The 72089-nt window shown below is 34.9% G+C and overlaps 4 protein-coding genes across 4 annotated transcripts; 3 read left to right on the top strand and 1 right to left on the bottom strand.

Moving 5' to 3' along the window:
- Positions 1 to 31500: 31500 nt before the first annotated feature.
- On the top strand, positions 31501 to 37780 carry LOC131601608 (uncharacterized). Its single transcript, XM_058873473.1, has 10 exons — positions 31501 to 31780; positions 31881 to 32055; positions 33252 to 33410; positions 34254 to 34347; positions 34969 to 35039; positions 35319 to 35370; positions 36164 to 36212; positions 36319 to 36453; positions 36628 to 36747; positions 36904 to 37780. The coding sequence occupies exons 1-10, from the start codon at positions 31584 to 31586 to the stop codon at positions 37094 to 37096; spliced, it is 1245 nt and encodes a 414-aa protein (XP_058729456.1). The 5' UTR covers positions 31501 to 31583; the 3' UTR covers positions 37097 to 37780.
- Positions 37781 to 40643: 2863 nt separating this feature from the next.
- Positions 40644 to 46366, top strand: LOC131606556 (pseudouridine-5'-phosphate glycosidase). Its single transcript, XM_058878762.1, has 14 exons — positions 40644 to 40779; positions 42166 to 42244; positions 42420 to 42537; positions 42628 to 42738; positions 43129 to 43211; positions 43976 to 44035; positions 44150 to 44210; positions 44524 to 44630; positions 44720 to 44797; positions 44892 to 44937; positions 45028 to 45148; positions 45298 to 45383; positions 45558 to 45639; positions 45984 to 46366. Exons 2-14 carry the CDS (start codon positions 42173 to 42175, stop codon positions 46000 to 46002), a joined length of 1044 nt encoding a protein of 347 aa, XP_058734745.1. The 5' UTR covers positions 40644 to 40779; positions 42166 to 42172; the 3' UTR covers positions 46003 to 46366.
- Positions 46367 to 56853: 10487 nt separating this feature from the next.
- On the top strand, positions 56854 to 59570 carry LOC131601606 (pentatricopeptide repeat-containing protein At3g49170, chloroplastic-like). The gene has a single exon (XM_058873471.1). It carries the CDS (start codon positions 56896 to 56898, stop codon positions 59449 to 59451), a length of 2556 nt encoding a protein of 851 aa, XP_058729454.1. The 5' UTR covers positions 56854 to 56895; the 3' UTR covers positions 59452 to 59570.
- A 175-nt stretch (positions 59571 to 59745) lies between these two features.
- LOC131601607 (ethylene receptor-like) lies at positions 59746 to 64496 on the bottom strand. The gene is made up of 7 exons (XM_058873472.1): positions 64353 to 64496; positions 61933 to 62892; positions 61475 to 61843; positions 61095 to 61361; positions 60869 to 60993; positions 60575 to 60772; positions 59746 to 60298 (listed from the first exon to the last, which is right to left on the bottom strand). The coding sequence occupies exons 2-7, from the start codon at positions 62854 to 62856 to the stop codon at positions 59944 to 59946; spliced, it is 2238 nt and encodes a 745-aa protein (XP_058729455.1). The 5' UTR covers positions 62857 to 62892; positions 64353 to 64496; the 3' UTR covers positions 59746 to 59943.
- Between the last annotated feature and the right edge of the window lie 7593 nt (positions 64497 to 72089).

The following is a 72089-nucleotide window of genomic DNA, read 5'->3' as shown; positions in this document are numbered from 1 at the left end:
TCTGACTGGCGTCTTTGTTGTGGAACTAGTGTAGAGATCAGAATTGTCCCCACAGATTGGTTGTGTTCATTGTGACCTTTCAGATTGTGCACAACATTGTTCGTGATGAGAGAAACGGGTCATACATTTAGACCATATGTGACAGAGGACGTCAGAGCAAATAGACCATATATTAAGGGATATCAGAACGAGTCGTACATTTAGACTTTGTCTGTTGAAGGATGTCAGAACGAGTTATTCATTAGACCATATCTGCAGAGGAATGTCAGAACGAGTCATACATTGGACCATATCTGAGGAGGAATATCAGAACGAGTCGTATATTAGACCATATCTGTTGGAGGGTGTTAGAACGAGTTATTCATTAAACCATTTCTGAAGGAGAATACCAGAACGAGTCATACATTAAACCATATCTGATGAATAATGCCAGAACGAGTCATACATTAGACCATATCTGACTGAAGATACCGGAACGGGTCATACATTAGACCATATCTGATTGAGAAATACCGGAATGGGTCATACATTAGACCATATCTGATAGAGAATGCTTGCTCGTTAGAGTCGATGAGTTATTTGACGAAGTTTTGGAATATAAAAAGGTTTGTTAGAATGAATCTCCAGCTCGATTATATCTGAGAGGAATGATTGTAGAGGCGGAACCTGAAAACAAAGTTAGAAATATGCAATGTCATGAATGCAAATGAAATGTTTTCAAGGATCTTTAAGGAATTTAGTTAGCAACATTGGAAAGTGATTTGGTCGCATATTTGTTTGAAGAATTCTGACTCTTGTCTTCGAACATCCTTCTTTGAGAATCAAGCTCACCATATCGAGTGGGTCATCGCCTCTGATTCGGGATACTTCTGAATTTGAAGATACATGGCCAGAGGAAAGTAAATCCTCTTGCCACTTGCTAGGTACTGAGTCTCTGAATTGGAAGGTGTGTGACCAGAGGAAAATAAATCCTCTTGCCCATAGATAGGAATTCAGATCTTGATAAGAGCACCTGAAATTGCGCGCCCTAAATTCCTAAGATCCTTGAAAGGGTTAGTTAAATCATGTTATGCTTATGATGTCATGATGTCATGATGTTATGCGAATGCAGTTCGTTAGACTTAGTGCGAGATGGTAAGGACAAACAAATCCTTTCAACAAAACCTGCGAGGAAATGAAGGTTAGTAGTAAATACAAACAAGTCACACAATCTTTGGCTTAAGGCTTGCATGGAGTCTGATCAGGTGTCCTTCCCATGGGTATTTCTATGGATAAGGAGATTTCAGCAACGGGTTCTACAAGTTATCCAGAATTGTCAGCCCTTCTAAAGCACCATCGGACATGGTGCATTTGCACCATGCAATGATACTTTGAGAAAGGACCTATCTGAATTGTAGCATCGGGTAGCGACTAGTTCTCAACATTTGTCAAGAGTAGTCCCCCCACTACGTTCCTAAAGGCTAGGATGGGTTAAGGGTAACTAAAGGTCCTTGAGCTCCGGCGCACCCGTAGACACATACATAGACCCCCCTCATTTGAGAAAGGTGTGCATATGCTATGGAGTCCTAACTCAAGTGTGAACTTCATATTGACTCATCTCCCACATATGTGAAAGAGGTCGCCATGACTATGCCACTCCTAATCTTAAGTGTTCTTGAATCCGGGTATAGGATTCGTCCTTCAGTTATTCCCGAAACAGCCCTGAAAAAAAGCAAGCAAAGCAAACAATAGAAAACAATTAAGTGAATCCTAAACTTTTAAGGTAACCCCTCTTTTATTCGAAAAAGTCCCCAGCAGAGTCGCCAGTTCTGTAATACGGTGAACTGACTTTTTATCGAAATGTCGCGGTTAAGCAAGAGTCGCCACCGACTTTTATTTTATCCAAATTAAATCAGAAAGGCTAAAAGAACAGGAAAAAACCTTTTAAAAAGAAACTGAGTACGAGGGGTAAATTATGCAAAGGGAAGGTTTAAAAAGCACCCTTTGCATCCATGGTTTTCCATGGGCTCTTAATTTGCTTTGCTCTTTAGAAGGAAAGAAATGTATAGAAGAAAAGAATATGGACTTTAGCTCGTAAATGAGCGTAGCCATATTGAAGAATTTTGAGAAAGAATATTTGAAAACATTTTAGAGCAAGGCAAAGCAATTTAAGGGCAATTTACCTCATATTTTGAAATTCAGTCCTTTTAGCCTTTCAGGGTGAAAGGGTCTATCCTTGCCATAAGGGGGCAGTAAGCCTTTCATTTGGAGATTGAAGGGTCATCGCGTTGTCGTTCGCCAAAGACTGACCCATGCCATAGAGGGGCAGGTAGTCTAAGGGAAAGACCAGAACAAGCCTTATTCGTAGGCAACCAGAGGATACCTCAGCCTTTTTCGTAGGCAACTTCCGAGGGTCGAGGTCATGTAGTGTATCGAAGGCAGCATCATTAGGGTCGTATGACCTTTATTTATCGAGGCAGCATGGCTGAGGTATCTTCGTATTCGAGGGACATGGCTTATTCTACAAAAAAAACACAAAGGCAAAAGGCAACAGGCAACTGGCAACAAGGCAACAGAGAGGTTACCCCAAAAGCGTGCGTGTGTGCAACAATCACGTGGTTCAATTCGAAATATATTATCTTGTAATTTAATGACTCTAATTCAGTTCAAAGTTGCACTCCCTAAATTACTAACCACGCAGTTTAACATAAAGCAGTAACAATAGCAATATGGGAAGGGGAAAATGAAACCAGCGGATCCCCAATAGGGTTTGGCATAAGTAATAATAAAAGACAGAAAATATCAGGGTTAGGGTTTAGGGTTACCGATACTCGTAGCTTTGGCAATCGACAAACCCTGAAAATTGGAAAAGAAAGAATAAACAGAAGGGTGAGTGCATTATCAGTTCGGAGGCAAACGGGATTAACCCTAAAATAAAGAATAAATAAATTTAAAATAATAAAATAGACAAAGATACTTAGCTCTGATTTGATCTGATAGGGTTGGCGGGAAGCCTCGGGGTTAACCCTGAAAAAAAGCAAAGGCAGAAAAGAATGTGAAGGCAAGACAAACCCTAACTTTAAGAGGAAATCAAATAGACTTTAAAACAAAAGGAATAGGGTACTTAGCTTTGAGTCTTGATCGGGCGCGTTGTCGGAAAGAACCCTGTTGATAACCCTGAAAAGGCAAGGCACGAAGAGAAACTGTTTCAGTGTATTGGATGATCTTCGTAAACCCTAATTAGGACACAAGTTAACCATGATTAATAGAATAAATAAAATCGAACTAATTAATTAAATCGGTAAAATATATATTTTTTGATTTAAATTATCTAACCCTCATAACTTAATCAATTAAAAAATAAAAATAAAAATAAATTTTTAAATAATTAAACAAATAGATTAATTTATTTAATCATTTAAATTAAATAAAATTATTAGTAATAATAAATATTTTTATGTTTTATGTTTTTTAAGAAAAAGGAAAAAAGAATTATAATGATTTTGATTAAATTGAATTTTGGAAAGAAAGAAATATATAAACCAAATAAAAATAATGTTGTATAATTAAAATATAAAAAAGAATTAGAAATACTCAACTTTTATCCAGTGTGGTTGGCGCTGATGACCATGGTATGTTCCTCATCTTTTAGATGCGTTGGATCTGAGGTTGTCTTGATCTGAGAGCTGGAATTGAAAGGCTTACCATGCACGTCGACGGGCTAGGAACACTGGATCTTTGATCATGTAATTGATAAAAATAAATTGGCGAGCCTGGGGATCGAACCCCCTCCTGTTAGGTCACGCGCACGTCTCCCTCGCCAGTTGTGCCATATTGTGTTCCTGTTAACATAACGCGCGAAGTGGTAAATATACAAAACAAAACATTTATTAAAAATCAAATTGAAGCGCACTTCCCTGTTCATCATCTTCGTTGGTTTTGTTGGAAACGCAAGAACTTTAGGCGACGGTTTTCAGTATTGCCATAGGCCCTGCAAATCGTAAAAACTCCATACGGGCATGAAAATCAAAAAGGAAAACATGGTTGTATTCGTATCTTTATCACGGATTCAACGAGGGCACTAATTTGGTCCGATTCCGGTTACAATTAAGAACCCTAATTCAGAGCTGTGAAAACCCTACAATGGTGAAACTCAAATTCTAGGCCAATACTCAAATTAAACCACACACACATGTTGCAAACATTTGTATTATCGCGAATGCGCAATCGAATTATGCTAACAATGCCTGGATTATCGAAACCGAGTTTTAATCTAAAATTGCAAACCGTGAACGTGGTGAAGATGATTCTTCGTGCGTGAGATTTTGGAGATAGTGCAGGTGGCTTCAGAGTGCGTCCAGGAATCGAATAGGATGTTCAGAATGGCCTGGATCAAGCTAAGAGTCTTCGGCTGCAAATTTTGTTGTTTTCTCTGCTTTTTGGGTTGCTGTTAAGGTTTGAGGCCGAGAAAATTTTTTCCCTGATTAGCAATTCCTTATGCATATATATGGGACTGCATTAGGTTTAACGAATTTGGAAAGAAAAAGTGTGATTGAGAATCAAGAAATTTGATGTGAGAATTGCACAAAAACTTTCCAACTTTTGCTCATCCTATTTTCCCACTTTTCACGTATATTTCTGATCTCCACAACTGATATGGGATTGACTTTGATTTAAAAATCCAATCATATAATCTTTTATCAATTTACTTGATTTTATTTGATTTACTTCAAATTTAAATAAATAAACTCAAAATAAATGAAATAAAATTACTACATGGAGATAAATGGGCATATTAGGTGATTGAAGTTAATTGGAAATCCAATCTTTGATTTAAAACAAATTATTTTGTATTTTATTTAATTTATTAATATTTAAGTGAATAAAACTTCAACTAAATAAAAATAAATGTAATAAAATAAAAATAATTAGTCTAAGAGTCCTTATATGGCCTATGGACATGTTTGGGATCCATTATTTAGGCCCATTAGTCAAGAAACTCAAAATTTTCCAATTAGGGTTTCATGTTCTTCTTGAATTTCGCCCAACTTGTGCAAGTCATAACTCCTTCATTTATTTATTGTATGGAAGTGTTCTTGAGCTTTTCTTGATGAATCAGGGCTTGAAAGTTGTCATGAGGATCCTTTGAGGCATATGAGAGACCAAGGATTCCATTTGAGGTCGTAGAACTCGATTTTTCTTGAAGAGAAGCAAAACCCTAGTTGTGGGTTGTTTGTTTAGGAGAGTGTGCGTCCACTTAGATCTTGAGCTATTGAGCTTAAGTATAAAAATATGATGGGCAAATTTTGGGGTATGACACATACCCAACACCATGATTCCATCTTGAACTTCGACTTGCATGTTTGACGGAGGAACTAACACCATACCCAAAACCGTGTGGTGTACCATTCTACAACAATCAAAACATAACAGTGAACCAAATCAAATTAACATAGTATAACATTTTAAATCATAAGAAATTTCAACAATGTAATACAAATAAGTCATTACATTTTTGGTCTTTCTATCTAGACTTGAGGTTTTTTGGTTCCCAGAATCTTGTGTTGAAAAACCCGTTGTGTGCCCATTTTCTCTATTGCGTTTAATACCAAATGTTATCATCAGTATTATATCTACTATTTGATATCGAACTATAATGGGTTCCGTCATTCATCTTGTGGCTTATAGACTCCTGAACACAATGCAAACATAATATAAGTATCAATTACAAGATTGAATATTTATATATTATATACAACTTACGTTTAAACGACTTGATTCATAATCAGATTCGACATGCGAATCCTCCCCCTCCCCCTCATCTCCAGTTGTGAAGTCAATTCCAGCAAGTATTGGACACCTCCTTCTTGTGTGACCAGGCTTTCTACAATGAGAACAATGTTTTTGCGGCTTCATGTAGGGTTTTTTGTTTTTAGGGGCACCTTTGATCTTCACAATAATTGGATCGCCGACAACATGATCATTTGCCTTACTCTTTCCATTGATATTTACTTCATTAATTTTGTTTTTTTCTCACATAAACTATTCATACCTTCCAAAGCCTCTTTATAATCATCAGCACTCTTACACGAAACCTCACATAGCCTATTGAATGCAGCAGCAAGTGCCCCTCGACGAAACATGATCATTTCTTCCTCATTATTAACTTCTTCGGAGGTAAATGATGTGATGTAATCATTCTTTGCTGTTTTAGACCATCTCTTGCAAATCAAACTTTTAGGAAAAGCATCCATGTCCTCATACTTCATGACAGAAATAATGTGGGAACATGGAAGTCCTCTGCGTTCAAATCTTCTACAATCACATAAAAATTTATTTTGTGCCTTATCAAGATAAACCCAAAAAATTGCATCTTTGTTGCGGTATACATTTACTTTGAAAATTAGACTATTTCCAACATTAACCCGTTCAATGACAGATAACGCAGCAACACCCTCTATCACAATTTTTACTTCTTTGAACTTTTTAGCAGTGAATATCTTTGAAGCTTCAAGCTCTAATTCTGGCAAGGGAGTCGTCAAAACATGCTGATAATAAAATGAATTAAAATCTGACTTTAATTCATTATGCCTGTATTCTTTCAAAGCACGCTCAAAATTATGCAAGAAATCAACAAGGCTATTTTTGTGTTGAACATATTTCTTTATAAATGAATTCACACCTTCACACATCGATGTCGTTCTAACTCCACACACAAAATGGTCTCGCATGTATGAACTTGCCCATATTTGTTTCAATTCATATGTTTTGATTACCCACATATTCTTTGATACACCACAATCATCAATAACCCTTTTTCATTCAGATTCAAACTTTTCAGGTGTATAACTAGAATACATCAGTGTCTTGGACTCTTTTAAGAACCTTGCATTCTTCACCTGTTTAATAGCATTTTGATGTAGATGCCATGAACAAAGACGATGTATTGAATTTGGAAATATAACTCTAATAGCTTCTCTCATTGATTTATCCCCATCAGTAACAATGGCTTTGGGATGTTTTCCATACATGGCCTTTACAAACATATCTAAAACCCATTTATATGTCTCTGTTGTTTCATCACAAAGTAAAGCTGAAGCAAAAATGATTGTTTCTCCATGGTGATTAAATCCACAAAATATTACAAGTGGCTTGTCATATCGGTTCTTTTTATAAGTTGTGTCAAATACAACCACATCGCTAAAGCATTCATAATCAAATCTGCTGGTAGAATCGGCCCAGAAAATATTTTCTAACCGTCCATCATCTGTAAAGGTAAACTCTGAAAAAAAAGGTTGAATCACTATCAGCTTTGCCTTGAAAATAACTCAAAGTGGCAAAAGTATCACCACCTTCAATTCTTTCCCTTCCTTGATGATGAGTATAGTTGTATAGGTCTTTTTTAATAAATCCAAGACTTTCATGACCTCCTTTTTGCCCCATCAAAAAGCCCAATATATGACAAGTTCTAACGCCTTGTGAATGCAAACCGTTGACAACTTGTTTATCCGCTTCACTTAATTTACGATAATTGGGAATCAAATGAATAAAACGTACAGGAGTTAATTCATGGTTATGAGATGACTCAAATTTAGTAACTCTCCAAAGCTTACGAACATAATCATAGGCTACTCGAAATCTAGCAAGACAGCCAGTTCGCATAGTTGGCCGATATTTATCCTCATTCTTCTTATTTTTTCTTTCACTCTTTCCTTCTTTATTGCAAAGTAATTGACGGACAACAATTTTCCTTTCATGATCGCGTACAACATCATCTTTCCTTACCGCAAATCCATGGAAATGAGCATATGTTATGTAAAATTGTATCGCTTCTTCCTCTGTGCTAAATTCCATAGCTCTTATATCTTCATCTGTAACTTCACTTAAACATTTATGAGCATTACAATCCTCTTTCTCCAACGTATCTCTATCACTACCATCACCGTTAACACTGGTGAATTCCACCTCTTCACCGTCACTATCGAGATGCAAAGTTGATTCACTATATGTAGACATTTTAAAATAAATCCTAAAATAAGAGAGAATAAAACAACATTGTTTCATACATAAATCATAGTATAACACAAAACACTAATATCAATTTATACTTTTCATGTTTTAATATATAATAAATCAAAAAGTAACACTAAAATTTAAGCCATCCATCTAAATACTTAAAATCAACTTAAGTTCTGTTCAATCTCCATTGAGGATTATAGATAATAAATGAATCACCACTTTAGTTTTTTCAATATTATAAAGAATATAAAAAAAGTGATCTCTAAATTTGAAAATAATCCATCACAATATTTTCTAAAACAATTTCTAAACTAAATTTATGGAATCAAAAAATATAACATAGCAGATGCCAATTTATACTCTATTTGAATAAACATACATTTTAGTTAGATGACAAAAATCATATAAGTAATTACATATAAGTTATTTACACAATAGAGATATAATATAATTTGGTTTCATAAGCTACCATGTAAAGTTTATATAATATAACTACATAAGTTAATTCATGTTCGCAAATCCCTTCTATCTACTGCTTATTTTTTCATTTGAAGCCACCATATTCCATTACGTTAAATTTTCTTTTGTAAATATTTTATAAAATTATAAAATATTTGCAGCATTATATTTGAACCATACATTAATCTTAATATTATTCAGTGCATTAGAGTAGACTTTGGGGTCAAGGAAGATGCAGCTCCATTAAAGCACTAACTTATTTAACCTGTCGGTTTTTTTACACTTGCAACCTACTGTTATAGTTTAATGAAAGAAGATCGAAATCCCTGTTAAAATTTCTAAGTAGATACCATTAAATAGTATAATTAGCAGAATTGTTTCATAATAATTTATCTACAATTTCAAAAATTAAACAATTTATAGTAATTATACTGCATTATTTACCTTGAATTTGAAGAGATATCCACTTTCAATACCTAGATATATATTCCCATACAATAAGCAAACTCCTCAGTCATAACATATAATATTTCTTCCTATCAAATCATCCAATTGAAAATAAAGAATTGTCAATATCAATTTCAGATTGAGAATTAATTGAAGATAATTCGCCGACAAGAATTTATCCCTAACAGAATTCAATTTCGAACACACCCGGAATGGTTTTTTTTGCTAGCGTGATTGAAATTGTTCTTTTTTCCACATCAATTTTAGAGAAATAAATAATATATCCCAAATTGTAAAAAAGAAAAGAAAAAGGAAGACAACAACAAAAGGGGGAGCGATAAAATAAAAACTAGGGATGAAGATGAAGTAATGGAAAGAAAGGAGATAATAGTCTTTTCAAAAATATATCAAAAGAAAAAATTAAAAAATATTAATAATCATTATTAAAAATAAATATAATTTTTTAAGTTATGACACATCACTATGGGTAATTTACCCATCCTTTTTTCAAGGCAACCAAGAAAAAACCTGGTATTATTTACGGTGTAATGGTACATGGTGTATGCAAAAAGGTGTAAAAATAGCACACCTCTTAGTGTATACTTAAAAACTCAGTCTCAACATTGCATAGCTCATTCAATTTCGTTTGAAGAGATGAACCACTTCCGTATATCATAATAATAAATAATAATGTTCATCTAAAAAATATAATAATATTTTTTTAAGATAAGAATAAGTCTTAATTTTGTTCTCATTTATTTATTTTTAAATTAATATGTAAAACTTTTCAATTAATTTTATACTTTATCCGTCTCGTAGCTAATAATAATAATAATAATAATAATAATAATAATAATAATAATAATAATAATAATAATAATAATAATAATAATAATAATAATAATAATAATAATAATAATAATGGGAACGAGTTCGCGCGCGAAGCGGGGGAGAGGGAGGCCACCAAGAGTGGCGCCGTCGATCCCGGTGGCTCAGCCATCACCACCGTCACCGGTGAAGGTGAACCCTGTTCCAAAGGAGCCGATCCAAGATCAGATTGAAGGAAGGATTGAAGAGGATAATCTGAGTGAAAGTGACACTGCTACTGAAACCCTAATTGGGGGAAAGATCGCGAATACAGCTATACCAGAATCGGCGAAGATTGAAGAAAGAAAGCTATGGGTCGATGTTCTTGCAGAGAATCGGAATCCGACGAAAGGTTTATCGATGCAATTTCTTGCTCCTAACGTGAATGACGGAGAAATTGAGATAGAGATCGAAGAAGATGACATTGCCTCAGAGGTCAAGTACTGGGAAACAGCGTTAATCCTTTACGCGATGGGTGAGGACGTGAGCATGAACATGATGAAGAATTTCATAGAGAAGGCTTGGAATTTTATCAAGGTACCTGCACTCTACTACCATGATGAAGGTTACTTTATCATCAGATTCCAAACACACTCAGACATGGACGCGGTTTTGATGAAGGGACCGTATACGCTGCGCAATATCCCCTTGATGCTGAAGGAATGGAAACCGGATTTCAACCTTAAAAGAGATATGCTGCGAACCACTCCTCTGTGGGTCAAGCTGCCTAAGCTCCCTCTTCACCTATGGGGAGCAAAGATCTTGAGTAAAATTGGAAGTGCTCTAGGTGTTCCTCTTGTTATAGATGAATGCACTGCCAATAAGCTACGGGTATCCTATGCGCGCATACTGATTGAAATCGATATCACAAAGGAACTCACCAAAGAGATTGCTATCAAGGACTGCGAGGGAAGAAGACTAATGCAACCAGTGGAATACGAATGGAAACCACTGTATTGTGATAGGTGTCACAGCATTGGTCATAAATGTAGAGATTATGTGAAGAAACAGTGGAAGCCAAAGGATAAAGAGAAAGAGATTATTGCTACCAACCCAATACTAAGCAATGCTGCAGAGGAGCCAAAAGTACCTAAGAAAGGGAATGAAGCATCTCAGCCAGAGAAAGGGATTGAAGAGAAAGCTTGGACAGAGGTCAGATCCACAATAAAGGATAGAGGTAAACGTAGTTTGCCTAATCCTAATACTGAGGTTCACTGTATTAATGGCTTTGAGGCACTAGGGGTTTTGAATGACCTTATAGTGACCATTGATAGAGGGCCATGTTAGTTGCATGGAACGTGAGGGGACTTAACAAATCAGGCAAACTAAAGGAGATTAGTTCCCGTCTCAAAAATATTAGGCCTGACATCATGATTCTTATAGAAACTAGGGTGAAGATTGGTAAAGCCAAAGCTATTAGAGAGAATTTGGGTGTACATGATAAGTTTGTGGACAATTATCAATACCATGCTAATGGCCGTATCTGGCTTTCCTGGAATGATAGTAGGGTTGATGTTAAAGAGGTGAAGAGCTCTGATCAATATGTGCATTGTGGAGTTTATGATACCAGGGGTGATTTTAAGTTTTGGCTCACGGCTATATATGGGATGAATCAACTGGAGCAAAGGAAAAGGCTGTGGAAGGATATTGCAGCTTTGAAACCCAGTGCTAGTGGACCTTGGTGTCTAATGGGGGATTTCAACAATGTGTTGAAAGCTCAGGACAGGATAGGGGCAGATTGGTTTCTGAATCTGAATATGCAGATCTACTGAATATGATGACTCAAACTGGGCTAAGTGAGATGGACAGTAGTGGTGACTACTATACTTGGTGTAACAGACATACTAAGGATACCATCTACTCAAGAATTGATAGGCTCTTAGGCAATGTGGCTTGGTTTCAGGATTGTAATGCTTGGACCTTGAAAGTTTTGGCCCCAAATGTCTCTGACCATGCTTTATTGCAGGTGGTGAATGACAATCATAAAGTTATGCATAATAGAAGATTTAAATTTCATAATTGCCTTATTGATCTAGCAGGGTATGAAGATGTGGTAAGGAAAAGCTGGAATGAACATATTGAGGGCAGTCCCATGTTTATTCTGTGGAAAAAATTGCAGAGACTTAAACCCCATCTCTCAAATTTCAGCAAAAGCTTGGCAAACCTGAAGCATAATATGATAGCAGCTAGAGATGCTTTGGAGATTGCTCAGAGTGAACTGAGTCTTAGCAGGATGGATAGTAATCTCATCTCTAGAGTGAAGCACTGCACAGAAGACCTTATTCACCTACAAGATCTTGAGGAGAAAATGCTTATACAGGAATCTAAAATTACCTGGCTGAGAATGTGTGATGAGAATAAAGCTTACTTTCATGCCACAGTGAAAGCAAAGCATAAGATTAGAAATATCAACATTCTTAAGAAGGCTGATGGGAGCAGAATTACTGAGCAAGAGGATATCAAGCATGAGATCATGAGCTTCTATAAGAAGCTAATGGGGACCAAGGCAGATCAGTTAAAAATGGTGTATAGAGGCCTTGAGAAGAGGAAATCAACTATCCTCTGACCAAAGTAATTTCCTGATCATAGATGTTTTAGAGGAAGAGATTTACAAGGCATTGCAGAGTATAGGTGATCTAAAATCTCCTGGGCTTGATGGGTATGGTGCTAAGTTTTTTAAAACTAGCTGGAGCATTGTTAGAAAAGATGTTTGTGCAGCTGTTCAGGATTTTTTTGGGAGAGGTAAACTGTTCAGAGCGTTCAATAGCACTGTTGTAACACTAATTCCTAAACATGACCAGGCTAATGAAGTTAAAGACTTTAGGCCAATTGTTGGATGTACAACATTTTACAAAATCATTTCCAAGGTCCTTACTAACAGACTGGGAAGTGTGCTTCAGGGGATTGTCCATAACAGTCAAGCCGCCTTCATCAAAGGTCAAGTTATTCAGAACCATATTCTATTGGCTTTTGAGTTAATGAAAGGATACACTAGGAGTGGTGGTACACCAAGGTGTATGCTGCAAATTGATCTTCAAAAAGCGTACGATATGGTCGATTGGTCTGCTCTAACTACTATCATGGCAGAGTTGGGAATTCCTGAAAAATTCATAAGGTGGATAATGTTAGGCACTACAACGGTTAACTACAGATTTAGTGTTAATGGGGAGTACACAGAGATTATGGAAGCCAAAAGAGGGATTCGCCAAGGGGACCCTATATCCCCGCTCTTGTTCGTGATCATGATGGAATACTTGCATAGAGTGCTTAACAAGGTGTCCCAGAAACCAGGTTTTAAATTCCATAGCAAATGCAAGAAACTGAACATTACTCATCTTTCATTTACCGATGATGTGTTGTTATTTAGTAGAGGTGACCAATCGATTGAGTTACTGTTGGATGGTCTGAAAACGTTTTCTGAATCTACAGGGCTCGTTGTAAACCCAAAGAAGTGTAAGGCTTTTTTTGGTGGCATGGACAACATTTCGAGGAGGAAAGTATTGCAGCATACTGGTTATTCTGAAGGCCAATTCCCTGTAAGGTATCTTGGCATCCCTTTGGCTAGTAAGAACTTAAACATTCAACATTATCTGCCTTTGATAGATAGGATTGTGAGCCGTATTAGACATTGGTCCGCAAATCTCCTTAGTGTAGCAGGCAGAATACAGCTGGTAAAGAGCGTCATTGTCGCTATTACGCAGTATTGGATGATGAGTTTACCTCTTCCTATGGCAGTGATTAAAAAAATTGATGTTGTGTGTAGAAACTTTATCTGGGCAGGGAAGGCTACCCCGAGGAAGAAAAGCCCAGTTAATTGGAATCAAACGTGCAAACCTGTGAAGTATGGTGGACTGAGTATTGTTAATTTGTACAAATGGAACTTAGTGGCATTGCTGAAAAATTTCTGGACTATTTGTATGAAGCTTGATAATCTTTAGGTTAAATGGGTTCATACTTATTTTTTAAAAGGCAGGGACTGTATGAGTGATCTTAATACTATTAGTTGCACTTGGATCTTGAAACATATTTTGGAAAGCAGAGATGGCATTGCTAACATCCAGCAGATATGGAATACAATGATCATTAAAGGTGATTTCCATATGATGAAGGTTTATAATGCTTTGTTGAAGGAGGAGAATCAAGTTGAGTGGTATCATGTGATGAGTCATAACATAGCTAGACCAAGAGCCAAGGTGATTCTATGGCTTGCAATCCAAGACAGGTTACCTACCAAACAGAGGCTGTATAGATTTGGTATGCTACAAAACCAACAGTGTGCTTTTTGTGATGAGAATGTAGAATCACTTGATCACCTACTGTTTCGTTGTATGCATATAGTGGGGATTTGGGAGGATATTTTGAATTGGATGGATTATAAAGTGGACAGTAGCATGGATTTTAATTGGATTATGGTCAAGACAAAGAGCAAGGGAAGGAAAGCAAGCATCCTCAAAGCTACCATTACTGAAGTGGTGTATAGTATATGGATGTATAGAAACAATAAATTTTTTGGCAATATGGCATCTTTTAGAGACATCAATAGTGTGGTTAGCAATATCAAGGATACTATTGTTTATAGAGGATGGATGAAATCCTCCTATAAAAAGCATATAGTTAATCTACTCATGTAATTAGTTGTATTATGGCCTTTAGATGTGCTTGTAAATGCTTACTTTGAAATAATAATAAATTCTTTTATTTCAAAATAAATAAATAAATAAATAAATAATAATAATAATATGTATCCAATTTTTTAAGTGCGCCCATGAGTAAAAATATAAAAAGTTATTTTTTAGAAAGATTTAATTTTTATTAAAGTTTGATATATTAGACTTCTAATGTGAAATATGTATCGGTATATACAAATAGCAACTTATTTCTATATTTGAAACAATTACATAAATATATATTGATCAATTATCTATAAATATCAAATTAGATTATATTTAGAAAAACAAACCATATGCATGATTTGATGAATTTAAATAAAAACACATATCCTTGGTAGACAGTAGATTTGTCATTTATGATTGAACCTCGTATTCATATTTTTAATGATGCTAAATTCCTTATTCTTGATATTTGTAGTAGAGAGGATATAAGGGATGTTGATAGATTTTCTATGATGGTGTATGAGCTTTGGAAGAATAGTTGTTAGGAATGATATTCGAGAAGAGGTTACAAAAATTGGCCTGCAGGCCTATTTTAATTGGCATGATTGGTTCTCAGCTCGAGGGAATAGTGACAAGGCCCAGGGGCCTTCACCACCTATTGTTTGGATTCCGCCAAATGAACGGAAGTTAAAGTGTAATGTGGATGTTATTAGATATAGGTATGATAATCCTGGATATCTTCAAGAATCGTGTTCGTTCACTTTCCGAACAAAGTATTTCGACCCTATTCTTGTCTGGGTTCACGAAATCTTTGCTGGGATAATTCTCGAAGAACAATTTGTTTCTGACAAAGGAGAACAGATCAGAATGTAGAGGAAGTATGTTTTTTCGTATTCGAAATCGAGGCCAAATGACTCCTTATATAGGAGATCAACAATAGAAACCGAAATGACACACATGTTCGGTAAAAACAGTTATGTTGGTTGGGAAACGACGCACTTGTTCGATAAAACAGTTATGTCGGTTGGGAAAGGGTGCAACTATTCAAACGAAAATTTCGTTCGGGGCGCTGCCCCGCCCCCCAGCCAGGGGCGCTCCCCCTTGGACCCAGGCAGGGGCTCCGCCCCTTGGACCCCGACGGGGCGCTGCCCCGCACCCCGTCAGGGGCTCCGCCCCTTGGAACCCCGTTTTTATTATTTGTATTCAATTGCACGTTTGGCTCTATGAGCGTGCACTCCGCACTACCCTAACTCGTTTCAAGCTTAACGCATAATTGCATCGCCCTACAGTAAATCACTTTACTACCAAAATACATTGATGATACTAAAATCACCAACATTAAATCGATTAGATTGTTAGATATTCTTATTGTTAACTTTGTATCTCATTATTTTTTTAACAACTTAAAAAAAGTCAAAGTATTTGCAAGAAAAGGAAAATAAGAATAGAGTTAGGAAAGTATTTACCAGAATCAATTTTCCTGTAATTATAGGAACTTAAATAATTAAAGTAGTTGGTTGCCTTGCTAAGATTAGAGTTAGGATCAAGAAAAGAAAAGGAAAATAAGAATTTTGAGAAAACAAAATTAATATTCCATAAAATAAACCACACAATTATATGAGTCTGCTTATACTTCATGGAAATCAAGGAGAAAATAAAGAACACTATATTGAAGACATTTTTCTCTATGATATTTTAATGTACAATGAACTAATGTAAAAGAAAAAGAGGAGTTTTTGTGTCATTTCCTAAAGTTTCAAATCTTCTAGTTAAGTAAAACGAATTATGGTGATTTTAGTATCATCAATGTATTTTTGTAATAATGTGATTTACTGTAGGCCGATGCAATTATGCGTTAAGCTTGAAACGAGTTAGGGTAGTGCGGAGTGCACGCTCGTAGAGCCAAACGTGCAATTGAATACAAATAATAGAAACGGGGTTCCAAGGGGCGGAGCCCCTGGCGGGGTGCGGGGCAGCGCCCCGTCGGGGTCTAAGGGGCGGAGCCCCTGGAGGGGTGCGGGGCAGCGCCCTGCCGGGGTCCAAGGGGCAGCGCCCCTGGCTGGGGGGCGGGGTGCTGGGCAGCGCCCCGAACGAAATTTTCGTTTGAATAGTTGCACCCTTTCCCAACCGACATAACCGTTTTACCGAACAGGTGCGTCGTTTCCCATAATTCGTTTTACTTAACTAGAAGATTTGAAACTTTAGGAAATGACACGAAAACTCCTCTTTTTCTTTTACATTAGTTCATTGTACATTAAAATATCATAGAGAAAAATGTCTTCAATATAGTGTTCTTTATTTTCTCCTTGATTTCCATGAAGTATAAGCAGACTCATATAATTGTGTGGCTTATTTTATGGAATATCAATTTAGTTTTCTCAAAATTCTTATTCTCCTTTTCTTTTCTTGATCCTAACTCTAATCTTAGCAAGGCAACCAACTACTTTAATTATTTAAGTTCCTATAATTACAGGAAAATTGATTCTGGTAAATACTTTCCTAACTCTATTCTTATTTTCCTTTTCTTGTAAATACTTTGACTTTTTTTAAGTTGTTAAAAAAATAATGAGATACAAAGTTAACAATAAGAATATCTAACAATCTAATTGATTTAATGTTGGTGATTTTAGTATCATCAATGTATTTTGGTAGTAATGTGATTTACTATAGGCCAATGCAATTATGCATTAAGTTTGAAACGAGTTAGGGTAGTGCGGAGTGCACGCTCGTCGAGCCAAACGTGTAACTGAATACGAATAATAGAAACGGATTCCAAGGGGCGTAGCCCCTGGCGGAGTGCGGGGCAGCGCCCCGTTGGGGTCCAAGGGGCAGAGCCCCTTTGAATAGTTGTACCATTTCCAACAGACATAACCATTTTTTTCCGAAAAGGTGTGTCTGTTCGTTTTCTGTTATTGGTCTCCTATATAAGGAGTCATTTGGCCTCGATTTTGGTATACGAAATATACTTCCTCTCTACATTCTGATCTGTTCTCTATTGTCAGAAAACAGATTGCTCTTCGAGAATTATCCCCGCAAAGATTTCGTGAACCCAGACAAGAATAGGGTCGAAATACTTTGTTCGGAAAGTGAACGAACACGATTCTTTGAAGATATCCAGTATTATCATACCAAATTTCTAACATTTAATTAATTGCAAACAGTAACTAGAGTCTATATATATCAGCAAGCAAACAAAACATGAGTTAGTTAATTAGTTTGGCAGTTATTTTGGTTAAACAAAATCCTAACACACTCTCTATAACTAACTTTGCATCCTTTTTTTAAAGTTCCTTATATATTCATATAGTACTTTTCTTTCCTATTCATCCATCTTCACTCAACTCACATTTTCTTTCTTTTTCCAGTCCCCAAAGAAATAAGTTATTGTTCTTCACAAAGTCAGTGTTATTGCAATATATATATATATATATATGGCATATCATATGAGAATGTCTTTTTATATGAGAATGTGAGAATGAATCTGAACCATTAAATTCTAAAATAAATGGTGGAGATTATGTGTGAATTTTTTTTATCTCTCCTCCATTATTAAAATAAAAGATGTAGGAGAGAAAAAAGATTTAGACATAATCTCCACTAATTATTTTAAAATTTAATGGTTCAGATTCATTCTCACATTTTATATATATATATATATATATATATATATATATATATATATATATATATATATATATATATATATATATATATATATATATATATATATATATATATATATATATATATATATATATATATATATATATATATATATATATATCTTTATCGAGAAACTCACATTGGTAGACATTTACCTTTCATAAATGGGATTGAGGTATATGTATAGAAAGATTTATTTTATATTCATCTTGGTTGAGTAATATTGCATTTGCATGCATGTGATGAGACTAATATATCCATGCATGCATGCAATGATGTGTTTTGTTTATGCAGGTGATGAAGATATACTACGAGCTATAGGGTACCCTAGCAGGATTGTGATAGGAAGTTATCCTACCAAGACTATGAAATTAGGGTTCAACAATAAAAAGAGAAAGACATTAAAATTAAGCTAAGAAAAATAGAGATAAAATTAACTTTTGATTTCTTTGATATCTTTCCATGTCTCAAAGAGACTACATAAATAGTACCAATAATGGATAATAAACTAAAAGGCCCAAATATTAATAAGAGCCCAATTCAACAACATTCTAGAAAATATTACCAAATAAAAACTATTATAAATTCTACTCCTAGTTTAATACCTAATATATTTATTTAATCATAATTCTTCCTCTATCATTACTCACCCCTTTAAAACCAACCTTGTCCTCAAGGTTGTAGACAAGTAACATCCTTAAAAAAATCTTATTCCAACGCCATGACAAGGACCGGAGCATCACCAAGAATAAAAGATAGCACATACAATACAATAATAGCTTTATTTGTGTACTATTATATGTATATGTGATATGAATTCTCCCTTCAGTAGCTTGAATAACAGCAGGATATGAAAACTCCATTCTTATAGTATCCTCCAATGTAAATGCCTCATGCCATGAATAACCATAATCTGAGTTTGGGTTAGGGAGCTGTGTAGGTTTTGCCCATGATCCCCAATATTTCCAGCTTTCCACAGAAGATCCACAAAGTAAGTCACCATTTTCCAACAATGGAGGCTTATTGTTTATAGGTCCTAATATACCAGGGGGAAGTTGTTCACTTTCTGCCCATGTAATACCTTTATCGTGTGACCGTTTCATGAATCCATTCCATTTTTGAACATCTAGACCTATTATGTAGAAAAACAGTAAGACCTTTAATGGAAGTTTGAAGAGTACAGGATTCCACATTGGAACATTTGGTACTTCATCACTAACTATAGGTGATTGCCATATTCCATTATTGTAAGTCTGCAACCATATTTTAACATCAGGTGCACCCTTTGACGTGCCCCTAAAATATGCAACGAAGAAATTACCCTTCAAAACTTTTGAGTTGTCGAGGTAGATATTTGAACTGAATTCTCTGTCTAACGTGCTAGCGACAACGGTTAGGATCCAAGGAGCAACATTGCAAGCCGTTCGAGGAAAAACCGAGTTTCCAGCAGAAGCACCAAGATTAATAACAGCAGCAAGCTGTTCAATCCTTAAAGTCCCTTGCTTGAATGGCTCAACACAGCATTTCTTGAATTGATTAGTGTAAAGCAAGCATGCTTCATATTCGCCACGAAGGGTAGCAGCAGATATGTTCTGATAATTTGTAAGTGCTTCTTCCGAGAGCCCTTCAACTAAAGACTGCAATCCAATTGAGGACAATGAAGGAGCAGTGTTTGTACTTACACCAATAACCTCAATAATCAGAATTGAATGATGAGACACAATAGCCCTACCACTCTTGTTGTAAATCACAGGGTACTGTCATACCCTAATTTTTGACCCCCCCTGAGATGACATATCTTCAGGATTTTCATCAAGTCAAAGTAAGTACCCAGAGCAGTTTGACATTCAATCAAGGGTGTTCAAAGACCAGAAAGCTCAGGCAAAGGATCAATCAATAGAAGGATTAGTCTCTAATACAATCATAAGACTCAAGAGCTTCATTATTTCATCTATGATTGATTAGACACCCAGTCATCTGAGTACAGGTTTACTCAGGTCACCAGACTAGGGTTTTTTAGCCTATCAAGGACTAAAATCAGGGATCACCTTTGGGAAACCCTAAAAAGCCCCAGGGGATCATTCAAAGACATCAATCATCTTCAAATAGCTCATATGACAAGATCCACTGGACATCACACCTCAATTCAAAGTCTACAGTCATTATTTTCATATAGTCGACAATTAGGGTTTTTGACCTAATTCACCAGGATGGTTGACTTTTAATCAGGGCATGGATCTAAAACTCAAGACATGATTCAAGAACCTCTACTACCTCAATATAATCCATTTACATCATTCATTTGAGGAGAGGATCTTGATTCTACACAAAAGTCCAAATCTCACCATATCTGAAAAAAAGTCAACTGTATGGGATCACCATTGACTTTTAAGATTTTTGGTCAAACCATGACTTTCAAGGATCAATATCATCAATATATGGATATTAAAGTCATTTGACCAAAGAAATTCAAAGAAATTCACCAAGGAGCAAAAAGTCGGGAATTAGGGTTTTTGAGGGCACTGTGAGAACTCAAAATTTCACCTACACAACTCAAAAAACTTCCAACATGAAAGTTGTAGATCTTGCAAAATAAAACAACATCTTACAAAGCAACTTTTCTCAAAAGATCAATCATTTAAGAGTTTTGGAAATTTTGGAGTTTTAGGTCATAAACACTTTGAAATTTTTCTAAGTGTTTTAACCTAGTTTTCTTCCAACTTTGGCCTCATTTTTCACAAATTTGCCAAAGGATTCTGAAGAAACTCCAAACTAATGATTTGAAGTAGATGTTTAGGGCTTTCCAAATTGTATTCAACCTTCTCCAAATTCATTTTGAGCTAAGAGTTATGCTTGTTCAAAGTTGGCCTCATGAAGTGAAATTATAGGTCATGCATCATTTTGGAACTTTGAAATTTTGTGCACATGACCTCAAATATGGATGCCACACGACCCATAACACATCTGAAAACATACCATGCATTCATTTTTACCATGCCATGATAATTGAAGAAGATTCCTAAAACAAGAACATGTGATTATGTAATGATTACATTTGTGAATTTATGGCAAATTGATGAATCACCCAAGGAATCTTCTCACCAACCAATTAGAGTTCATTTCTGTCTCAGAATTGTCCCCTAAGATCAAGCAAAATCGAGGGCTAGGGGATTGATCAAAAGGAATCAAAATTCTCATCATTGCATAAGAGATATTTGCAAACTTCCTTCATGCTTAAGAAACCAAACTTCTTTCATTAAGCAAGCTCACCACAGCCAATTGATCTGCATTCATTTGCCTATAAATAGGAGGGCATACTTCAGTAGAAAAACACACCAAAGCAACAGAATCCTTGCTTTCTCTCTTCTTTCTCCATACTTAAGGTTTTCAAAGGTTCTTTGGCAAGAAGACTCGGATTCTTCAAACCAAAGCTCTTCCTTTGGAATTAAGTATTCAAACACATTAGGGGAGTCATTTGGAGGTGATCCAGACCTCTGAAACACTTCTGTGAGTGAGGAATCATCATCTGCACCTCTCACTTGGAGCTGTTGCAGTTGGGGTCGAGCAAGAGGTTCTGGGTACTTTCAGTCCAAGCTAAGCATCTCAACACCTTCCAGGAGGATCACTAAAGCTATCTGGATCGTTGCAACAACTCTGCAACACACTTTGATCAGAGCCAGATCTTCATTTTTCAGGTAAGTTTCCAAAACTTCAAACTCTATGATTCACGCATGATAAATTAAAAATGAAGTTACCAGTTGGTTTCTGCACCTTCATAGATCATTAGCCCTCAATCAATTGCATCAAAACATGCATATATAGCATTTCATGTTTAATTTCAGTTTTAGGGTTCTTAGTGTTCATGCTTGCGAATTTTATGTTACACTTAGAATAAATGAAATTAAAGGACACCATCATAATCCTCGTCCAAAAACGAGCAAAATCCATGTTTACATCTTTAAGTTTGGTTGAGAAACAAAGGAGATAGCAAATTCAAAAATCTGAAGCTTGAGGTTGAAGATGAAGATGGTGGCGCCATTTTTTGAATTTCCCAGATTTAAGTTTATTTTATTTTGAATGATGGGTATGTTATCTACGAATTCATCGTAGTGTCCCAATGGTTACAGCGCGCGTCCAAAAGCCTTGCCTTGCCTTAGGTCTGGGGTTCGATCCCCCCCTCAGACCTTTTGTTCATTTTATTTTTCCAACTCATTTAATGCCTTGCTTTCACATATAATCATATGGGCTCTTTCCTTAAACAGGCCACACGCGTGGCCCAGTTGGTATTTGTTTTGTTTGGTAACCAAGAGGGCGTGAGTTCAACCCTTGGTGAGACCAAACCATTTTTTTTACTACTATTTTTCTTCATTTTTTTATCAACTTTACACAATTATTTAACCTATCAAATAAATACATTTTTTCTTCATTTTTCACACACTTGTCATTTAATATATCTATTTTGGGAATAATCAAAAAAATCATAAAAATATTATTTATTTCTTATATTTTTATTAGGTTTAAAATAGTATATTTTAAGTGTTTTCTTAAATACTTTAAATGTATATTTTCATTTTGTTTTAACCTAATTATTTGTGTGAACAATTTTATGATAAAACCCTAATTGTTTAGGTCTTAATTAGGTAAAATCTTTATTTTTACCTTAATTAAGTTGACTTTTGTCAATTCTCAAAACTGTTTTTTTTCAATCTCTGATTAAATCAAATGATTAAGGTTTTCAAACAACAAAACCTTATATCATTTCAAATCATTCTTTTCAAAAATTACTGTCATAACCAGTACTGTAAAGTACTGGGCCTCTAATAGAGTGTAAGTCCCAAAAACCTTCTCTTCTTAGCTTGTTTTCAAAACTGTATTTTCAAAATCTTCTTTCTGTTTTCAAAACATTCTTCTGGTATTTGAAGGGCATTATTCCCGGTGAAACTCTTCAGATACCTATGTGACCTTTGTCCATCTTCACTTCTTCTGTTTTCAAAAAACCATTAACTGTTTATCATATATATATTCAACTGTTATCCATCAATTACTGGTAAGGCTTTGTACATACTTCTTCAAAGGCCTCCACTCCATCCAGGTTAGGCTTTACAAGCTTTCCATTTACAGTCTTTATTTAAATTACTATCAAATATAGAACTGTACATATATATATTAGTTTAGAACTACGTTTGAGTATAAACCCTAGGACAGTTAAACTATTATATATTATAGGAATATGACCTAGGATTGAGAATGTCTTCCCGGTGAAGGCTCTTTCCTAATTAGAGATCTGTAGTTCAAACCCCCAAGATGAATTATTCCCGGTGAAACATCTTGGCAAAAACCTTAGAATCCAAAAAATAGGACACATCCACCCAAAGAGGAATTATTCCCGGTGAAACCTCTTACCCATTTGCTTAAAGCCAAAATAAGTTCAAAACTACATAGCTTTCTCTTGTGCTATAACAAGGACCCTCGATTAGCCTCCTCTTGGGCTTTGTACAAGGACCCACAGGCTTCTTAAAAGCATTTCCAGCTTCCTCTTGAGCTTATATACAAGGACCCATCAGGTTTCTTATAAACATAGGAACAGGTCTTTAGTCACCTTTTAGCCTACCCTGGTGAGTTTCTTCCAATTTAAACCAGACTTTTAACAAGCCAAGTTTGTCTCAATTTCACATTGAGTACACCTTTTGGAATGAGAGACATGGACAGTCTCTGTCACCCTTATCTTCATCAATTTTCCTTAGCAGAGTCTAGGATCCATGTTTGATCATCCTCAGCATGTGTCAGCCTTCATCTTGGGCTTTAAACAAGAAGTCTCCACTAGATAATCTTTCTGCCATCATTTTTTATAAATTCCCTGGAAAGGGTTAGCCTCCAAAGTCAATTAAAATCATTCCTTCATTTTAATAAAATTCCCTGGAAAGGGTTAGCCTCCAAAGTCAATTAATAAAAATCTGTTTAAAATATCAAAACCTCTGGAAAGGGTTAGCCTCCAACATCAGTCTTTCAAAACCAAATATTCATTCTCTTAGGAGATAATTTCCCAAAAAAAAAAAAGAGTCAAAACCCCTGGAAAGGGTCAGCCTCCAAAAACATGATAAAGTCAGTCTTTTAACAGACAAATTCACCAGCTGAGTCAAAATCCCTGGAAAGGGTTAGCTTCCAAAGAAAAACAGTCTTTTAATAAATAAAATCTCCTCAGTAGAGTCAAAATCAACAAAAACAGTTAGCCTCAACCTTGGGCTTCATACAAGGCACCAAACAATAAAACTCCCCTGTCAAGAGTCAACCTCAACCTTGGGCATTGTACAAGGCAGATAATAGAGTCTCCCCAGTAAGCTCTTCATCATCCAATAGCCACAACCTTGGGCTTTGTACAAGGCAGATCAAACCATATTTCATGAGTCAAAGATTCCTAACACCTAGGATCTTTTCCCCATAGAGTCATCCATACTCAGTTTATTTAAGAGTCAGCCACAACCTTGGGCTTTGTACAAGGCAGAAAATAATGTTTTTTTTCCTAGCTAGAGTCAGCCTCAATTCTGGGCTTTGTACAGAACACCAAATAAAAATCCATCAAAATAAACACTCTTCAAATAGAGTCAGCCTCAATTCTGGGCTTTGTACAGAACACCAAAATATCCTGTAATTAATCCCCAATGGAGTCATATCCCAGAGTCAGTAATATTAATAAATCAATCAAAAAAAGCCTCAAGCTTGGGCCTCATACAAGCCAGCTAAAGTCAAATCTTTTATACAGTAGATAGACATAGCTTATCTCTATAGAGAGATATTTTTACTACTCTACCACATTCAAACAAACAAACATTTCCATTTCAATTTCAATTTTAATCAAGTCTCCCATTTAGGATTTTGAAAGGCATGAGCTGGCAGTAAAACCCAGACATGTGGTAACTTTCCCTAATTTGGATGAGCATTTTTCTTTCATTTAAGAGGCATTTGACTGGTATACTTGCACATACACAAGTAAGGTCCCCCTCTTGAATGAAATGAATTCAGTTATTCTGTCACTCCTTTAAATGTTTGTGGTAGAATAGTACTAATACCTCTCTGTAAAGATGATTTCATGTCTCTTTACTGTAAACAGAGATTTAATTCCAAGCTTCAACCTTGAGCTTCAAGCAAGGCACCAAAAATAATTAATTTCCCTAGTTAGTTCCCCGAACTACATTAAGCTCTGACTTCCACTAGGGATATGTAGGCATGAGGTTCACAAGGAATCTCAGCGAGCTAATAAAATACCAAAAATAGTCAGTCTGTCTGTCTTTCTGTCTTTCTTTAATCAATTCATTTCCTTCTCCTAATACAAAGGAGAAACTTTCCCAATCATTAGCAGCAAACACAATCACAATGACACAGAGAAGGTTCCTGTAGAGTACTACAGATATGTAGGGTGTTTAAACACTTCCCTATGTATAACCGACCCCCCGGACTCCAGAATTTCTAGTCTAGGTGAAATCCCCACACTTAGCAAACTCCTAGGGTTTAGTTGAGATCTTTTTTTCCCTTTCCTACTCGTAGGACAAATAAGAAAGTTCGTGTGATATCGTAGGAAGAACTGAAATAAAATTCATCCCACCACGGGCGCATTCTCCTTCCAAATTTCGCGTGAAGGGTTTAGCGTGCCGTCCTCCCAAGTGAAACGGGGAGGTAAAGAAAACGACCACCACAGGTACTTTACGTTCCGACGATCACATACATACTTCACAATATGAACAACTGCTGCAGCATACTCTTCTAAACCATGAGCAACAAATATATCAGAATCAGCAGACTTTGAACCATCATAATCGATTCCCAAACCACCAAGTGACTTGTCAAACGTATGAGCTAACACTTTCAGCTGTCCCTGTTTGAACCCAGCAATACACACCTGCATACTTGCATGTCCAATGTCAACAAAGGCCACATTCAGCTGATAATTTTCAGACAGATCTGTTTTATAAATCCCATTCACCAATGCAGTAGCAGTAGTCTCATAAAGCAACCGAAATCTGTAACTAGTAGGGTCGGAATCTGTTTGTATGATAGGTACGTTCTGCAAAAGCAAATGCTTATTTCTATGCTTACCGGCTCCAATAGGAATGTTCCAAATTGCTCCCCTAACTGTCCAATACCTATGACCATTTTTGCAGAAGTGCCTTGGTTGGTTAGCATTGTAATTGTTGAAATAGCAAAACTTTGTGTCCAAACTATTGCAGCGAGGACAGGGAAGAACCTTGTCTGGCTTCTTGAAAGCTTTCCCTTGATTGTCAATATCTATGTTGACAGTCTTCTGTTCATAAGTACTATGAACAAATTCAGTCCCTAGTTTCAAAGTGTCAGTTTCGTACATGTTTGGAATAACATTAGCAACTTGGCATGGATAAGCTTGATTGTTAGAAATTGCATTCAAAGAAACACTAACCTCAGCATTAGTTGATTCTTCAAGTCCATTCTCCCCGTCTTCCTTCCCCAAGTAATGTTGAATTGGCTGTTTTGACCAACATGAAAGGAATGGTGGTGATGATCGAATGTCGATCTGATCGGAAGTTTTGGGTGGAACCACAAGGTCAGTGTCACCGTGAAATAGTGATTGATACACGGTTCTTCGAATCCTCTTCAAAACGATGGAATCAGACTGTGATCGAGGATGGGTTATTTTTGTTGCATCGTGGGGTTTCACGATCTTCTTTGAAAAGGTTGAATCTGGAGGTTTTGGTGGAACTGAAAAGTCTGCATCTTCCTGAAACCTATTTCCGTTGAAAGGAGCCTTGGCCATGAGCACTGTTGAAGAATCAAAGACTGATGTAGGTTGAGTTGTGTGATTGGAGCTTGACGGTGTCTTCGTTAATGAGAGCTTTTGAAGTACATCCGTGAAATTAGGTTTTACATCTATAGAGTCTGGTTTTTGTGATGATTCATTTGTGAGATTGCTATAGTCAGAAGAAACATTGTCTAAACCATTGAAGATGAAATGAAACCCATCTTCTGATTTATCCCTAGTTACGAATTTGTCAATAAAGTGTTCCTCTCCTTCATCTTGTTCAAGCAAGGAACTAGCTGCTATAGGCTCCATAGATTCTTCTTCAATATTCTCCTCAACAGATTTCGAGATTGGATCTATGGACTCCGTTGATTCATATGGTGGTTTCTCTTCTTCATCATTTAGAGGTAAAATGGGTCTCCACTCCGGCTTGAAACGCCATAATAATGCTGTTGTAAATGTATCCCAACTATATCTGCGATGAACACAAGACCACCGTATCCACCATTTGAAAGCAGAACCTCTCAATGCTCCAACAGCTTTCAAAACCTTCAATGACTCTGGTGTTTCATGCTCCTTGAAAAATTTATCACAACAAAGAATCCACCAATAAGCATCTTCTTCCCCATCAAACAATAATATTGTCATGAATTCAAGCGGAAGTGAGATCGAAAATGAAAGCACCAATTGATAGGAAGTTATCCTACCAAGACTATGAAATTAGGGTTCAACAATAAAAAGAGAAAGACATTAAAATTAAGCTAAGAAAAATAGAGATAAAATTAACTTTTGATTTCTTTGATATCTTTCCATGTCTCAAAGAGACTACATAAATAGTACCAATAATGGATAATAAACTAAAAGGCCCAAATATTAATAAGAGCCCAATTCAACAACATTCTAGAAAATATTACCAAATAAAAACTATTATAAATTCTACTCCTAGTTTAATACCTAATATATTTATTTAATCATAATTCTTCCTCTATCAGATTGTTAGAGTGATATAGTTGATTATGAGAGGCCAATGTCCCTTGAAACATTTAAGATGCTAGTTGAAGCAACTCCACGTTCCTGGGCGTGAAGGGAAAAAGTTATTTATGATGATCATGTTAATGGTAATACTTCTGGTTCTACTTTTTTTAGTTCTAGAAAATTTTCTAGAAAAATTTATGTAGCATGGCCTTTTGAAGATGATCCATCCACATTGTTCAAAAATATAATAAATGATCACTAGTTAGGTTAGGAACTTTTTAACTCTAACTTTCCTCGTTCAACTTTCATGCAACTTCCATATATAATATATTATCATTTATTTTTTAATTATCTATATGACTATGAGTTATTGTTGATGATGAATGTGGAGACTATACAAATTGTTTATTAATAAATGACAAGAATTTGGTAAGAGCAAAGATTAAACTATGTGATATTTTGGTCGACGACTGCTGACAACCTTTGGAATATCAAGGTTATTCTCTGTGGGTTTGAGCTCGTCTCAAGTCTTCGGGTGAACTTTTCTAAGAGTTCTCTTATTGGGGTGAACTCTGACCAGGCTTTCTTAGATCTTGCCTGTAAATTTCTTCACTGTAGAAAAGAGTATTTTCCTTTTAAGTACGTAGGTCTCCCAGTTGGAGCCAACCCCCGCTTGGCGTCTATGTGGGAACCTCTAGTTAATATCTTATCTAGAACTAGAAGACTCCTCTTGTGGAAACATAGGCATGTCTCCATGGGAGGAAGAGCGATCCTCCTTAACTATGTTCTTAATGTCGTCCCTATCTTCTTCCTTTCATTTTTTAAGATGCATGCCAAGGTTTGGAAGAAAATAGTGAAGATTCAGAGGAGGTTTCTCTAGGGAGGAGTGAAGGGGGATTCCAAGATAGATTGGGTCAAGTGAGTGGATGTTTGTAAGATTAAGAAGTTATTGGGCCTAGGTGTTCGTGACCATCGGTTGATCAACTTGGCCCTCCTAGATAAGTGGATGTGACACTTTCTTTCAGGGGATCATGGTATTTGGTTGATATTCTCACAGCCAGATATGGTGTTGCACTTATAATTTCTATCTTGGGTGGGAGAGTCGGTAGCTTTCGTTTGGCCTCGCCTTGGTGATGCACCTAGGGATACTAAGTACAATTCCTGTTTTGAGATGTGATCTAGGTTGTCGGGTGGCTTCTTTGAACTTTCAATGGATCATGGTTGTTGAATCTAGCTGTTACTTTTCATATAAATTATCTCATTCATTTGATCTTCTTTGTTGGTGGAGATTTCCGTATTAAAGTAGTTTGTTCGATTAATTTCTTCTTCACTAAATTTCTTTGGCCAAAACTGCATTAAACTTAAGGTACTTCCCTTTCCCCAAATTTCATTTATTAGATCTTAATTGAGTTTCAACATGGATAACCACAAAAACTCATTCACAAAAATTCTCCCTTTTAGAACTTAGTGATGTTACTTCAATCACTAAACCAAAAGTGATCGACCTTGTTTCCAATAATAAATAACTTTATCCTACTCGTATTAACATGAATTAGGTCAGGTTGGAATTTATTTTTGAAGATATCAACTTAGTTAATCTTATAACATGTTTAGATTGGCTTTTGGAAGATCCAGAATTAATTCTAGAAGTGTAGAATTGATTCTGACAAGTTTTGAGGTGTTTGCTTTATCAAAAGCAGAATTGATTCTGCCTCCAAAATTGATTCTTCTTGAAGCTAGAATTTGTAACTTCTACCTCTAGAACTGATTATGAGTAGGGATGGGAATAGGCTAGGCCGAGTTAGGCTTTGTCAAGCCTGAGTCTGGCCTGCTAAAAAAATTCAAAGCCTAAGTCTGATCTATAGCCTATCGTAGGCTTATTTTTTGGTTTGAGCCTGGCCTTTTTGAAGGCCTGATTGGCCTATTAACATACTTAAAAGCCTATTTCATTTGAACATTTGTAAATAAGTCATTCTACTCAACTTTATATAGACTAACAAATTAAAAGATTTGTGAGATTAAATGTTTGTTTGCATTGACTTATTTGAGTTTACCTAGTAGCATAAGTTTTGTGATACTATTTGTTTGAGAGAACTTATGGAAGCAACTTATGACATTGTTCATAAGATTTTTTTAATCTTATTTTTATAATTTCTTCAAGACAACTAAGATTTATTTTTATATTTTAATTCAAAGTACAAATTACAATAATAATAATAAAATTATTCATATTTAATTAAATAGGTCGGCCTCATAGGCTTAAAAGGTTTTTTATATGGCCTGTGGTCTAGTCTTTTTAGCTAAATAGGCTTATAAAAAAGCCTAGGCCTTTTCTATTTATATAAAAAGCCTGGCCTAACATAGGCCTATGTAAGCTGGGCCGTAGGCTTCTGTTAGTCGGCCTGGCCTATTCCCACCCCTAATTATGAGTGATTTTTACACTGGAATTTATTGTTCAACTCACTTTTACATAAATGTATTCAAACATAAATCAACTCTACCAAACTCAATTATGTTAAAATCAATTCTACCAAAACCAATTTTGTTAGAATCAATTCTGTTCACCGTCAATCCAAACACACCCTTAATGTTGTTGAGAATGTCATGGATGACGCCATAGTGAAAATGCTTGCTAGGTGTTTAAAGCGCCACTTCAAACACCTACTTAGTATTGAGGAAGTAACGTGGTGGTTAGACCACTTACAATGGGTGTGTGGAATAATTTTTTCAATAGTTGAATGCTTCCAATGATGTGTTGAATGAGATGTTGAATATGATGTGGATTAATTGGTGTTGAATATATTCAACATGTTGAATGAGAAGGGAGTGGGGACCACATCATATACTTTGCAAAGCTGTTTTGATTATTTAGATTTTTATTTCATCATAATTATTTGGGACAACTATTTTATAATAAATCAATTTTTTATTTTATTTTTATTTTCACCAAAATTCATCTTTTTTTCTATAAATAGAGATTTGGTTCATTTGATTTGGATACAAAAAATCGACTTTTTTCTCTCTAGTTTTTTGTTAGCTTCCAATAAATTTTTGTTTGTAATTCTAAACATTTTTTAGTAAAATGGATCCCAACAATAATCGTTTTAACACCCAAAATTCTACTTTACTGTATTATATTACATTTTAAGTTTTTTTGTAATTTTATTTGTTTTAATAATAAATATCCCTATATCTTGTTTTTATTACTTGCATGGAAAAAATTAATTAAAAATATAAAAATCAAATAAGTTATTAAATTAGAAAAAAATTAAAATAAATTATTTAACTCTTAATTATTTTAATTTAATTTCAATCAATAATTAATATATAATCGTAAAAATAAAAATATAAAAGAAAATAAGAATATAAAATAAAAGTGGTGGAGTAAGGTGTTAAATTTTATTAAACAAAATATAGTGAGTAAAAATTGAATGAATGTTGAATTATTACGTAAAAGAAAAAGGAAATAATGTGGAATGTAAAAAGTAAAAAAATATGATTTTGAATCCATAAACCATTGTATAAAGTAAAAATTTTCGTGAGACGATGTGGTTGAATGGAAAGGGGATAATATGGTAATAATTTTTAAACTAAATAGGGTGGGGTGTTGGTAGTAAAACAAGTAGTGTTGGTAGTATCGCCTTAGCAAAATTTATTTCCTTATTAGAATTTGTTTTTTTTGTTGTAGTTATGGATTGCATTGTACCCCTCCAAAAGTATTTCTAAAACCAAAACAGGGTTTATGCTGCAACAACAACACAAAGAGAGGTTTATACAAAGACCCTATACAAAAGATGAAGTTATTTGAGGTGAAACAAGCATGGAGCAACCGCGTCAGAATCGGAGCACTCGAATTCGGAAACTGCTCCATAGAAACCCCCGCTCTTCTCCTATCAACTCGCAAAGGCCTCCCTCATTTCACCCCTCCCGACCTTCTTCCTTCTCTTCCTTCTCCCGATTCTCATCTCCTTCAAGTTTCGCCGCTCCATTTGTAATAACCGCCACTTTCTTCATCATCATTTCGCTTTTTGAATCTTCTTTTTGTTTTCATTGCGCATTGTTGATTTTTGTTTGTTTTGTTGTTGTTTTAGTTTGGAAGGACTTTCTCCGGCGACTATAGCGAAAATCGGAGGGATTCATAAGTTGATTGGTTTGAATGATTATGGAATTGCTGCTGTTGCTAGGGATTCTGTTCATTCGCTTCCGGAATCTAAAGGAGCTAACAAATTTGGTGCTACTTTTGAGACTCCGTGTGGTAGGCTGTTGGTGAGTTTATATCTTACTAGAAGAGTTTCAGTTTCTCACTTATGGAAATAAGGTCGTACTTTGACTGCTTTTGAATTGAGTTAAGAATAATTGAACTTAGTTAGCTTGTGTTTGATTCTGGTGTGAAATAATTGATTTTGAGTGAATTGATTATGTAAAATTGATTATACCTAAAAGAGAGTTGAAGTTGAAGGTAAAGTGATTTATGTCAAGAATAACTTATTTGAACTTATTTAACTCGTGTTTGGTTTAAAACTGATTTTGAGTGAATTGATTCTATAAAATTGATTCAGGTTAAAAGTGAGTTGAAGGTAAACGTGATTTATGTTTGCATAAATTTCTCAAAAAGTAAAAGTAAGTTGAACAGTTATTTTTAGTTTTTACTTTCTAGTATAAAAATCACGTTTAGGCTCAAAAACTACAATTCCTAACTTCAAGTAGATTCGATTATAGAAAGCATGATCTATTTTACTCGAGATTAATCAAACTCAAACATGTTAAAATCAATTCTTCACATCTATAATCAATTTTGAATGCTCCAAACATGAAACCAAACATTAATGATTTAAACACTTGTCAAATAACTTATATTTAAGTGTTTATGTTAAAAGCTTTTATTTAAATAACAATTTTAATAATTGCTTGATTATATTGTTTATTGAAATTCACCCTTTATCACTTGTGAAAAACTACTTTTAAGCTTGAAGATGTTCTCGCAGTTAAATGAGAGAGCTTAAAATTAAAAATAGAATTCATACATAGTTTGAATAAATCGAAGTTAATGCTAGTATTCTTTGAATATTTCGTTGGCTTGTTTGGAATTACAACTTAGTTAAGCGTTTATCATACAATGCTTATTTATAGCTTGTTTTTATAACAACAAACAATTAAGTCAAACTATTTTTCGTATAAATTATAAGTTGTTTTCATAAGTTATACTAGAGGGCTTATGGAAATAAACTCAAAATAGCTTATGGATGTGTAATAAGTTGTTTCCATAAGATTTCTTAAATGGCCTCACAACTGTTTATACCAGTATAAGTCAATCCAAACAAGTCTATCTATTTGTACTTCGTGAGAAGTTTATTAAAAAATGCATTTACTTGCTATCCACAATCCACATTCTTTAGTTTTACTTTTAAATAATGGTGGGGAGAATTTTAATGTATCTTCTGATTCTAATTTGACATGGCCAGGTTAAACCTAAAGATTATCTTGTAATGATTTCTTGCATGAGGCCAAATATATGGGCTACTTTGGCTGATGAAGTACCTGCTTGGGTGTCTGATAAAAGGAACAAAACCTCGGTGGATAGAACTTTGAGATGGCTTGATGATTGCTTGGAATTGGATCCGGTAATTGACGCTTTAGTTTTTCTTCTCTAGGGATATGAGTTGCATTCTTTATGAATTCATGAAAATTTTAGTAGCTGAAAATGCTTGTGGTTTTGGTTCATGTTTGTTGGCAAGTAGTAAATTTTAAATATTAATGAATCCAAAGATTTTGTGATCCTAAATCTGTTGAGTTAATATATAGTTTTGTAATCAATAAGTTGTCATGGTATTCAAGAAAGACTCTAGAGTCTACACCGTTTAGCATGCCTTCGATTGGATTGATAGATTAATTGTATGCTAGTGGCATGATCCATAGTTATCTCGTAGAGGAAGTATGCTACATACATCCATTGAGGAAGTTTGTTGAATGCAGAGTTGATATTCATTTGGATCCTAATGTCAAACATCAACTAAATTAAGGGAAGCTGCTATAACAACTAGGAAGATGAAGAAGATTTGTAGGAAGCCAAACTGCTTCAGTTATTCATCAAAATCAAGGCATGTATTTTTGAATGATGTGGATTGTCATAAGTGGGCCATTGGATGTGGATACTGGATATCCTTATCTTGAAATATATTAAAGGATCTTTGGGAAATTAAAGGTATTGAGAGTGTTGGAATGTGTCTCTTCCTTGTTTTATTATCTAAAAAATTTGTGTAAGGAATGAGATGTGTAAGCATCACCACTCTCATTCATCTCAGTATTGTGTCATTAAACTCTAAGCTTAGTATAATAGTATCAATTTAATATTAGATATTTAGTCCTGCTCTCCTTCAATTTTTTTCAGCTGTATTTAATAAAATTTCCTGTCTACATCGAGCTCTATTAACTAATTCAACGTAATTTGGCCTCTCAAAATTTAGGCTGTTGGATCAGTCTTTGGTGCCATAGTGGGAGGCCCAAGTTTGGATGAAAGGAAACGATGTACAGAGGAGGTAGCCAAGCGAAATGTAGCAGGTTTCTTTTTCTTTAGTTGTTTTTCTGCAAATCATCTGGATCTATTTATGAATAATTATGTTCATCCATTACATCCTCATAAGCCATTTTTATGCCAAGTTATTAGACTCCGTAGTTTGTCTATGCAAATTTCTACATTATATTTTAGGCTAGTTATCACATGCACATGCACTGCTTAGTTAGTGGTATCACATAATAATAGTGATTTGTTCAAATTCTACTGTGCAATAGTGCTATAGTGCCGCTATTTAACAACACTGCTAATGTGATCATCAAACAGAAAGATAGAGTTGCACTTATTGCGGGCTTGTGAAAAGAGCCCTGTCGAAGCATCAATAATGTGGGTTAGATTAGATGGAGTATGATTCTATTGTTTGAGTTGGAGGAAGATCAAGGAAAACTATAGGTTAATTCATTAAGAAGGATTTGGACTTACATGGACAATTATTAGACATGATATATTAGAGTATCATGATGTTGTTTAACCATGGTAGCTTACTCGGAATAGACTTTGGTTGTTATGCAGTGTTGTTTTCTCTTTATGTCATGTGATACATTTGAGACATATAAATGCCTATATTTTGTGTATATATGGTTACAGAACTCTGGTTATTCATGTAGGTTATTGGATTGGTGGATTTGGTCTTGGAGAGGCCATTGACGAGCGACCTGCTCTTCTACGTGCTATTGTCGTAAGTGCAATTGCAATACTTGTTCACTTCATTTAGACATTATTTAAATTGGATTTAATTTAATGAGTAATAGATGGATGCTGAAATTATAATACAACTAAATAAAAAGCTCTCCTTTATAGTTCTGCTCGGCAACAGTTATATAAACTAAAACCTATAACTGCAACAGTTAGATGTAAAAACTTTTGATGTAATTTCTCCCAGAATTTTATGCTTTTGGAGGAGTTGGTCATCGACATACTTGTAAATTTTGACATAACAAAGTTGTCTTGTTCTCAGGATGTCTTGCCAGATGAAAAGCCGCGCATGATCTGTGGTCTTGGACTCCCAGGTATACTACTACGCAATTCTTCATGTTTAGTGGCATGCTTTGCTCAATGGATGTGTTTATTCCTTTATTTCTATGTGCTTATCTTATCATCTTCCCATAAACTTCATTCTTTCTCTTCCTAATCATTTTCTTTCTCGAATTAGAAAAGAATAGTTCATTGGCCTCAATTATCTTTACTTATTTTGGCAATAATTCATCGATAATGAATTTATCACATGTCATGAACCGCCTAATGGAATCAACTAGAGTTATATCATGCATGATTAAGAACATGTAGTCATTCCAATGGTTGCATCATATACTATCACCAATGCTGTTAATTACCATGATTTAGTCGAATCTTATATTTAGGGACGGAGGTTGTAAGTTGTATATGATTCTGTTGACTAGGCATTTAGTTAGTAAAAATAATCAGTCATTATCTTTTGTTCACTCTTCCATGCTACTAGTCTATTCCACAAGCTTTAATTGTTTGGTGTAGAGGCGTGAGTGGTTTTTATATTATCTCTCCAAACACCTCTTTAAGAAAAAGCTCCGTAGGCTAGACACGTGGGTAATGCACAAGCTTATTTGATAGTGCCGAAATTCAATGTTTTTTATTAGATGATGGGGGCGGTAAGGGGTGTGAACTCAAGATCATTTTGTCATATACACCATTTATCCCAAAGCTCTAGCTCTTTGGCAAAGATACATGACTTCTTTGATATAATATCTCAAACGCTATTGGACACACTTTTGATTAAGTTTGAATATATACAAATTTGTTGCACAAAAACTTATTACAACTTGGCAGAGGAGATCTTGCAGGGAATTGCTGCTGGAATTGATCTTTTTGACTCCTCGTAAGTACCTATTTCCAATTTTCATTTGTTCTATCTATATATATCCCTATTCACCTTGGTGCATTATTTCACGGAAAATTTGGATGGTTTTTGTGATGACTCATAGATACATCTATACCCTCACACTTGGAGGATTTGCGCTAACCTTTTCACTGGACAAGAATGGGAATCAAGATAATTTTCAGCCAAGTCAGATGGGAAGTGACTCGAGTAAAATTAATTTGCGAGCGACAGTTTATAGGTAACAATCATTTTAACTGCTGTTTGTACTTTCTCAAATTCAATCATATGATACTGGGTTGAAGTATTAGGTCAATGTCTTTCGCAGATTATGAACTGAAGATGAAAACTGAAAATAAACCCAGCAGTGACAAGCACCTTATTTACTAATTCCTCTGCTTGTGTTTCATTGCAGGAAAGACATGTCCCCGATTGTAGGAGACTGCACCTGTCATACATGCCAGAATTATACAAAAGCATACATCAATCATCTATTAAATACTCATGAAATGCTGGCACAAACTCTGCTAGAAATGTATGTTTTTCTTTGCTTCAAATCTTCAATGATGCTCTTGATTATACATAGGACATCTTGATTAAATATAAGCGTGCGCGTCCGTGCGTGTGTCTGTGTGCGTGCTTCCACTATATTTTAATATGAGTATTAATATTGTTATGCTGAAATTTGCAGGCACAATACACACCACTATCTTAGGTTCTTTCGTGTGATAAGAGAAGCAATCCAAGAGGGGAGGTTTGAGGAATATCGACAGACATTCGTCGAAAGCAGGCGCGAGCATTATGAAAGGGTTGTGGACTCTGAAGATGCAGGGTGGTTTGACAGAATATGGCAGTTAGTTCTAAAGTGCTGTAGGTTTGACTGACATTATTCTGGTGGGAACCTACTATCTTTGAGTTCATAGAAATTTCAGAGTAAAAATAGGGCATAGAAATTCTGACGTCTATTACATAGTCTACGTTAGGTTCAGACTAGATTTTTTTTATTTATTTAAAAATTATAAGGTCAAAGTTTTGTAAGGGAGTTGCTATTTTCACACTCCCCGTTTTTTCTTAATACTCTCTTTGCCTACATGTATTTATTTTTTCTTATTCCTTTTTTGTTCAGTATATGTCTGGATTGTTTCACTTTCATTATTGTCTCAAAATTAATTTCTGGATCAAAAAATGTGTTTCAAATACTAGGAAAATTATTTTATTTTTTGTTTTTATCACCAGTATCCGGTTCACTGGACCGCCTAATCCAATTCTAAGGTTAATTCTGACATCTTACTTACCATGTCCAGCGCTAATTACCACTGAACGTCTGGATCAAAAGTTTGTTTTTGTAGGGTAAAAAATTGCAAATAAATGTTATATATAAACACGGGAGAGAAAAATCACCATCATAACCTCTTGAAACTATAGCATCAATATAAACACCAGCTTCTCTAAGAATGTTTAACATAAACCAGCAATAAGCAATGAATGAGCTTTAAAGATAGCTTGACTCAAGGCTTAATCTCGAGCCAACCTCTTAAAACCATAGCATCAACATAAACATCAGCTTCTCTAGGAATGTTTAACATAAACCAGCAATAAGCAATGAATGAGCTTTAAAAATAGCTTGGTTCACGGCTTAATCTCGAGCAAACTTGATTCCAAAAAATAAATGATAAATTTCTTTTAGGATAGTATTACTTGGACTCAAATTACAAGAGAATCATTTTAGGAATTTTCCCTCTCAATCTCAGATGATGCCTCCATTGTTAATAATATTTTTGTCCTTCAAAGTTGTCCATGAAAGCACTCCTAAGGGATGGATAATTTCTTTTGGACATCTTAAAAAACGTCCAAATACTCTTTACTTGTTAAGGGGGTTGTCCGGATTCTAAAATTCGGAAGCTCTTAATACTCAACAAGCCCTCTTTAAAATACGCCAAAATTAGAGTTAAACAAACTCAAAACTTTGAGATCCGTATAATAAATTATTTAGATTGAACTCCGAACGTGTCTAACACATTGCATCCATGCCGAACTTCAGAACCACACAATTTAAGAATACACTAGATTTCAATGTCTGAATTTCTTACGAAGATTAGAAAATGGACGATATGTTTACGTATTTGCGCTTTTTCCTCTTCCTTCCCATTTTCATTTATGCAAACAGAGAAAATCAACGAACATCTTCTCATTTGCATTCTTAGAGCTTGTTCTATAATTTTTCAAGCATTTTTAAAGCTTTTATCCATTGCATTGAAACTTTGCACGTCTATACTCCACTGCATTGCACGTATATGAAGTTCTACTACATTGCATTGATAAGTTACTCATTATCTTTCTTTTTTTTTTTTTAAATTTTATTTCACATGCATGCATTACCTAAATCGTTTATAGATATGATATATTAGGCTTAAATGTATTAGAAATGTCACTTTTGTTTGTCTTGAATAGTCTTACTTTAAAATTTTGAGCGTTAGAACTTAGGTTTCGTGCATGCCCTGTTTCTACTTTGTGTTTTTGGTTCTGTACAATCCATATTTTGACATCTGAACCCTTAGTCTGGAGAACAAACTCTAGAATTACATGTTTTATTTTTTGGATTGATTTGTTTTTATGTTTGTTCTACTTCGTTGTTTTTTGTTTTTGTATTCTGTTATGACATGTCTTTATGCTTGTTTGATTGTAGAAAAAAATGTCTCACAACAAAAAAAGATTGAAACATGGTAGAGTGACCCAACCGTTCATAGGAAGAAGGCTAGACCCTCGCAACCACCGGTTTGAGAGACTTCATTTACCAGTGAAGGATTATCTTTCCAGGTTCATGTATCTCTGACATCTTCTTTTAGAATTCACGAGTCCCTTGCAACCCTAGATACCCCAAATTCCCCAAATGTCTCAGATGCTACCGTGCCTGATGGTTTCTTAAAAAGCCCCTCAGAACTTTCATTACTTCCTCTGTATCCAGACCAAGCTGCTAGAGACACACGGGAGGAATACATAGCATAAAATTTTAATTACTCTTTTAAATAGTTGTGTTATAATATTTGAACTATTTTGCGATGTTTTTTTAGTAATCAAAGTAGGAAGGTTGCAAAGTTGGCGCAACACGATGAGCCATAGTTTTAGGATGTCATGCAATTATCTGCGCTGCATGATTTATGTAGGACATGATATGGTTATATTAACCATGAGTTATTGTCTACTTTTGTGGGAGAGATGACACACAAAGACGTCATTTTATCTTTCAATAAGTGAGATGTTTATCACACTTGATGATGTATCATGCCTCCTACATCTTTATATCATAGAAAAATTATTAAACTACTCCGGAACCAGTAGACCTGAGACACTAGACATGATTGTGACTTATTTGGAAGTTCACACGGAAAAAGTCCAACAGAAGATAAATTACACCAGAGGATGTGATGTTAGGCTTTCACTTCTGGTGGATGTATATGAACACCACATGACTATAGGTGTGAATGCTGATGCGATGATGCAGGGGCTGCATACCACAAAGTATGTGTATTGAGGTCATACCTATTGGTTTTGGTCGGCATGTCCATATTAGTGAACAAAAGTGCAACCTATATCTACGTTATCTACCTTAGATATTTCATTGATTTGGAGATGATTCATGAATACAATTGGGGAGGATTCTTGTTTGGTGTACCTCTATTCCAAACTAGCTGAGGGTAGTATATGGAAGTAGTATATGGAAGACTCGACAGTTGATAGAAAATAAATGTTTATTTTAAATAACTTTTTTGCACCCTTACTGATATTAATTTCACATTACTTCTATTATACCTTTACTAATATATGCTTCATATGAATCATTTTCAAGCATGGAACCACCACTATTTTTCATGTCTCACGGGCTAGACATATGTGAAAGACTACCCATAGACCTTGCCACATGCGTGCTCAATCATTCCGATCAGAGGGAATTAAACGACTAAGCCGTTTTGATTTGCTTTTGACTGCACCATGTCAGATGATATTTGCTGGATGACGCGTGTCGATCACCATGAGACACGACATTTGGAGGTGATAATCTTATACTCTGGATAGGCGGTATGAGTGTCTCGACTTATGTACCCCATCTACCTGAGCGAGCTTTACAATAGTTTGGATATATCCGGTGTATACCTAAAGAGAGATCCCACTGTTATTGATCCTGCCACTATTTTTCACAAGAAAGTTGACGAGATTTTACAACGTAATATAATCATTTGGTCCTAAAAAATGTATATTGTGTGCCAACTCCTTGTTCATGTTGTACGGTGTATGACTATGTCTAATAATTTTATGGAGTGTCACATCTGTACGTGAGATCACCAGATGCGGAAGGAGATCCCCGAAATTAGCTCCTTAATGTTGGAATAAGACAAATGCATAATAAAATATATTTTATATTTATATTTATTTATTATGAATTTATCATACAAGTGTCGTTCAAAACTGTTTGATTTCTGTGTTCTTTCCTTACTTCTCTTCCTTTCCTTCCGCCGCTTGCAGCGACGCGATTTTCACGATTTCCTTCGCACCGCTCTCATCTCTATCTGTATGTTCATGCGTTGCCTCTAATTTTGAATTGCCTCTTATTCATTCAATTTCACATTCTACAACGTATTTTTTAGTTTTCTATTATATTTAACAACTGTTTCAAACTCTATGAATACACGATTGGCATTGATAATTTGAAAAAAAAATAAGCAATCACGGTCGCAGATGTGGTGGTGATTGCGGTTGTTGCCACTTGCATTAAGACTGTTAGGCTATGTTTGGATCGATGAAATATGATGGAATGGAATTGAATAAGTTTATGTTCCATTGTTTGGATTGATAAAAAGAGGATGGAGTGGAGTGGAACGTGATGGAATGCATTCCATTCTATCACTTAACACCATTTTCTAACCCTCCGGTTTGGGCGGAATGAGAACATGGTTTTGTTCCGTATTAAAATATCCAAAAAATGGAATGTAATCTGTAGTCTACTCTGTTCCATTCCGTTCCATTCCTTTCCATTTTGCTCTGTTCGTTTTAAAATATTCAAACATAGCCTTAGGGTGTGAAGTAACTCTATGTTTCCACAAATTGTATAAAGCGGCACCACTATATTATTTATCCACTATAGCATACTTTCAGCTTACCTTTTAGTCTATTATTACGGGTTGAGAGTTGGTTGAAATACACATTTGAGAGAATGTAAAATGTAAGAATTTTCATTAGATTTTATGAAAATTGAGATTCGTAGTTTTGATCTCCTAAGTTTCGTTGAGAAGATTTGAATGAACATGGACGAAATCTAATGACGTGGTTACGATGCGTCTGTAGACGTGATTAGATTAGAGTGTAATTGTGGTGCGATGTCGTTGCAGAGGCTACCACATTACCAATATTGTATGCTCAAGGGACCACATTTTTAAAGATAGATAGATAGATAAGTTAGCACTTATGTGATTGCTATGGTAATGATCATAGTTTTATTTTCTGCTTGACATTTTGACTTGTGCAGCTCAAGGATTTTTACATGTGTAAGATCTGAATATAGGATTAAGGAGTGTCTTAGCTTCACGGAGTCATCACTTATTCTGCTTCCGTGACTCTTTTATTGGGATTTCTTTTTACTCCTTAGAACCTAAGAGTAGAAAGTAAAACTTATCCATAACTGTAATGGGTGCAACCTTCTGATTATGGCAGAGGATGATAACCTAGTTTTGCTGGCTTAGGGAGCCTGTCAAGCCACGAAACAAATAAGGCGTGGATTAGGTTCTTCAACTCATTTCTGAAAAATGGGCTAACCTACCTCGGCCGGTGGGATAGTTTGTTTTTATTTGCCACCTATATGAGATTCTATATTTTATTTCAATCTAATGAGTCAATTACTTACCTATATAAAAAACCTTGAGCTGTTAAAAAGCTAAATCCTCAAGTATTGTGTAAGCAGGTGGTTAATGGCATCTTCAGCAGCCTTGCGGCTAAACAATCTTCGAAGACACCTGGATTTGGATGACACTGCCAACAAGGTACGTAATATGAATTTCTCATATTGTCATACATAAGCATTTGTTGCAAATCTTTTTATGAATTTACAAATTATGCTGTTCCGTTTCTAAAACTCTTACATTCATTCATGTCTCAATGTAGTGAAAATTTGAAACATAGTTTATAAGCAATGTGTAACACAGGTTTGATATGCAGGCTGCAGGAGTCAATCCTGTTGGAGCATCGCTCAACGTGAAGGTAGCTCCAGAGGTTTCTGAAGCATTATCACTAGGGCGTGCAGTTGTTGCTCTGGAATCTACCATTATTTCGCATGGTTCTCTATATCTTTTAATATATTTTTTGTATTTTCCTTTTCATGTCCAACGCCTACATCTTAATTTTTGGTCTATGCTCTTGTTTTTAGGGATGCCATATCCCCAAAATTTGGAAACTGCAAAAGCGGTTGAAGCTATTGTGAGAGAGAATGGTGCGGTTCCTGCAACTATGGCAATTTTAGACGGCGTGCCTTGCATAGGTATTTATCATCATCTTTTATCATTCATTTTAAGCACAAGCCATTTGATCTAATAAGAATGATGCAGTGATTTCACTTAACTACTTGTCAATTTCCTCCGCATGTTTTTCTTATGGATATAGCACATGATATCAATACTCATTTCTATTATTGCTCTTTTATTCCTACATATTGGTGTTGGATTTGAAATGGGTGCTTGCTTGCAACTGTGCTTCAAAGTGAGTGAAAAAAAAGTTCTAGAAACATTCATCTCATGTGTCCACAAACTCTAAAAGAAACTTAAATTTCATCCTATTTTGACTTTGCTGCTGCAATGATGGCGAATGTTTATAGATTCTTTTTGTTTGAATTTGACAAATTTTCTGCCATTTGCTTGTTTTATTTGAGTAGGTCTAAGTGGGGAAGAACTTGAAAGGTTAGCTATTTTGGGAACCAAAGCACAGAAAACAGCTCGAAGGGATATTGCATATGTTGTGAGTGCTTTTTCGTATCACCATAGACTATATTTATGCATATGTCGATATGAATGTTCTTAGCAATAACAATCTGTTTCCCTTCTAGCCAAAGAAGTGGAAAGATGTAGTTATTCATAGTACACAATTAGAAAGAATGGACTTTGATGCTGTCTCACTAAAGACTTATGTATATACTACAGTATGTTAAGAAAAGCGACTAAAGATATTCAGAATACATTTTCATGGTAATAGGCCCATAGTTATTACCAAAATAAAGCTCATCAAATAGGATATAGTTAAAAGAATAATGGAATAAATCAAAAGTTCATTCTTACATCAGATAAGTAGTTTTTTTCGCTTACACCTGCTCTCTCATGCCTTCAATAATGCAAGCGTTACTGTTGATAATGATGGAATTCTTAGTAATCCTCTTCCTTAGTTTTATCATTTGCAGCTGTTGTTTCACTAATAAAATGGACAAAACAAATACTGTAGAATCTTATAAACTATCTGAGTTTTTAAATTTAGATACTTTTCATGAGCTAAATTTTACATGACAGGTTGTCAAATTTGTTAGTCTCTATAAGTTTTTTCAGTTTTTTTTTTAAGTGATCTATATTAAATAATCAAAGTAACCTTCAGAAGTGAAGTTTCCATGTTAATGCAATATTGACAGAAAAAATTGATATCTTTTCCTCAACTATAACCATTGTTCACCTTCTTGGTTGTTCACTGTTTCACATTGATTTTACATGCTGATAGTAATTGATCTGCTTTTTTAGGTGGCTAGAGGTGGAAATGGTGCTACTACTGTTTCCGGCACAATGTTCTTGGCTTCTATGGTAATTTTCTCATATATTGTGTCCATAGTTTCTTAATTTGATCTGTTTCATGATCATTCCCTTATATTATATCAATTTGGTTTCACAGTCTGCACTTCTTAAAATTTTCTGCAGGTTGGTATTCATATCTTTGTGACTGGTGGAATGGGGGGAGTGCACAGGCAAGGGGAAAATAGTAAGTTAACCTCCTATATCTTAACAATAGAAACAATCGGTTATCACAATGAATGCTGACAAATCTAGTAAGATACAACATGTTATGGTCTAAATTTTCGAACCAAATGTATCCGCCTTTGCGTATTTTATTTTTTGTTTTTGCCTCGTAGAGACAACAATTTGTAAGATAAACAAGAAAAGGGATATACGGGATGTAACCCTCTTGAAACTTACGATCTGAAAATGTTTTCTGTTTTTGTTTTTTAATGGGGTTTACAGAAATAAGACTTGTATTTTTATCAAACATATCATTTTCATTTTTCTTTGGGCAGCTATGGACATATCTTCAGATCTCACCCATCTTGGAAGAACACCAATAGCAGTTATATGTGCTGGTGTAAAGTCAATATTGGATATCCCTAGGACTCTTGAATATCTGGTATGAAATTACTTTTGTGATAAAATTACTGAAATAATTCTGCATGTTTTATAGATTAAGCTTATAATCACTGTTTTTATCTTGAATAGGAAACACAAGGAGTTTGTGTTGCTGCTTACAAGACCAATGAGTTTCCTGCCTTTTTCACAGCATCAAGTGGCTGCATGGTACGATAAATTTTGGCTTACCTGATACTTTATTAAGCTTGCTGTAAACTTTAAGTATAATCAAACATTGTTTGATCATGGCATTAATTTCCAGGTTCCATGCCGGGTAGATACCCCTGAAGAATGTGCTTCCTTAATAGGCAAGGGAAACATTGTTACTCATTTTCATTTTCAATGTAAATTTATGTTACCTATGTGATGATTTCATCTAATTTTTATTCTTCTGGCAGAAGCAAACATCAACCTCAAGCTTGGATCTGGAATTTTGATAGGAGTTCCTATTCCTCCAGAGCACTCAACATCTGGACATATAATTGAATCTGCCATAAAAAAAGCCATTCAAGAAACAAAGTTTGCTCTCTCGCTTTCTTTCTATTTTCTTTTAGCACTTGGTGTTTTGTACATTAAAGTTGCTTATGGACTTGTTCATGCTAATGCTTTCATGATGATTGATATATTTAGCATTAATTTCACTAAAATTAAAGTTCAGCCATTTACAGGGAAAATAATATATTAGGAAACGCCATAACTCCTTTCTTGCTCGATAGAGTAAACACACTCACTGGAGGTGTCTCACTTGCTTCAAGTATCCTCTTTTGAAGTTTTTCAACAATACATTATCATAACATCATAAGCTAACAGTGTATATTTTAAATCATATTTTAATTTAATATGAAACTATTATTTGATAATATGATTTCAGACCTTGTCCAAATTGAATATTTTCCCTAGTGTTGAAAGATATCTTAACCATATTTAGACATTGCTCTTGTCAAGAATAATGCCCAACTTGGGGCTAAAGTTGCCGTCGCCCTTGCTCAGCTAAGGAAAAACAGTCAAAGGTGAGTTTTTACTTTCTTGATTTGTGTTAACCAGTTAAGCAAGTATAGTTTGTGAATGAAACTGATCCTTACCAATGTAAAATATGAATGTTTTTGTCCTGTTAAGCCATCTTAGTTGGTAGTTGTGCAGAGACATCAGATGTAGGGACGCAGGTTTGAACCTGCGACATCCCACTTGTTCACCTTTAAAGGGTGAATTCCAGCTACTAGGCTATTTGAAAAAAAAAAAATGTTTCTTTACACGATCCTGAAAATTCCAAAGGGTTCCTTACCAATGTAAAATATGAGTGTCCCTTTGCTGATAATTCAACTCACTCATATTTTACTGGAATTCATATTTGCAGGAAACAAGAGACAGAATAGCACAATAGAAGATATGTTGAAGAAAATAATTGTTAGTTTGCATGGCTGGGATTAAGAAGTTTTAGACATAAATTTATTTGACAGAAGTGTTAATCAGTATCTCTTTCTCTTACACCATGTTTGGCTTTGGAAAGAAACATGGAGGAATAAAGAGTGAAAAATAAGGAGGGTTTAAATTGTTTGGCAGGACTCAGGAGATAATGGAAATAAAATTTTAAAAATTATCTCCTTTTATTTAATTGTATAGAAAGTGAGAGGGAAAGTTCATATTGTAAAATGACATAAATATTACTCTTATTCCAAAATAACAACCTACATGCAAAAAAATAAAAACTTTTCCCAAAATCATAAATCCATTTTAAATTTTAATACAATATTAATTATATATCTCTTTTTTAATTTCCATCTTTTTCTTTTAACTCATAATTTCCATCTAATTCATACTACTTGCAGCACTTTTAATTCAATATCTTTCATTATTGTACTTATGGTAAAAGTAAACACACTAATAAATAATTGAATGTTACTTAATTAAGTAGTAAAAGTAATATTTTCTCTCTTTAATTCATATAATTGTCGTAATTTGCATAAATTAATCATTTTTTAAATAACTTATTAATTTATTACTTTTTCTGCTTCAAAATGATTGATGTCTTAGAGAGAAAAATGTTTTAAAATGAACGGTATTAATTATTACTGTACGCTACTTTCATACATTAATAAAGTTAATGTAATAAAAATGCAATGTTTTATGTCATTATATGTAGCTGTAGAATTATTATTTTTTCAATAATATATTTTTATTTTTTAATATTTCAACTCAGTTAACTATTTTATCAAATACAGTTAATAAGAATATTTTATTAAATGAAATAAAATTTATTATTATAATTATCACAATTAATTATTATTTTAAGAAAATGTGAAAAACTTATTATGAATAAGGTATATGATAAGAAAAAAAATGAAGTAATGTTAAAGGATCCAACCCTGAACAAATAAAGCTTATACCAAGAACAAGTTGTTCCTAAAATTAAATATGTATTTTTTAAAAAGTATAATTTTTAAGGCAACATTTGACATTTAAGTTTTAAAGAACACTAATATACCATATTCTATGACTGAGGAGTGAGGAGTAGGACACGATATATATCCACCAGGACTAGATAACGCTGGGTGAGAATAGAAATACACTTTAGGGACTTTAAAAATATTTTACATATCCGTGAATTGTCGCATGACTCGCTCAGGTAAATGTGGACACATCACTTGTAATCCACAAGTTAGTCAGTCGGAGTAGAAGGTTATCACTTTCAAGTAGAGGTGTTCGCGGTGCGGTTTGAGCGGTTTCGACATAAAAAATCATCCGAACCGCAAGAGGAAAAAGTGTGCGGTTCGGTTGACTTTTAGAAATCAAACCAAATCAATGCGGTTTGGATTGGTTCGGTTTTTTTTACAAAAATTTATTGAGCCATACATATACATATAGATGACAGTATAACTTTGTATTTAGTCATTTATGCATTATTAAATAACAACAAAATTCATCATATTTGGATAACAACTTTCCATTTAATATACAAAAATAATATCAGATAAAAGTGGATTAAAAAACATAAAATAGTAACATAAAATAATATCAAAAATATTATAATGAAATAGAAAAAAAGAGGAGATGAAATATTAGAGGAGATGAAAAAGAAAAAGCAGAAGAGATGTGATTAGATAAGAAGAGGAACATTAAAAACGTAATTGGAAGAGAGAATAGTAGAATAAAAATAATAAGATGAAAAAAAAAGGCTTAAATAATGCTTTCGTCCCTGTAAGTTAGGGTGTTTTGGATTTTGGTCCCTGTATCTTTTTTTTTTTTTGGTCCAAGTCCCCATGCCACTGTTTGACAATGTTAAAATGTAATTAAAATTTTGCTCCCAACAAGGTTTGAACCTATGCCCCTCACCTTCACACATTAATCTTCAACCATTAGGCCATGCATTCATTTCTGTTATTAAAATGCAACAACATGTATATTATATAATGCTTCAGTATTTAATAAATAATTGAAATATTTGAATGATTAATGCTTCAATATTTAATAAATAATTAAAAATAGTTAAAGGGTTAATAAAAACAAATATATATTTATTTAATACTAATATCAAATAAATATGAAATACTTAAATATTTAATAAACAAATTGTTTAATAAACTAAATGTTTAATAAACTAAATATTTAATAAACTAATTGTTTGATAAACTAAATATTTAAAATATTAAATATTTGAAATATATTTATCTTTTAACTATGTGGTATAAGTATTAATGTCTGAAATATTAAATATTTTAATACATATTTTATTTAATAATTAAAATGTTATTATATAATATATTTAATGCATTCGCTATTATTATTTAACTATATTAATTTATTTTTACAAATTAATTATTTTGCGTTAATTATTATTTAATTATATTAATTTAGCGTTATTATACTAAATTATTATTTAAATCTATTAATTTATTGTTACAAATTAATTATTTATCGTTAATTATTATTTATCAATTATTAATTATCAATTATTATTTAACTATATTAATTTATTGTTACAAATTAAATATATTCAAATAATTAATAAATTATTTAGCGTTAATATTTATCAACTAATAAAATATTATTTAGCATTAAAAAATAGCTTACATTAATTTATTAAATATTTCAACTATTAATATTTTCATCTCATTGCTTAATCTATCTAAAACCAATGTGAGTTATTTCATGAGTGCTTAATCTAGTTGAAAAATTTAATAGTTAAAATATTAATAGTTTATATATTACTGAATATATTATTGTTTATTATTACTTTTTAATAACAATAAAAATTAATAACAAAACTCAAAACAAAATATAATCTATTTAATAAATAAATTTCTACCATATGTAATATTTAGAAATGCATTGCAATTACTATACAAACAATACAAGTGGCCTAGTGGATGGGGAATGTTTTGTTAATATAAAGGGCATAGGTTCAACACTTGGTGGAGCCAAAATTTTAAGCATTTCATTTTTAACATTTAAGACCCAAAAGAAAGGAAAAAACAAAAAAGTGCCTACGTGGAAATTCCTGATTTTAAAAAAAATGAAAAATAAAAAAAAAGGTTGCCACATCAGCAACGTTTGCCACGTCATAGTTTTTTTAACAGAACTTTGACGTCAGGGACCAAAACAAACAAGAAATGAACATATAGGGACTTGGAATGAAAAAAAAAAGATTCAGGGACTAAAACCAAAAACACGCTAACTTACAGGGACGAAATCATTATTTAAGCCAAAAAAAAAAATAACTTAAGAGATGAAAGACTAGAAAAGAATATGTGATATGTATTTGAAAAAGAAATGAGAAGAAGATGCAATACCGCTAGGAGAGGTTTGAGAAGACTTAAACTGAAAATTTAAGTGTGAGGAAGAAAAAACCATTCGTAATCGTAAGGCTAAGACATAATAGATTTGAGTTTGGGTTGGATATAAGTTAATTGAAGTTTGGGGGGTTGTAACATAATGCGGTTTGGTTCGGCTTGGTTCGGTTTGTAAAATACAAACCGTAAATCGGACCGAACCGCGTGGTTTGTTAAAAAATGACCCAAACACATTCGAACCAAATGCGGTTTTTTGCGGTTTCAATTTGGTTTGGTTCAGTTTTGCGGTTTTATATTGGGCCGGTTTGATTTTGACCACCCCTACTTTCAAGGGGCGTGTCTGAAGGTGATCGATATATGGCATGAAGCAGATATCATCTACAGCGATGCGGTCAAGATAAACTTGAAACGACTCGATAGCCCCATTCTCCCTGAATGGGATGATGGACCAATCACATGGCAAATTCTTAGAGACGAGGAAAGTGTTGGTGGATCCATGCCTGTAAAACGGTTCACATAAAATATTAATAGCAAAGTAGCACAAATATTATCAAATATTGGTAAAAGTAAATGTGCAAAAATATTACCGTAAATATAAAGTTGTTTTCTATCAACTATCTAGTTTTTCATATACACGCTTCGCCTAACTTGGAGTAGAGTTAAACCATAAAAAAGGCACCCCAATTATACTCACAGATCTTTTCCAAGTCAATGAAGTATTTGAGATAGTTGACATCGATATAGGTTGCATTTTTATCCACAAATATGGATGTGTCAACCCAAAACATGAGGTATGCTCTCAATGTACATCCTCTATGATAAACAATTAGTGCATCATCACCATCATCCTCCATTGCTGCATTCATGTGGTCTCTATACAATGTCTCCAGGAACGAAAATACAACATAACATCATCTAGTCTCATTTATCTCCTTTTGGGAATCACCTAGGTCAGCTCCCAAATAAGTCATCATTATTTCCAGTGCCTCTGGTCTACTGCATTCAAAGTAGTGTAATAATCTTCTCTTGACTAGTAGATGTAGGAGGGATGACACATCATCAAGTGTGATGGACATTTCACCAATCGGAAGATAGAATGACGATGTCTCTTAGTGTCATATCTCTCACAAAAGTAGACAACTGACCATGGTTAATATAACCATACTCAGTCCTTCATAAATCCCACAGCCCAGATGCATGCGTGACATCCTAAAACAATGGTTCATCAGGTTGCGGGAGCTTTGCAATATTCCTACCATGATTGATACATTTCAATGTATCACACTACTGTAAAAAAGCATCATTGTTAGAAAGTTAAAATCTTATAGTACAAATGTTTAAAAGAATAGTTAAAGATTTATGTTACCTTTTCATCTCACACGTGCCCAACAACATGATATGGATATAAAGGAAGAAGAGACAGGTCTGAGGGACCTCCTGAAAAAACATTATGAATGGCATAGGAGGTTCAATAACATGAATTTATGGGGCTTTTGGAGCATCCTGTATAACAATAGGGGACTCGTGTCTTTAGGAGAACGATGTTGGAGACACATGAATTTTGAAATACCATGCTCTTACATCAAATGAAGGGGCACAAACAATTGGACGAGAGGGTCTATCTTTTTCCCTCTAACCGAAAACATGTTAGGTCACTCTACCATGCCTCAATTTATCTTGATTGTCAGAAATTTTATCTATAATTACACCAGAAAAATCATATCATATTCAAAGAAAGCAAACCCAAAGGACAAAATAGGAAAAATCAAACGATGTAGAACATGACAATTTTAATTTTTTTCTCCATATTCATGGTTCGAATTCCAATCTCCTGAAATGAAGAAGGAAGTGGTAAAGTATGGTGCGTAGAAATTCCGGAGATTGAAATTTAGATTATTACAACGTTATTTTGGTCTGTCTCTGAGATACGGGCCTGGTGTGATGACAATGAGGTGAGGGCGAGTCTTAATTCCAATCTCTGATTTTTTTTTCTAGTATTCACACATATGTGAATTTCTCATTGCACCCATATACCGTCTCACAGACCTGCGCTGAAAACCCCAAAATACCCATTTAATTCAAATATGCATATGCGAATTCACTTTTTTTCAAAAAAAAGGGTGACTTCGCATATGCGAAGTCACTTTTTTTTTAAAATAGGTGAATTCAGATACGCATATCCGAAATAGTTTGGGTTATTTCACAAAACGCAAACAGTCACCCCCATTATTTACAAACGAGAAATTTTCTTTTCAAACACCAAAATTTCACTTCAATCCCATTTTTATCAAGTTTCATTCAAGCAATCATACTCTATAAGTTCCATTCAAGCACTCCTACAATCTCAAAGCCCATTTCAAGTTCTACGCAAAGCTCCAAATATTTTGTGAGTTTCATATACTTTCTATCTCTAGCTCATAGTTGTTTAGGAGATGTTTAGGGTTGTTAGAATTTAGATTATTGTGTAGGTTGATGTTGGTGATGTTCAATGTTAGTGTTTAGATCAAAAAAATTGAATTTTGGATGAGTTAAGGCAAGAAATGGAAGTTGAACAACAGTGGTTATGCGCATGTTATTTCAAAAGTGCATATCCAAAATCCCCATAAACCAGTTTCGGATATGCACTTGCGAAATGTCCTCTTAGTTGTTTTCTTTATTAATTTTCAAATATGTTTCACACTCTTACCAATGGCTTTGTTTTCAGGAAAATGGTTGATAACCAGGCACCGACCGATCAACTTAGACAGGGGAGGCCAACCAAGACAGCCTCAGCTCGGCGCGAGAGCGCCACACAACAAGCCGTGACTCGGGGATGGGGTCGAGTCCAAGTCCAAGTCCAAATGGATGAGGCACCTACAAGATCCTCATTTGCATTAGTGAGTCGGCTGGATCGGGCATCTTCCTCTCGTGAGGTTAGTTGAGAGGAGGAGGAGGAGGAAGATGTACATGAGGAGGAAGTACCCGAGGTTCACCCTAAGCACGATGATGATGCTCAAGACGAACAGGATGACAGCTACCCGGGAGGGCCTTCAGACACGTCCTTCTTGATATACTATCATGACCATGTCGCTCGACATATTTGGGATGACGAGGTTGTTTTTCAATTTAAACGGTTGATAAGTGTGTTTTTGTAGTTATTTTGGTTTATAGTTTTAGTGCACTTATCTACTATTTTTCCTCAACTTGTACGCGTTTTAGTATATATTACATAAATACGTATACTTTTGTATTTAATTGAATTTTAGTGTATTTGTGTACCATTTGATAGTTTTTTATTCATTTTGTAGGCATTGAGGCATATTTGGAGCATGAGCAATAAAATGTCGAAAACACCGCTTCAAACGTGTGATTTTGAGCAACTCATCAACGAATAAGGCTCAAAATGAAAGAATAAAAAATCATCAATTTGGTTGATATTTTGTCATTTTTAGAAATATCATTGAATAAACTTTCCAACGCTTCAAACCAGACGCAAACCGGAGTTACGGTTCTCAAGTTATGGCCGAAACAGTGCAGAATTTTCTGCTGTTTCTACTGGTGTAGTTCGCCCGGCTAATCCAGGCTCTCCCGACAAATCTGGCAGGACAGAAATACGTCAAAAGGGGAAAAAATCACATTTTTAGGTAATGGGTTTGGTATTTTTGAGTCCCAACTCCATGAACATAATTTTTTTGGTAGATTGAGGCTTAGAAACAACTTCGGAGCTTGCATACAGATGATCTGGGGTGGATTGATCATCGATCAGAGCTGAAAAATTGGGAGATTTTTGGTTCATTTCTATTCCTCTTTTTGTATTCTCTCTTAGTTGGGTTTTGTATATGTATTTACTTTGAACTCATGTATATTTGTCGCTCATGACATTATATAAAATCTGCTTTATAAATCTATGTTGATTGTTGTCTTAAATTTTTCCTATGTGCTTGGGATTTGGGTTGCTATAGACATATACTGATTGAATCCTTATCTAGGATGATTATCTGTTAGTTTTTGGATTCTAGAGATAGATTTAGAGCTGACATTCATTTGGGGTATCTGTGCTTAATGCCTCTGTGTTATTGTTGCACCCCATAATTTGTCCTCTTTATTTGAGCTATAAGTTATGGATGGCATTTATTTCGTCAGTCGAAAATTAAAGAAAAATAATAAAAAGTTCTCATGGTTTCAAGAAAATACGGTGCGAAATTCGATTTATACGGTGAACATATAAAAATTCGCAATTCTCATTTAGAAGGTGGTGGAAATTAATTCGGGCCGAAAGCTAATTCATAAAGGAAAGTGGTTCGAATTAATTGTTTTTGAAACTTCGGGTTCGCCACTCTACAGTCTTTCGAATATTCAAAAATTCATATCTCGTGGTCGGTTTACTGTTTTGAAGCGAGACCTACGCCAAAAGTTTCGTCTCGAGGTCTACTCCATTTTATTTCCTGGGTTCGACAATGTAGGCTGTGAAGAAGGTTCTCGAATTTGCAAATTACCTAAGTTTTTATAGTGAAAAACAGTGTCGAACCGCTGGTTTTTGGACGCTAAAAAATTCATATCTCACAATCCGTTCGCCTGATTTGGCTCATTTTCTAACACAAGCTTTGTCTCATTAGTCCCGATATTTCATATGTCTGGGCTGTCGGCCATTTCTTCACCGAAAAGTCTAGAAAATTGCAAATGCGTCATGGTTTTTCAGTTAAAAATACAGTGTCGGGCATGTCGTGGCAAGATTCAAAAATTCATAACTTCTTCGATTTTTATCGTATGAAGTCCATTCCGGCGGAATTCTCTCCGAAAGTGCAACCTACGTGGACATGACGTACCTCCTGTACTTTATTGATTTGTCTACGGTTCATAAGTGGAACTAGGAGGCCGCCATTATGGTATACCTCTACCAGAAGCTAAATGAAGCATGCAACTGGAGGTCCAGATAGTTGACTAGCTCTTGCACACTCCTTACGGTACACTTTTTTTAATTATATCACATTTAATCTGTTATTTGTTAACGTGTACTAACATATTATCATATTTGTGTTTCAGAGCTGGATCGTCTCTTACTTACACCGCTTTCATGGCTACAATCATGATCCCTTGTACACTGACGCCATGCCTAAGGCTGCTCGATACATCCTCCAAAGGGGGAATCAGAAAGTGATGCCATATCGGGTATACCTCGACCGCACTGCTCACAATGACATCAACTGGACGCCCTTCAGTGATTACAGTAATGTGTGACATTCGACCGCATTGCATTATATCCCAGATGGTTGGAATGTGGGACTAACACCATGGTCAGATATCTGCCAGAGCGGTGCATGCAACAGTTTGGACGTGTGCAGATGATACTGAAATCGCCATTTGAGGTTGCTCCCGACACCGTCGTCGAGAGCTCACTGCTATCTTTGAGGATTGGGTGCATCATTTAGTCCCAAAGGAGTATCGGCGCATGCAGACCACATAGAGCTGACACCGTGTAGATGGGTACGTGACATGGTTTTTCCAGGTGTCACATCATATCATGACACCCGATGCTCCTGGGCGTCCACCTAGGCCAGCGCATGAGGAGCTCTTGGAGAACTAGCAGGCCGAGGATGACCATGCCACTGATCTCCTGCCAATTTTCCAGCGAATACAGTTGATTGGACAGGAGGCGTTGGAGAGAGGGATCATGCAGAAGGGCAGTCTAGAGGCAGTTGCCATCATGGAGAGGGTTGTCAGTGAGACGTCTACTGCTGCGGCGTATAGGAGGCAGAGGAGGGCGCAGGGAGTCAGGATTAGGCATACTCAGTAGTAGTAGCATATGTTTTATTTATGACTTTCTTTTTTGGTGTTGTAATATTTCTACATTTTGTACTTATCCGAACAACTATTTTAATATTTTATTTTAGTCTACGTTTTTTTTATTCGCATTACATTTTATCGGTTCAAGGTATTATGTTGCTCCGATTATAACTATGTAAATTTTTATTTTTATTTTTCAAAAAATAGACTTAGAGCACATTTCGCATGTGCATATCCGAAACTGGTTTAGGGTGCTTTCGGATATGCTTAATCACACTTTTGGTCCTCGTGTTTTGACCAACTCACGAAATTGGTCCTTCCATTTTAGAACAGAACAAAGCAGTCTCTAAACTATGTTGTTGATTGTAATATTGGTCTTATTCCCCATTCCCCTCCAAAAATGCTGATGTGTCAAATTTTAGGTGATGTGGCAAATTAACCCCTCCACAAGTACGTGACATGTCATTAAAATCAGAATATGATATTAAATAAACACAAAGATCAAAATTCAGAAATTAAAACAAATAAAGTTAAAAAACAATTGATATTTATTTAAAAATAATAATTGATATTTAATTGAAAATAATTCATAATCCCTAATACTAGAATGCATAGCCACCAGCCAACCACCTTAACCAAAAGCTGAATCTTCATCTTCTCCAACCACCTGCAACCTTTAGAAGTTCAGAATCACCCTAAACCTAACCTAAACACTTCCAAACCTCCACCAACACATAGATTCGACCCCTCTTATTACTAATACAACCCTTAAACAAAAAAAGTGAAAATAAAAATTGATATTTAATTGAAATAATTTTAGAATCCGTAATTCCCAATCCATCTCTTCTTCGTCATTTTCGCTATATGTCTTCTCATCTCTGCCTCCTTGTTCTTTCACGTATCATCGTTATTCACCCTTACTTGTATCTCATCACTATGACATAAAAATCAGATTTATCTGGTTGGCATCATAAACAACTTCTTTCTCCAAATTAGGATTCCATCTTGATCTTGTGAGGCAGAAAATTTGTTGGCTTTCATCACTTATCATAGTAACATCAACAAACTCTGTTGAAGTGCACACTTGAGACATATTTGTTTTGTTCTCCTCTGTAATAGAACTTGGGTCAGATGGTTTTTGCGGGAAAAATGATAAACTAAACTCAATTGCACGCAACCATTCTCAAAACAATTTTTGTTGGTTCAATCTTTCTTTGTTCCCTTTTCAACACCTTCTTTTTTTTCGTTGAACCTATCATCCCTGAAGCACTTATTTTGTTAAAATCACACAGAAAGTAGTAACAATAAAACAAATCAAATTAATATGAATAAGGAATAAATCATATTCATGTAGTCTAAATAAATCAATGTGAATAACAAAGAAATCGGTCTTAACCAAACATAGAAGAATGAAGAAGACACAAGAGAAATCAATGAAGAAATGAGAGAAAGAAGGAGATCACAAAAATGAGGAAGAAGAGATGGATTGGAAATTAGGAATTCTGAAATTATTTAAATTAAATATCAATTTTTATTTTCACTTTTTTTTTAATTTCTGAAATATCAATTTAATGACATCTAAATGTCATTTTTAAGATTCATTTGCCAACTCACTTAAAATTTTGACACATCTAGGGGAAAATAGACTTTAGGACTAAAATTGCAACAAAGTGAACTAAGCATTATCCCAAGTGTTAAAGCAATGTAATTTGAAAAATGCCAATCCCAAGCATAAACCTATCTCTTCCTCTTCCTTCTCATCTCAATCTCAAAAACCCAAACTCATCATCATCATCATCATCACATAAACAACAAAACTTCAACAATCTCACCCCCACACAACTCCACAAAGCCATTTCAACCCTAAACCTATCTCCAACAGAACCCTCCCATAACAACCTCATCACCTCCTCTCTCCTCCTCAAAGCATGCATCCGAACCAACAACTCCCACCTCGGCAAACTCCTCCACCACAAACTCACCCACTCCCACCTCCCCCTCGACTCCGTCCTCCTCAACTCCCTCATCAGCCTCTACTCAAAATCCGGCGACACCCAAACCGCACTCTCCATTTTCCAAACCATGGATTCAACCCAAAGAGACATCGTTTCATACAGTTCAATGATTTCTTGCTACGCAAACAACGGAAACTCGTTAAAAGCAGTTAATATGTTTGTTGAATTGCTTCACCAAGATGGGTTTTTTCCTAATGAGTATTGCTTTACCGCTGCAATTCGCGCCTGTGGGTGTTCGAATTCGAGGTTTTTTGAAACTGGGTTGAGTTTGTTTGGGTTTGTGTTGAAGACGGGGTACTTTGATTCTCATGTTTGTGTTGGTTGTGAGTTGATTGATATGTTTGTGAAAGGTGGGGGTGGTGATTTGGAGTCTGCGCGGAAGGTGTTTGAGGGAATGCGCGAGAGGAATGTTGTTACTTGGACTTTGATGATTACTAGGTTAGCGCAATTTGGTTATCATAATGATGCTATTGAGTTGTTTTTGGATATGTTGGTGAATAGTGATTATTTGCCGGATAGGTTTACTTTAACCGGTTTGATATCGGTGTGTGCTGAGATTGAGTTTTTGAGGTTTGGGAGGGAGTTGCATTCTTGGGTTATTAGGTCTGGATTGAGTTCGGATTTGTGTGTTGGGTGTAGTTTGGTTGATATGTATGCGAAATGTGGGTTGATACGAGATTCTAGGAGAGTGTTTGATAGGATGGCGGATCATAATGTGATGTCGTGGACTGCGGTCATTAATGGATATGTTCGAGGTGGGGGAGGACAAGAATGGGAAGCTCTGAGATTGTTTAGTGATATGATGCTCCAGGGTTGTGTTGAGCCAAATTGCTTCACGTTTTCGGGTGTTCTCAAGGCTTGTGCTAGTCTTTCTGATTTTGGGTTTGGTGAACAGATTCACGGACAAACGATTAAATTAGGCCTTTGTGAGATTAATTGTGTAGGGAATGGTCTTGTTAGTGTGTATGCAAGATCTGGGAGAATGGAATGTGCTCGAAAGTGTTTTGATGTTTTGTTTGAGAAGAATTTGGTTTTGTATAGTGGGGTTGTTGATGATGCAAGTATGAAAGATACGAATTTGAATTCTGAACAAGATTTGGACCGTGGAATTGATTACTCGGGTAGTGGAGCTAGTTCGTTTACATATGCTAGCCTATTGAGTGCTGCTGCTTGTATTGGTACAATTGGTAAGGGTGAACAAATTCATGCCATGGTGGTGAAGATGGGATTTGGGACTGACCTAAGTGTTAATAATGCTTTGATCTCTATGTATTCTAAGTGTGGAAACAAAGAAGCTGCTTTACAGGTCTTTAATGACATGGAGGATCGCAATGTCATAACATGGACCTCTATCATAAATGGTTTTGCAAAGCATGGTTTTGCTATAAAAGCACTAGAATTGTTCTATGATATGCTTCAAACAGGTGTGAGGCCTAATGATGTGACATACATTGCAGTTTTATCAGCTTGTAGTCACGTCGGTTTGATTGATGAGGCATGGAAACACTTCACTTCCATGCGCAATGACCATGGAATTGTTCCAAGGATGGAGCATTATGCATGTATGGTTGATTTGTTTGGTCGATCTGGATTGCTTTCAGAGGCCATTGAATTTATTAACTCAATGCCTTTTGATGCCGATGCATTGGTGTGGCGTACATTTCTTGGTTCTTGTCGGGTTCACGGGAACACCAAGCTTGGAGAACATGCCGCAAAAATGATTCTTGAACGGGAACCTCATGATCCGGCTACCTATATACTATTGTCAAACTTGTATGCCTCAGAAGGACGATGGGATGACGTAGCAGCCATAAGAAAAAACATGAAACAAAAACAGATAACAAAAGAAGCAGGTTCTAGTTGGATTGAAGTTGAGAACCAGGTGCACAAATTCCATGTAGGGGATACTCTACACCCTAAAGCTCAAGAAATATATGAAAAACTTGATGAATTGGCTTTAAAAATAAAGAGTGTAGGTTATGTTCCAAATACAGATTTTGTTCTTCATGATGTGGAGGATGAACAGAAGGAACAATACCTATTTCAACATAGTGAGAAACTTGCAGTTGCATTTGCACTTATTAGTACGCCGAATTCAAAACCTATAAGGGTATTTAAGAACCTTCGCGTTTGTGGCGACTGCCATTCAGCGATCAAATATATATCAACTGTCACTGGAAGAGAGATTGTAGTGAGAGATGCAAACAGGTTTCATCACATCAAAGATGGTAAATGCTCTTGCAATGATTATTGGTAATCCAATCCATATACATATCAACATGAGTTTAGACTTGGCCTGTAAATTTTGTAAATTTATTCACACTTGTTGCTTTGAGTGTACAAATGTTGTGAATGTTAAAGCTCAGCATTGAACTACTAGCTGATTGTTAATGACAGTAACTTAGAAGCATTTATTTTTCCATCTGTTTTCAGAATGTCGAGACCTTAACCTGATCATCTTAATTTGAAATATTTATTAAATTTGAAATATTTATTAAAACAGTCTGTTAATGAAATTCCACCACCACTGCAAAACATCAAAAGCCTGAAATTATACAAAAATGAATATGTTTATATATGAACTTCGTTCACAAAAATGGATTAAGCAATCCAGACTCAGCAGTGGCTTAGGGCCTCCTTTATACTTTTTCATTTGAGTTCCTCCATACATCATAAATTTGCATCTCTGCTAATTTGGTTTTGCTATGTACAACAAAAGTATTTCATAATGGGATGACATTATGGTAGTTTAAACTGTTTCAAACACAAATCGCCGCTCCAAGAGTTCTGTTAAAACACCCTTCATCTTCTCAACAGAAACAGGTTTCAACACAAGGCCATTCACACCAGCTCTCATACAGTTTTCTTTAGTCCACTTGTTGGTGTTTCCGGTGAGAACAACTATAAGTGGTCTATCTTGACGATTCGCGAACTTCTCTTGTATACGAACCGCTAATTCATTACCATCTAACCCTGTACAAACATCCATGAAGACCACTTTGTGTTCCTGTGAAACAACACGCAGGCATTCTTCGCTCGAGCCTACAGTTGTGACGTCGCATCCTAAATGCATAAGAAGCCCCTTTGTGGCTGACCTGCTCACCCTGCATTACAAGTTTCGCTGTGCGTTATGAGACAAGCAAACAAAAGAGTAAACACAACAAATGCTGTATATAGACTTATTTACTTTGGACTAGGAACAAGCAATATCATCATCATTCAGCAGTATTATCATGCTTTCAAAAATATTTTTGATACCCAAGTAGGGGCATAATGCTTGAAGTAAGAAATCAACCTAAGTTTACTTCACTATAAAATAACCAGAATACTTAAATAACAAACTTCTGAACTGAAAGTATGGAAATGAAGCTGTTACTTACCCATTATCATCCAAGACAAGAATTTTGAGACCGGCAATGTTTGTAGATCCATGATTAACCAGAGCTTTCGGTATGTAAGGTAGTTTAAACTCATTTGATCTGTCCGGAATTCCGAGTTTTACAATAAAACTGACTGTACATCCTTTGCCAATACCCTCGCTTTCGATCCAAATATGGCCTTCCATGAGATTCACAAACCTGCTCACAATTTAAAAATAAGGTACACAATCAATTGAAAATCATATATAAGGATTTTGCAGAGAGAAAATTCCAATTCTGTGATGATATAATTACCTTCTACAAATTGCAAGGCCAAGCCCATTTCCAATAGGATTTCTTGTCGCTAATTGGTTTTGCGCAAACTTGGTGAATAGCTTCGGGATATCTTGTGGATTGACTCCTGATCCTGAATCTTTTACCTATAATGCGGTGAAAAAAAATCATATTCCACCGATGAAATCAGATAATAGAGGATACAATACGCAACAGAAGAATATGAGTCAAGCTTGAAGAAACAAACCTGTACTCGCAAATAAAAGTGGCCATCACTTGGCACTGGTAGGAAATCAGGAAATCTAATATCCCTGAAGGATTCCGGCTTTGCAACAAATGCGGTGATTGAAATACTTCCCTCTTTTGAGAACTTAACAGCATTACCAACAACATTGAGAAGAGTTTGCATGAGACGCTTTTCATCACCAATTGCATACACCGGCAAATCTGACGCGAAATGTAAAGTGAGCGACAGCTTTTTAACACATGCGACGGGTTTAATCAAATTAAGGACCTGCAATCAGAATAACAAAATGTAACAACAAGCTTTTAAAGAAACTCAAAGATCATAAGCTACTAAAAAGACTACTATAGATGAATTTTTTAGGATTTGGGCGAAAATTTTACCTCTTTAAACATTGAATGAAGGTTAAAATTTGATGTTTCAAGTTGAAAACTGCCATCTTCAAGCCGTGAAAGATCTAAAACATCGTTGATGAGCGTAGCCAATAAGTTGCTGCTTTTCAATATTGTTTCCACCATCAGACGTTGCTCGGCAGTCATATCTGTTTCCTGTAACAATGAAGAGAGCGCAATAATTGCATGCATCGGAGTTCTCATCTCGTGATTCATAACAGCCAAAAAGTCATTGCGAGCATGAATTGCTGTTTCTGCTTCTCTTCTAGCCATATCAAGTGCAACATTCTGCTCCATAAGCTGATCCCTTGCCCTCATTGACTCTTCTAAAATTGCCGCATGCGAAAGCGCAACAGCTACCTGGTGTAGGAGACAATTGTAATAAGTAATTTTGGTCTGATAAAAAAATATGATAGAAAAGGAGATGAATATAAAGGCAAATTACTAACCTGATCTGCAACTACCTCAACCAGCTCTAACTCATGTACATGCCATTGTCGAGCACTATCGGACGGAAGCATCAAAACCATCAAAGCATAGCTTCTAGTTGAAACCTCGGGCCAATCATATATTTGAAAATTAGAAAGATTTAGGAGAGGCACCCGGATAGCAACTACGGCCCCAGGCATGTATTTTGCAGCATGAGGCCGTAATCTAGCAACTGGAACATTTGATGAAATTTTAACTGCGCGGTTGCTACTAAATACTTGGTTGATCACAGGAAGATTGATCGGTACTGTATATCCAACAGGGTTCTGCTGTCGCAATGTGTAAGAGAGTTGAAGCTCCAACCCAGTACGTGTTGGCATCCATAACGCACATTCCTCTAGTCCAAGAGTTCTACCGAGTTCAACAAGAGTTGTCTTCAGTATTGTATGTCTATCAAGAGTACTTCTGATCTCATGAGTCAACATCCTAACATGTCGGCCGGTTTCTTCCTGCGTACGAATCATACCCATTTCTCTATCAAGATCTGCAGCCTTTTTCTTCAAAAATAACTCCCTAGTTTTAACGCTTAATAGATCGGGAATAATATGTACAAGCATAAGCGCAGTGGCGCATGATACCGCAGCAGTTAAAATCTTAGCGGTGGCCATTACAATCGCCACGGTTCTTGTATGAATTGTGAAGGTCCATAAATTAATCAGATGTGTTGCTCCACATAGAACTATGAAGGCACCAAACTGAACAAGGACCCATCTATACGGAAATACCGCTGATTTCTTAACGAAGTAAATAAGCTCGAGCGGGATTGAGAAATAAGCAAGTGCAATGAAGAAATCAGAGATATATTGATACTTCATTAATAAATCATCAGCTGGCCATTGTGGCTCCACACAATTGCAGGATTCCATAGTGATTGTATTGAACATTGAACCACCTCAGCTGATTCACCCTTTATCACATAACTACATTACAAAAAAATAGGAAAATCTAAGCACCATATACATGAATGAAACAGAAAACACAATATTGAGTGCATGGGGGTATACATAGCAGCGGATGAGTGAATTCCGCTTCACTTTTCTAATTACACAACAATAATACCACTACAATGTTGTCAATCAGGGATCACCAAAAATAGTTTGTTCAAATCCTGATATACTATCACTGTTATTTCACAACACTTGATACCAATTAGTATATCGTGGAACATAACAATTTGTTCAAATTCCGCTATGCTAAAGCACTACAACAGCTCTTTCACAACACTGATTATAAAAGCTAACAACGCTAATTTATTCACGTAGCAAAACAATCTTTTTTGCTACTAAACTTTACATAGATCTTTAAAATATCAAAAGTTGTTTTCATCTCCGTGGAGCATCAAAATTCAGTTGCTTCCATTTTATGTTATTTTTTCATAAAAAATAAATCGATATAAAACACCAACATACCAAATTCGATGAGAAGCGCTACAAAATTGCCTCCTTCCTATGTATAGCCAAGGTCGTCTTTGAGGGTGTACAAGGCGGGCTACCGCATAGGATTCAAAAATTGACACGGTTAAACCGTTACAAGATAGGGGCTCAATTTGTTTTGTCACATTCAAACCGTGATTAACCTACACTAGGCCTGTGAAAACTTAAGACGGCCCTGCGTATAGCACTTATCAATATTTTGTGGTCTTAAGCCACAAGTTTCAAATTTCAAGGGCCCCTAGTAATCAGGAGTTAGACTATGAGGTAAGTAAAGTCTAGTCAAAGACTGTTCAAATCCGAATCCAAAATCGGGTACTCACGACCAATTCAACCTTCACTAAAGCTCATTAACCACTTGATTATATAACTTATATCAACATAAACTCCCTCAAAAACATCATGAGCAGAGAACCAAAAAACCAGTAAAGACAACCTCATCCCAAATGAACATTAAAAACAAAGTCAAAGATACAAACAACCTTCAAAATATGGTCTTTCTCTACACCCAATTACCACAAAAGACTCCCATACACTAAAAGCTTACCCTTTTTTATTTATATATTCTCACAAAGCCAGAGCAGTACCTATTAATATAATAACAAAGAAATTATCCTAATCTCAAAACCCAGCAGCATTATCCCAATGCTAACTAAACCCCCAAATTCACCTTACCCTTGATTTCATATAGCTATCCAAAAAAAATAAAATTGTGCTACCCATACCCAGTTTTCAGATTAAAATTAAACACTATCATAAACCAAATTAGTATCTGAATTATGCTCCTAACCATTAACATACTTCATAAAAAATTCAAGCTAATTTAAAAATAAACAGAAGAATCAAATATAATTTTGGGTATACATTAATAAAATAATAATAAAATTAACAAATCGGTGTGAATTAAATTGAAGATAAAAAAAAAAATTGGTGTGATCTATGAAACTTACATGAATATAGCTGCAAAGGAAGAATAGAAGAGAACTGAATAGAGAAGAAAAGAAAAAGAAAAAGAAAAGAATAATAATTTTGGTATATAATATATAATATAATATGATAGAAACAAGTTGTATTTTTTGGTATTAGAAGAACAAGTTGTATAAAATAATATAAAGTATTAAATTAAATATTATTAAAGAATAAAAAAGTAATATTTAAAGCGGTCAAGTTCAATGCATTTAGGTGTATGGAAAAGTAACGTTACCGTATATGACAGAGACACAAAACTAAACATTTATCTATTCGATGGAATAAAGTTGCAAATAGTCAAATTAGCTTCCAATTGATTTTAATGTTCTTCGGTTTTCAATGAGATAAATTCAAGACAAAAAAGATTACAATAGCATAATATATTAAGAGATTGTATTGTATAGTCTAAGATACAATAATATTATTTTCATTTTAAATTTTAAGTTGTTGATGAATAATTTGTTTTGAACTGTAAGTTATTTAAAAATACTAATGAAATATTTATATTATTTCTTTTTGGCAGCTTTGGTCGGTGCTGCACTGAAATATTTTACGGATTTATCACTAAATATATATACTGCGTATTTTTGTTTTATCTTTAAAAAAAAAGTTTTTAAAGGTATATAATTTTTAGAATATAAAGTTAATTTTTTAATGATTTTGATGTGTTTGATTTTTTTAAAGTAGAATTGATTTTATTTTTAAAATTAATTTTATTTGAAATTAAAATTTGTAGTTTTTAAATTTAAACGAGATTTTTAAATTTTTATATTGAAATTTTTACTATTCAATTCACGGATATATAAACTTATTTAAACATAAATAATTTTACTCTTAACTAACTTTTAGGTAGAATCGATTTTACATAATCAATTATTTTTACCCACGGAACCACCCACACACTATAAGTAATAGTGAAAAATATTAAGTTTGTTCTTCATAAAGAGTGACAGATTATTTATTTTCTAGTGAAATGTTTGACGAGAAGCATTTATCTTTAATTTTTAAAAGATGAAAACGTGCCAACAAGCACTTTGACCAGCAAATCAGTAGAGATTGTACGATGAAGTTTTAAGGTTTAAAATAGTGTGTATATGAGTCTAAACGATTAAATAAATGTAGTAAGGGTTTAGAGGCCATAGCATATTTTACATTACATTTGTCTCTAACGATCATCCTCGTCGCACTAGGCATAATCTAATATGTGCTATAGCATGTTCACCACGTAGTACGACCAAAAATATTCAATCTTATATGAATTGGACCTTGGCCCTGTCAAAATTATATATATGGAGATTGTTCATTACCTTATATTGTTTTACCTATTTGTTTATAACTTATCTTGGAGAGATGTATGTGATGTTTAGGGTGTTGATGGTGCTTAGAACTAGCTCATGCATAGTGGTGAACAATTTTGTATTTATGGTTTCTGGGTGAATCGTGAATCTCATTCTCTCAACCCTAAAGTTGAGGTATTTATAAAGATCCATTGGACCTAGATCTTTGCACCTATGGAGTGGTCGTTATCCCTTTTCCCTCGGGAGTGTGGGATACGTGGAAACCATTCTTCCTTGATTGACTCATTTAACGCGTTGATGTATAAGGTCACGTCATTACCCACGTTCATTGGACATGTGAAAATTACACTAGATAGCCCAAATTTAATCTAGGCGCCTTACGATAAGTCATGAGTGATTTAAGCGCCACACTAGTACTCGTACGACATTCATTTAGTGGCTTATGATACTCACCCACCCCAATGAGGTTTGTATTGTTTTCTCTAGGATCTCTTCTTTTAGGCTTGATATACTTATCCCAATACATAATCCCTCAAGCACGAGGTCTTGTAAAGAGAGAAGTGATTTAGTTTGAGTGTTTCATGCCTTTAGACATATGCGACAAGGACCGTCTTAATTCTATCAGACAGGATAATCGTTAAGGGTCAGAATTTTATGTTGAGTCCCTCAGACAAGACTTTAAGTAGAGTACATCAGGAGAATACCCTTTTTCTCAAGTAAATCTTCAAGTTGACTCTTCAACTCTTTCAACTCAGAAGCTGACATCCGATATGGAGCCATCGATACAGGACTGATTCCAGGAACTAAATCAATCAAAAACTCAACTTCACGTTCCGGCAGTAAATCACTTACATCTTCGGGAAATACCTTCGCAAAATCGTGAACTATTGGCAAATCTTCAATCGTTCTTTTCTCATGAACATCTAAAGTTGCCAACAACATAAACAACGTCGCACCATCTTGTACTGATTCATCCACTTGCTTAACAGACAAAAACACATCTTCCTTGACACCCGTTTCAGGAAAAATAATCGTCTTATCAAAACAGTTGATATAACACGATTAAACTCCAACCATTTCATATCCAAAATCACATATATTTGCTCTAACGGAAGACAAACTAAATAAATTTCAAAATCTCTACCGAAGATACTCAACGGAAAATTCAAACACACAAAAGAAGTAGACACATAATCCATAGCATGTGTATCAATAACCATACTTCTACGCATATCAGATAAAACAATATCCAATCTCATAGCACAATCCAAAGAAATGAAAGAATGTGTTGTGTAACATCCCAATTTTATTAGATATTTATTTAACTAGAATTATTTGGAGTTTTGATAATTATTTGTTTTATTTAATTATTGTTTGGAGTGATAATCAATTAATTATGTGCTATTATGTTAATTTAGCTATTTGAGGAATTGGTAGAATAATAGTGAATTAGCTAAATGGGCCTAATTAATTAGAATGAGGAGTTGGGTGGGTTAAGCCCAACATAACAAAATAGAGTTAGTAAGGTTAATGGGGAAAAACCTAATTAGAAGAGATAGAAAGAAAAAAAGGCAAAAAGAGAAAGAAGAGGGTGGACTAAGATCAAGAGGTAAGGGATAGAATTCAAGTTATTATAGGTTATATAATTGGGTAATGTTGTGTGTAAAAATGCTATGTGTATAATCTCTTATTCTCTCAATTTCATAGATTTTCACATGTTAGGGTTTATGTTGAATTCATGGGATTTGTGTTATTAATCATGTTTTATGATGTTTGTATGTGAACCCATGATTAGAAACATGTTTAGGAACCTTTTATGTATGTTAAATTGTTGTTTGGATGAGTTTTGGGTGGTAAAAATCATATTTGAGTTGGTGTTGAAAGTGCTGAGAACGCACGGAATTTTGCTGTTCTGGTGTCATCCGCCGGGCGAGCAGCGGGCGAGTGAACTTTTTTTGGTCAAGTTACTGCCTTGGAGCGCCGGGCGAAGGATTTCTTCTGCCAGGCGAAAATGCCATATTTTGTGAAAATTCAAATGATCATAACTTTTGATTCGTAACTCCTTTTTATGCGTCGTTCGAAGCGTTAGGAAGCTATTGTGATATTCTATATGATAGAATAGAAATGATTAGTACCTGTCATACCCCAAAATTTGCCCATACATTTTCTCCTATTCAAATTCAAATCAAAACACAAAGCTTCAAGACACACTCTACTAAGCAAAGATCAGAGAATTAGGGTTTGGCTTATTAAAAGGAAAAACAGTGAATCAATGGCTCCAAGGCATATCATATGGCTCAATATATCTCACATAATCTCCATAGCAAATATCAAGTCTCATCTCAAAAGATTGGTCACTCAATTGTTCAAAAAGTCAACAGTCAACTAGGTTAACCTAAAAGTCAACTGTGGCCAAAGTAAAGTCAAAACTCCTGATTTTTTGGCAAGATCCTCATATTGAAGTATCATTCACCATTTGATCAAGAATTGATCATGGTTCATCAAGGAAAGATCAAAAATCAACAAATCAAAAAGTTTCTAAATTAGGGTTTTGTATAGGAAAAGTCAACTAAACTTTGACCAGCTATAACTCCCACATTGAACAGCCAAAAATTTTCATCCAAAGCTCATCTTGAAGGAAATTTGATTCTCTACAACTTTGTCTCTCACATGCCAAGTCTAAAAATGCTTCATTTGAGAGATATGGACCAAAACATTACAGGTCCTTTTCAAAAGTCAACAAAAAGTCACTTTTTACAAAAGTACACACAAGGAGCATGGAAAATAATTTTGACATGAGACCAAAGACAATGGTTAGAGGACTCTCTAAGGATTCTAAAAAGTCTTAGAACACTTCCATACCTCAAAAATTGAGAGAGATAGGCCTTGTCAAAGTTGAGTTATTTTGGAGGGAAAAATGTGAAAGAATTTGAATATTTTTGCAAACGGGCCTAAGTTATTTTGACTCAATCTTGATCCACAAGACATCTAAGGCCTCAAACCCAATTCCCACGAAATTTTGGCTTTTATTTGATTTTATATAAATTTTTTGATCATTTAAATATAATAATTAACTTATATAAATCATGAAAATCAAAATATTCAATTAAATATCCAATTTCAATCAAATCCAATCAACATTTAAGCAAAATATCCAACCAAATTTCGTGCACCCTCAATTTGGAATAATGGAATCAAACATTGGCTTGAATTAGAAATATATTTTCCAAAATATTTTCCAAAATCTCCAAGATCAGAAATATTGGATTCAATGAGATTCTTCCTTGTTTAAGTGACCTAATTTGTACTACTATAAGTAGGGAACTCATTCAGAACATGAGGGCACGTTTTTCTTTGCCTCCAAGAACCACACCAAGCTTCCAAAAATCTCAAAAATTGGGAATTCGGTTTCTAAGTTGCAGCGCAATTCAAACCATAAGAAGTATTCCAATTGATCCCTTGGCGTTTTCTGAACGAGAGAGCATCCATTCCAACACTCAGAAATCCTTGGATCGCCCACAATTGTTCACGGTTCGCGTTTTTTAAAACTTCTTCGATTCTCATGATTTATGCATCATAATTGAGTTTCGTTTGCATAATCATAATCATGTTCATGCTTTTTGTGATTCTGGATCTTTAATTGTGTTTTCATACTTGTTTGAGCCATCTGCCATAGTTAGGGTTTGGAGGTTCGATAGAGGGTTTCTTCCTAGAGGTAAAATTAAGCCAAAATTCTGGTATTAATGAACTCGTGATCTCTGGACGATCACATTCGTCTAGTCGCGAACGATTTTTGTTGCGTTTTGGGCTGTTCTTGATTTTCGCAGGTGTAGAAAGCGTGGCCCTATTACAGCGCATCTGCAGAAGCGGTGTAAAAAGTGATTTGCAGGATTTAAGTGGGGAAGACGATGCGTTGTCATCGTTCGATTGGTTGGTTTGAATTCGTTCTTGGCGCGCGCGCGTTTGGAAGGCTCTTGGGATTCAGTGCGTTATGACGTACCCTCTTACTATGTGCCACCAGTCTTGCTGCCATCAGATCATTGCCCAGATTCATCCAACGCTTCTGACCAAGCAGGTGTATCATGGACTCTCACGCGCGTGCAGCACCGGATACAAGCTAAGAATTTTTTTAAATTTTTTTATTTATAATTATATAACTTGTTTTATTTTATTAATATATATATATATATATATATATATATATATATATATATATATATATATATATATATATATATATATATACACATATATGTATCATGTTAAATATTTATTTTTTTTCTCTATAATAATAAATTATTTATTCTAAAACCTTTTTTATTTATTTAGTTACTTTATATATTTATATATAATATACTTATTCATATAATTGATAAGTTTTATTTATTTATTTTATTTACATTATTTTATGTTTATTTTCATTTTATATATTATATTTCATATATTATATTTCATATATATATATTTATTTTAATTATCCTTTTATTATATATTTGTTTAATTATATATTTTTATTTCTTTTTCTTATATTTCGTATATATATATTTAATTATGTATATGTCTTTAAAAATCCACATTTATTTTGTTTTAAATTCTAAAAATTTCATAAAAATTATTTTCATATTCAATTTAATTTTCTTATCCCGATTTAATTAATTAGGTCGCAAGACCAATAATTAATTAAATCGTTTGTATTTTCTTATTTAAATTCGTACCCTAATCAGGGTTTACGAAGATCAGGCCCTGCACTGAATATTTCCGTTTCGTATTTCTTTTTCAGGGTTAGCTCTTCAAATACACTCCGACTACGCGCCTTGTCAAAAGAACGAAGCTAAGTTCTAAACCTTTCTTTTATTATTATTGTTACTTATTTTATGTGATTAGGGTTTAATTTCCTCGCCAATAGAACTCCTCCTACACTTATATTTTTGTCAATTCTCTGATGATCAGATTCAATGCTTAAGGCTCGAGGCGAACCTTTACCCATCAACCTTCCAATCGAAGCTAAGTATTTAATTTAATTCTTAGATTTATTTTGTTTCCTTTTATTTTTAGGGTTTGCCTTTTGACATCTATTTGAACTATGCCTACACTCAATTTTTCTGCCTTTGCCTTGCCACTTTCAGGGTTAACCTTGAGGCTTCCTCCGACTGTCAACCATGTCAGATCAAATCCAAATGCAAAGCTAAGTATTGTTTATTTATTTATTATTAATTTCTTTATCCTTTATTTTATTAGGGTTAACCCTAATTGTCCCTGAACTAATAAGGCACTCACTATATTTTGCCTTCTTGTTTTTCCGCCTTTTCAGGGTTTGTCAAATTGCCAAAGCTACGAACGTTGGTAACCCTAAGCTCTATCTCAATTATTACTTATGTTAAACCTTTTATTTTTATATCCCGCTGGTTTCAATTCCCCTCTCCTCCGCTGGTTACAATTTCCCTTCCCCGTTTTTACTGTTTATATTATACTGCGTGGTTAGTAATTCTAGGGAGTGACAACTTTGAATTAAATCTAGCATCACTAATTACAAGATAATATAACTGAACATAATCACGTGATTGGTGCACCCATGCACACTTTTGGGTAACCCTCTCTGTTGCCTGTTGCCTGTTGCCTTGTTGCCTGTTGCCTTGTATTTTTGCAGAATAGCCAGTCCCTCGAATATGAGGATACCTCAGCCATGTTGCCTCGATTAAAGATCATGGTCCCTAATGATGCTGCCTTCGATAAGCATAATCTCGACCCTCGTAAGTTGCCTTCGAAAAGGCTGAGATATCCTCTGGCTGCCTACGAAAAAGGCTATTCTGATCTTTCCCCTTAGACTACCTGCCTCCCTATGGCATGGGTCAGTCTTATGGCGAATGATAACGTGATGACCCTTCAACCTCCAAACGAAAGGCTTCCTGCCCTTTTATGGCAAGGATAGACCCTTTCATCCTGAAAGGCTAAAAGAAACCTATCATCTAAGTTTAAGGTAATTGCCCCTAATTGCTTTGCCTTGCTCTAAAATTTTATATTCTTTCTCATAATCCTTCAAAAGGGCTACGCTCATTTACGAGCTAAAGTCCCTATCCTTTTTCATCTACTTTTCTAAAAAAAAACAAAGAGCAAAGCAATTAAGAGCCCATGGAAAACCATGGAGGCAAAGGGTGCCTTACACCTCCCCTTTGCATGATTACCCCCCGGACCCTATTTTATTTAAAAGGTTTTTCCTGTTTCTTTTAGCCTTTCTAACTTGTTTGGATAAAATAAAAGTCGGTGGCGACTCTTGCTTAACCGCGACATTTCGATTAATAAAGTCAGTTCACCGTATTACAGAACTGGCGACTCTGCTGGGGATAAATTTCGATAAAAGAGGGGTTACCTTAAAAGTTTAGGATTCACCTTAAATGTTTTCTATTGTTTGCTTTAATTTTG

The sequence above is a fragment of the Vicia villosa genome, linkage group LG5 (assembly GCF_029867415.1).
Source record: "Vicia villosa cultivar HV-30 ecotype Madison, WI linkage group LG5, Vvil1.0, whole genome shotgun sequence".
In the NCBI taxonomy this organism is placed as follows: domain Eukaryota; kingdom Viridiplantae; phylum Streptophyta; class Magnoliopsida; order Fabales; family Fabaceae; genus Vicia; species Vicia villosa.
This window is presented reverse-complemented; position numbering and strand designations above follow the sequence as displayed.

Bases quoted from the DNA above. Each gene is read 5' to 3' on its own strand.
- LOC131606556 (XM_058878762.1), top strand. From the start codon at position 42,173: ATGGCATCTTCAGCAGCCTTGCGGCTAAACAATCTTCGAAGACACCTG. The intron at 44,036-44,149 runs GTAATTTTCTCA...AATTTTCTGCAG, and splicing joins CAATGTTCTTGGCTTCTATG to GTTGGTATTCATATCTTTGT. The intron at 44,631-44,719 runs GTATGAAATTAC...TATCTTGAATAG, and splicing joins CTAGGACTCTTGAATATCTG to GAAACACAAGGAGTTTGTGT.
- LOC131601607 (XM_058873472.1), bottom strand. From the start codon at position 62,856: ATGTTCAATACAATCACTATGGAATCCTGCAATTGTGTGGAGCCACAA. The intron at 61,362-61,474 runs GTAAAATTTTCG...TTCTGATTGCAG, and splicing joins TTCATTCAATGTTTAAAGAG to GTCCTTAATTTGATTAAACC. The intron at 60,994-61,094 runs GTTTGTTTCTTC...ACCGCATTATAG, and splicing joins ACTTTTATTTGCGAGTACAG to GTAAAAGATTCAGGATCAGG.
- LOC131601608 (XM_058873473.1), top strand. From the start codon at position 31,584: ATGAAGTTATTTGAGGTGAAACAAGCATGGAGCAACCGCGTCAGAATC. The intron at 36,213-36,318 runs GTAAGTACCTAT...GATGACTCATAG, and splicing joins ATTGATCTTTTTGACTCCTC to ATACATCTATACCCTCACAC. The intron at 36,454-36,627 runs GTAACAATCATT...GTTTCATTGCAG, and splicing joins TTGCGAGCGACAGTTTATAG to GAAAGACATGTCCCCGATTG.
- LOC131601606 (XM_058873471.1), top strand. From the start codon at position 56,896: ATGCCAATCCCAAGCATAAACCTATCTCTTCCTCTTCCTTCTCATCTC.